We start from the raw sequence: 71,601 nt of genomic DNA on the forward strand, positions 1-71,601 counted from the left end.
GCCCAATTGCAGGATTCTTGTGGCCAGGGATTTTGTGCAATGAGCTACTGCCACCACCAACTTTTTACGATAAGAAATGTTGATATGTTGGAGAGTTCATCAGCCGTCACAGAAAATGACTCTTGAACAGAAGTGAAACATCATTACTGATCCACTCCAGATGACTGCCCTCCAGCTTCAAAGGTATTAATTGATTTAGTCATTAGGCTGACTCATTCATCAGTGAGGACAGTGATTTGTAGGGTTTTAGCGACAGTCATGCATCTGTATAATCCTGTTAATCGCTCTCAGTCTTTCCAACTCAGTGCTTTGTCTCTCTGTCTCTCCCTATCTTCCTTTTCTGCAACAATGAAATGTCAGTGGCTTACATAAGCACATGCATAGAGGGAGAGGAACTAAGCCTTTTTAAAGTGTGATGACTGAACCAGAAATTCAAAGACCCCAAAAAACTGGGAAGATGAAAAAGCAGAAAAAGGAAAAGAGAATCTTTAATTCGCATGAAAAGAGGACACTTGAGAGTGTGTGTGTGTGTTGAAAAGCCTAGTCTGGATGAGGCAAATCAATATTTTACCCAGCCCAGCCATAAGTCAGCGTATACATGCAGCATTAAACCAACAAAAACCCACTGAAATGGTGACAAAACATGAAAGGCATCCGTTAAGATGCACCCAAATGCTGTCAATGGACAAGAAATAGAAATGTAGAGGTAGAAATATTCATATTCACCGCAGACCAGAGTCACCAGCCCCTCCCCCAAGACAAACACATCTACTGTACAGGACGCTAACTCAGACACACAGACACTAAAGGCTGCCAAATGTCAACTGAGATCTGGGGCAGTTTCCTCGCAGGCATGGCACAGACGCCTGTACACAGCCAGATGAGGTCCTGTATCAAGCCGAGCATGTGGTTACCACGGTGACCCTGGTCTCTCTCCATCACCACCAATAAAAATGCTGGAAAGCTGGAGAGGTGGGGGGGATTGTCTGGGAGGCATTCAGAGGAATGTCATGTGGTATTACCCCAAACAGAAAGTGTACAGCTGATGTGTGTGTGTGTGTGCGTGTGTGTGTGTGTGTGTGTGTGTGTGTGCAGTGTCAGTGTTGGTCATCTAAAGGGTTGTCTGGATGCTCTGGTGTGGTAATAAAACACACACAAAGAGACAAAGAGATGAGGTTGTTTAATGTCTGTTTATAGGCTGTGTTTAACTTCGTCTGATTTAGGTTTAGGAGCCATTAAGAGCAGCGCACGTTGCCTCGGGGCATTATTGCACCGATGATTACACAGGCTCATTGACTCTCGTTTTAAGTTCCAATGTGGACGAGTGTTGTTAGGTGCTATTTAAATGGACACATGTGGCCCATAATTGCCTGGGAATTGCCTGCACCAAAACACAGATATAAGCATTAAAACATGGTGCATTCAAAATTTCCTTTCAAAATCATTATGACTAGTTTTGGTGCAGTTTTGACTTTTTTTTATTTTCATTTATTATTTTCTTTTCTTGCTCTTTTTCTAATCAAAGGAGCAGTTCAACATTTTAGGCACTTTTTTGCTTTCTAGCTGAGAGTTAGCCAAGAAACTCAATATGAGTCTTATATCTGTCTGTGTTAAATGTGAAGCTGCAGCCATGAGGCAGTTAGCTTGTCCTAGCATGAAGAGTGTAAACATGGGGAACAGCTAGCCTGGCTCTGTCTAGTGATAATAAAATCGGCCTAATACCACCTCCAAAGCTCACAAATTAACAAGTTATATATATAGTAGGTAGTTGTCAAGACTAAAAACCAGCAGTGTGAGCAAATGCTTAATTGCATCCAGCAGATCCGTCACCTCCACCTCTCTGTCTTCTCATTCAGGTAACAGGCTGGTTTGACAGTATGGAAAAGAGAAAGTGGAGCTGTCAGCTGCCGGTGTGTCTTTAGACAGTGATCTCTGCTGAGGGACAGACCCGGCTCTGGAGAGCTTGTCAGTGGTGTAGGTGCTGGTCTGGTGTCAGTGTGGTGTACTGTGTTTGCTCTATTTATATATAAGTGCCACTTTGTTGTCAGCATCTTTCCTTGCGTCGCTTTTTCAGTTACGGAGATCCAAAATGTTCTGGTTTGTTTATCACAGCAGAAACACTGGGCAGAACCAAGAACCGGAGTCTTACAGGTTCTTAAAAGTCCTGCTTATTTGAGGCTATGAGTTCAGACCTCATGGAGGAAAGAAGCAAATGATTATTTATTCAGATCAACGGCAGCCAGAAAACATGGGCTGAAGACAGAGAGGAAACAGGGTGGGATATTTTGTCTTCTGATAAAATGAAACGTAATATTGTCTTAAATGTTCCCTATTAACCATAATAAATTTCACCAGAAAATGTGAAATAAATTGATGCACATGAGCCAATTAGATTAATTCAAAGAGTTAAATTAACCAGTTTACACTACTGCTCTGTTTTCTATAACTAAACCAATCACGCACAAATCATAAAATAGATTGACCCATTATCCACATTACCCAAAACTAGACTTTAAATTGAATTACACAGCAAATTCCATATATTTGCTATTTAATAAACTACATTGATTTTTTTTTTACTCTATATCATTCACTGCATTCATTTGCAGCTGGTCTGTCAGCTGCAAATCACTTTGGGTTTAATTAAAATTTGTTGGCTGCTGTGTCAGTGTGCATCTCAGGGACAATGAGGGAGTGGTGGGTGCTTGACCCTCAGTGACACTCGGGTGTGGAGGGATAAACTGCACAAAGTGAAAAGAGGAAATGTAGGAAGGAAAAAGGGGCAGGAAAGGAAAAAAGAGAGAGGAAGAGACAAAGGTGTGAAAATAAAGGAAGTGGAGAGATGATAGAGAGGTAGGGGGAGGCGGCATGCTGGCTGTAGTAAATCTCTTTCTGGCAGAGGAGAGAGGAGAGGGCTATGTCCAGATTTATGGCTGCCTGCTGGGGTAATAAGAGAATGGATTGGATCCTTTTCAATCGCCCCCTTCACAGCGTTGTACTGCCTGCAGCCAGTATTAGAGAGCAACCTTGGTGCTGCTATATGATGATCTATATACTCTATGATCTGCCACAATATGCAGACTATGTAATCCGTTGTGATTTACAGTGGATATACTCCTGTCATATGTAGGTCAATGGCTCCTCTCTGGTCTCTGCAGACCTGGTTATGCCAACTGTATCAAGTGATTGGCTGCTGCCATGGAGATAAAAAAAAAACTGATCTGGCTCTGGTTTGGGGTTTTCATAGAGACAGACAGGCAGACAGGCAGACAGACAGTCTTCAAGTATGTGCACGTGCAGAAAAGCATCTATTGAAATGCAAGCAAAACTAATGGGCTATCTTAACAGCGTAATGGCTACAGAGATAATAAGCCCCTTCCTCTTTCCTTCTTCCTGTTGATACCAGACTGTTTCTCATCTTCACACTGCACAGCCTCATGGGCTGAAGCAAAACACAGAGAAAACTAGAGATGATATTGCCTGTATATCTGCCCTGCCCTGCCCTGCAATACTCAAGGGAAAGTGATGATTGAAAATGTAGATACTGTTTGCCTACAGCAGTGTTGTGTTATTTCTCTGTAAGATTTTCACAGTAGTGGAAAGTCATTATATTCAAGCACTGTACTTAAAATCTGTATTTCACTTCAGTAGAGCAAGCAGTGTCTCAGCAGGTGCTACTGACAGTTACTGGGCAGAAATACACAAAGCTGATTCTGATTGGCTAATTGGACTCATTAATTCTTAGCTTTTTAACTCAGGTATGAGAGCAACCCTCAAGGTAAATCAACACGGTGTATTTGCTTGTGTGTACTTGTGTGTGCGTGTTGTTGTGTGGTTCTTTGGCCGGTCCTGACAACTTCATAAGGGGCTTTTTGAAGGTTAAGCTGAGGCAGTTTCTAACACCACGCACACACATACATTGACAGACACACAAACACCATCTCCACCTTATAGGTATTAAGTGTCTCGACCTGGTAACACAAGCTTTTTGGAGGCTCTATGTTAGACAGCTCTACTGCCACACACACACACATTGACAGACACACACAAGTGCAGTTGCTGCCCAAACTTTCACACAACTGACTGTGATTGGCTAATTAGATCAGGGCATTTTTTTTCACTGTTGTCCATGTTGTTTTGTTTTGTGTCATGTGTGAAAAACCTCTAGAATATTGCACCTGAGGATTTCTTCCCGAACTTTCACTTGGATTTTTGCTTATTTAGTCATAAACATATAGAAATGCATGAGATCTGAAATCACGGTTTTTGGGGGGACATTAAGTAAAAATTTGAACGCTTGAATGATTTTTACTTGAGTATTTTTACTTTTTCCACCACTAGCCTATTTGTTGATGTCATCCTATTTTGAGATCATACAAACAGCTGCTGCTTATTTATGTGAAGTGTGTGTTTCTGTTGATGCATCAGGAATCAATGCTAATCAAATATGACCTGCTGCAGATCTTTGGTCACCCCATCTTGTTTCCAATCTGTTTTCATGACTCTATGTGTTGTAAAAACACTTGTTATTGCAGATGTTATTGGTCTATACCATCTCGTGAATGGTGAACCATTACAGATGCTTCCTCTAGGGCCCCTTAGTCACTAATACTCAATTACTTTCCACATGTTTAACACATTAAAGAGTGATGTATGGTATGTCCCAGCGGTATTATGTCAGCCAGATCCTAAGAAATAGATTTGACGGTTTGTAATTATGGTTAGGCTTTTGATGGGTGGGAACAAAACCCAACAGTGACAGCAACCCTCAGGGCAGCCATTGTTGGAGCTGACTTCACCTGGACCTCTATGACGGTGTCTGTCTGGTGGTCTAAAAACTTCTCCCAAAGGGAAATACCAGTGTAACACTGTGAATGCACTAGTGGTTTCAACAGACTAAACCACTGCTGGTGATGACATCGATACTAGCAAAATGAGTATCCAACAATCCTCTGGCTCCTTGTGACAAAACATAACAAAGACATAATAACAGCCTGTTGGCTACAAATTCTGTGGTAAACTGAAGGAATGAAGACGATGATTTGCTTTTTAAAGACAAATTCACAAAGCTGTGTTACAAAGAATATCAAATGGAGGACTACAAGTCATGAAACACATGCATTTATGATGCAACAAAGATAACTGATTGGATTAGGAGTTACTGCTGAGTCGTCTCTAAAGAACCAATGGTTTGTGACTCTGTTGACCTTTAGCAGGACAGTTAACTTAACACAAGGCCTTGACCCGCCACACAGCATTTTCACTATTAGCTACTGCCTGTCTGGAGGTGAGGGAGATATATTGTTGTGCTTGACACGCCTGCAGCAGGAGGAGCATGAACAAGGGGTGGGGGATATATACGTAGGTCTGACAGCAAAGTCCAAATGAAAAGTAAATATGCAGTTGTGGTTTTGCATGCTGTTCAAATAAGAACAAAAACTCCACACATTTCATTTTACAAGCAAGAGATAAGATGTTTTATTTTAATGAGACTTTTATGTGCCTTCACTTCTTCCCTCTGCTTTCCATGAAGTATTATTCAAAAGTGCCCTTCGGTCAAAAGGTTAGGTGTTTTCCTGAAACTGACAAGCTGTGGGTGAGACCCACCCTTCACCAACTAACTGTCAGGAGTTATAAACGATGCTTTGGTTCTTGTTGCGACACAGCGCCATTGCCTGAGGGAGGAAAGAAGAGGAAGATAATTTCACGACTTGTGTGTATGTGATTTAAAGGGGTGGGGGGGGTTGAAGATGGAGGGATGTTCATGGGTCTCTGGGTTTATGGATGCCTGTCCTAATCAACCTCCTGCAACAGCTTCACTTTTATGAGCAGTCATTTAAACTGTCTTTCATGATGCTCTGCTTGTTATTGACCTGCGGGTAGCTCAAGGTTAAATAACCATGCTTGGTATCTTAGAACAGTAGTGTGTTTCTCTTCTAATGGCAAAGTGCAAGAGGTCACATAATCTGAATACTCGCGCAAGACGTGCCCTCCTGTTCTTACAGACAAAAACACGTTCTCTTTACATATCATCTGTAGCCATAATCATGAGATAACCGTAGCTACTGCAATGTATTTTAAACAGACCTGCTACTGTTCATCAGAAGCATATGCCTATATTAAACTGCCTTTTACTAGTTGTATACAAAACTTTATATTTTTAAATTTAGGGAAACATTTAGGGAAAGATAGTTATTTTGTGTGTGCACTAACTATGGGGCCTGAGCCAGGAGGCATTTAGCTTAGCTTAGCAAAAAGACAAAAAAGGCAGCGGGAAACAGCTAGCCTAGCTCACTCAAGTTCAAAAATATTCTTATCAACAACTGTAAAGCTCATTTAGTGATGTTCTTCCAGACTTCTCTATTAAAATGGGTAGGGTAGGGTAGGGTAGGGTAGGGTAGGGTAGGGTAGGGTAGGGTAGAAAAAGCATCTTCACCCTTCAGTGTATTTGGGTCCATTCGGCATGGATAGACAGAGCAAGGCTACCTGTTTGCCCTTGTGTGCCGTTTTTATGCTAAGCTAAGCTAATCAGCTACCTGCTCTAGTTTCATACTATACACAGACATGATAGAGGTGTTGATTTTGTCATCTAAATCTCAACAAAAAAGTGAAAAAGCATATTTCCCAAAAAACTATTCCTATACCTAAACAGTATTCTATTTTGATATATAGTCTATGTTTGCAACCAGTGGAGTCGCCCAACGATGGTATACGTCCATTTTTATATACAGTCTACGATTAAAGCATGGTGGCTTTATGTTTAAGCAAAAGGGGCCTGTACTTTGAGACTACAGTCTCAACCAGCTCACTATATCTCATCTGACTGCATATCTCAAGATCACTTGGTGACTGCACTGAATCACATTCATACACTTTTCACTCATTTTCTTTCCATCAGGTTCACCAAACCAGTTCCTGGCTCTTTCTGTAGGGCCTCAGACATTTCTGCCTTTGTGCTGACATTCAAATTGACATATCAGTATCCATTGTCTGTTTCTAACATTTTGTAATTATACACTGGTGGTAATGTTACACTACAACAACGTCAGCCTTAAGTCTCATGGAAAGATAAAGTGCTATACGCATACATGAACACACGATGCCTTCGGGTTTCCTGAGGCGACATTCACTGCTGTCAACCCGTCACCTGGGTTATGCTTGACTCGTACTGTCACTGTTGTGTTTTGTCCTTTCTCCTGACTTATAGTTTTGGTGTGTGACAAGCTTCAGGTACAGTTACTGCACAATACCTACTTCTGGTTTGTTGCTGTTTCCTTTAGTGTTTTATTTGTCTTTTTTCTTTCTTAGTCTCTCTTGCACACTTTTTCTTCTTAATGCATCAGTCTTTAGGTTTAAACAGCTTTCTCTGTTTGCCATTGTCTTCTTTGTCTCCTTCCTTCTCTTGCCTTGTATCTGGGTGCTGTTGCCTCATCACACAGAACCTGAAGCTCCAAACATCCAAAGGGGAAACAGTATACAATCATTGATGCTTAAATCTCTTTAGTGTGATGTTCTTTATTTTTATATTTTATCTTGTTCGTTATGTGCATTTGAGGAAGAGGTGGGGGTTGTGCTTCACAAAGTGACATGACAACATGGTTTCTCACTTTGCTACAGATCAATTAGCCTCAAAGATCGAACACCCAACAGTGAATGTATGAAAACCCCATCAACACTTTTCGCCCCTAGAAACAATTAAGATGCTCCCAATCTGTCTAGTACTTATTACTTTGTGCCATCTGACCAACCCGCCATCAGACACCTTATCGGGGGTACAAAGGTATCTCCCATGGGAATATTCTCTCCATCTGCTCATCGTACTGAAATCACAGGCACATGTTTACTATGTTTTTGTCAGAGGTGAGGTGTCTCATGCTACAGTCAGCAGCTGTTTTACGTTGGACTTGCACAAGAAGACAAACTAGAGATAGGAGCTGAGAAGTGTGATAAGATGCAGATTAAGATCTGATCGCTGCATTAGAGGCTCTGTGGTCTCACACTGAGGTGTCACATCTTGATGAGGTAGGGTGGGCCGGATTAATCAGGCGAGATAAGATGAAAAACCGTAATAATGCCTCAAAGACAAATAACCTAGAAAATCAAAATGTATTAGGGAAAGAAATAGATAGTAAAAGCACATTATAAAACTATGAATAAAGTATATATGTTTTTGCTTAAGTGGATTAGTAGCATTCTTTACTATCAAGGATTTGAATCATTATCAACTGTGCACGGCCTAAGCAAAGGTGTTACATAATTTGGTTGTAATAAAGAGCTATACAGTAAACTACTGACCCTCCACCATCTCTTTTGTAAAACTTCTGCATGGGACATACAGAAAATGAAATCTGGAGTCATATGCACTCAGACACACTGGCACATCTCCCTCCATGATCCCTGGGTCAATACTTGAACCATTGTTCTATCTAGAGTCTAGAACAATGGTCATGAGTTATTGTGGTTTTGTTTAACCTGTGGATACATTGCCACCTAGTGGTCAAAACAATGTCAGCAGCGCAGCAAATCGTGTTTATTAAAAAGAGACTATGGACAATTAAAATAAAAAAAAGTCCCACATGTTCTTTAAAAACTAATACAAGCGTGTTTTAACCCACACATTATTCATCTTATTTTATTTTATATGTCGGTTTAAATCTCTGTCTTTATGGTCCCCGGTTTGAAACCACATAGGAACCATCATCTTTTGCTTGTTTCCTCAGGTGGAGGCGGACGAGTCGTTGAAGGGGCAAATCAAAATGGCGAGCCAAGAGGAATCTGTGAGGGAGTTCGTCGCTGTTACTGATGTTGATGAGGAGAGGGCCCGGTTTTTCCTGGAGTCCGCCGGCTGGAATCTGCAGGTACGTCTTTACTGTGCCTTTCCGTAGAGTCGCGAAGGAGTGTACTTTGGGCAATCCTGAGGAAACGGCGGTATCATGACAAGTGTCAGACCATTAGCTTGCTGGCTAACGTTAGCATGTGTTGCCGGTGATTTGTGCAAGTCACCCTTTGACAATGGCCTGGCCGCCTTCTGTCACTAACAACAAGGCTGTTTAAACCTAGTTAGCCGACACGGTCACGGTTACATTAAGGTCCTTTACTGTCGTCTCTTTATAAAGTAGGTCGCCGTTAAGTTTTGGCTAGCGCTAGTCTGTCAAGAGTCCATTGAGCCGCGCTAGCTAGCGTTAGCCTGTAACGATAAAGAGCTGTGTAAATGTTAGTTTAGTTAACCTAGCGAAGGACACTGGTTAGCTTATAATGCAGTAGTGTCGTTTGTCCCGGTGAAGCGTGTGTTAATGGTTAAGAAAATGGAGACAAACGCTTAACGTCTCTATTTCAGAAGTCAAATCCATAAGAAAATGAAAACGAATGACTGTTGTGTAGAGTTTTCTCACTCGGGTAGCGCCTTCGCTTTTAGACATTGAAAGAAAAAATAAATGTATCAGCTGGGAAACTGCGGTGTAAACATTTCAACCCGCTGTGGTTATTGACGAGAAAAGAGAGAAAAGGGAACCTCAGACGTAGAGCCAAGTTATCTAGCTCTTTCCTGAGATGTCAGAAAGGTCGTACATGACACTTGTTGCACAATTAATTAACTATCTGTCAGGATTGTGTTATGACATTGTCATAATAATTTTGCCCCCCCCCCAGCTCGCCCTCGCCAGTTTCTTTGAGGATGGAGCTGATGACGACATAGTGACGCTTCCTCAACCTGAGGGAGGCTCCTCAGTGTCCCGGTCTGCAGGGCCAAGGTAATGTTTTTTTATTAATACCACAGTTCAGTCTGATGAAAATTTAATGGCACACTCATTCACTGCTACAGTACTGGACCGTAGTTCTGTGCAGCAGTGTTCCCATCAGTCACCATCGTTGTTCATCATCATTATGATCTTGTGACATACAATTCAGTGCATGTATTTTTCTGTAACATCAGCTCTCAGCCCAGAGTGACCTCCTTCAGAGATCTGATGCATGAGGCAGAGGAGGAGAGTGATGAGGAGGAAGGCCAAAGGTGAGCTAAAGTTGCAGTATTGCCTGTTTATTTATCTGTAGTGAATGTGTGACCTGATGAAGAAAGAAGCCTAGATGGTGGAAAAGAACCACCTATTGTTTTTATTCACGATTTAATTGATCACCATATAGGAGATACTTGTCTGTTCTCCTTGAGAAACTGACAGATCAGGTTTAGATTAGTTATTGAAAATCATTCATGACCCTGGTCGGATTGAGTGTCATGCCCAAGGACACCTCAGAGTGGATCAGGGATTAAAAAGGACGCAGAGGCAAGTTAATAAATAAAGTCACTGCCCAGTGTGTGTTGTAACAGTAACCCTTGGATGTCTTTCTGATCCTCCTAAATGGCTGTGACATCCTGTACATCCTCACACTGTTTGGACGGTAGAAAGTCACACCTAGTGGGTGTGAATCCAGAATGCACCAAACTATTTTTGGTCTCATCTCATTCACTGTGGGCTGGTCGTTTCTGGTTTTCTGCAGCATCAACAGATTCTGCCACTGGAGCAGTGCAGTAGACTGCTTGTTAAAGGATTGTGTGGGTTTGCAAATGGCCTTTTAGTGTATTTCCATTTGCAGTCATTAAGCAAATTAAATGAAAAAACAGTCCTACAGAATGTATATTACATAGCTCAGGTCATTTTTGAGTTTGTTCCAAATGGGTTTCCTGATGTCATTTTTTTAAAATGTGCTGACTGTGCACAACTTGACACAATGTAAACAAGGGGTTACCTGGACATCTGCCATAAAAACAACAATGTGCTTGTGTTTTTTCCTTTAAAGTGCAGTATTCATGTTTTAATGACAAAGTGTGAGTCTGTGATTTTAGTGTAGTTAGCTTATCGTATTATTTTCTTTGTCTGGTAAGCACCAGGTCAGTATGCTTAAACTAAAGTGCTTGATAGTCAATTGAAATACTTTTACTCCCTACACCTTTCTGACATCAGAGCTGGAGAGGCTGAGTTCAATAATTTCTGTCACTTTCTGTAACTGACAATCTGATTAGCGTGCCCTCTTCATGCAGTGATTGGACAACTGTGTGGTGGCAAGAAAGTGAGCATGGTTTGAACTTCTTTCTCATTCTGCTTTTTACAATTCTCACTTACCAAAAGCTTGCTGTTACTTCCACTGGAGCTCTCTTTATGACAGGAAGCGTTTCATCCCACAATTGGGTGTGACCATTTGAAAACAGCAATGACAGCCACCACCTTTTGATGTGGCCAGACAAAACAAATTACTTTGTTCTGAGCATACTGACACCTTAATGAAGATCAGTGTTTTTAGTCATCTCACAGGCTGGACCTGTGATAAAATTATAAAACTTATGTTGCTGTTGAAGCCTTAGTTAATGACCATTGTCAGCACTCACCCTTCTCACAAGTGAATTATGTTATGTTATATTATATTATTATAATGTCTTCAGTGCACACAAATAAAAGGACAAGACATTAAGTTGGGACTGCATTAGTTATTACTTGGTTATATGCTGTAAGTAAGTGTTTTGCTGGATATTCATCTATCCATCCATCCATGCAGTAGGCATCAATAAAAGTTTAAAATATAGGGAGGGAGACTGATCTGATTATTACTGTGGGTGTACAAAGACAAAAGAAGGTGAGACTGTCCCCATCAACTTAAAATTGGCTCATTTACAGAGTTTCCTGATTTATTACAGGTTTTATTATTGTTTTTAAAGTAGGACAATTAAGTAATTAATTTATCACAGTGATTATAGAAAGTGGAACAAGCTGTGTATTTACACAGTATTTACTGTGCATATTTAACTTTGTTCTTCTTTGGTTTCTATCTTGATCTGATAAGATTCAATTCAGACTTGTGCCATGTTATACAGAATTGTTAGAGATCCAAACTAATAATATTATCACAGTGACTTTTATTGTAGAGGTGACTCAGGCACTTCAGACGGACAGACATGTAAAATTGCTATCACATTTATATAGCAAGGTGAATGTCTGAAAGGGGCTTCTACATCATGCACAATGAGCTACTCACTTCATAATAATACGGGCTTGACTTTGTAGATTTTTCATTCTGTTTTTCCTCAGTGTCTATAATGTCACATATTTTGTGGAAGAATTCCCTCTCCTGTCATTACAGTCACACTTTTCTATGTGCCCCTGCAGGTTTTTTGCAGGGGGGTCAGAGCGCAGTGGGCAGCAGATCGTTGGGCCCCCCAAGAAGAAGAGCTCCAATGAAGTGGTGGAAGATCTGTTTAAAGGAGCCAGAGAACATGGAGCTGTGCCTCTGGACCGGAGCGGGAGAGGGCCAGGCGAGCCCAGTAGAGCTAAGGTGAAAAGGAAGCACATGAGAACAATGTTGATGTCCTTTGTCCCTCTGCTCTTTCTGTATTGCCATCTTGTTTGTGCCTTTTTATAGCAGGTTCTTTCTGCAGAGTGTGTGTACTTTAATTTGCTTCTGCTCGCTTTTGTGTTTGTAATTGTCCTTCATCTTGGTGATCCTTTTATGTCTTATTTTGTTTTTTTATTATCACCTCTCATCACTTAGGCCTTCGTAGGTGGAGGTTACAGGCTAGGAGCAGCTCCTGAGGAGGAGTCAACCTATGTGGCTGGAGAGAGGCACGCCTCCAACAGCCAGCAGGATGTGAGTACAGATGCTGATGCCTCCTGTTTCCTGTATCCTTGGCACTATTCAGCCAGTCTAGGTGACTCTTCAGCCAATAAAAACCGATAACCCGACATTCACACTCACCTCATGCTATGCACCGGCCAGCGGTGCGGAGGTGAGAGAGGAGCTAGGCATTAAAGTCCTCTCTGCTGCTCTATTATTTCATTTGTTACTAAATGGTTTGTGGCTCTTTAAATGTGAACAACCGAGAGGAAGTGGAAAAGGGCCATTTTCCACATTTCTAAATGTCGTCTTCCTCTCCATGATGGCCCTAACTCTTAATGATAATGATTTTGATGACCATGTGTGTTAAAAGTTCTCTGTCTCCCACACAGTTCTTTCTGTATTGATGTAAACCTACTCAAATTGAAGCTGAGACGTGGCACTTTAATGTTGATTCTTTTCATTTATTTTGAAAATTCAGAGGCTGAAGAACAACGGATGAATTATTGTCCAAATATTTACAATCTGGACTCTGTGTAATGATAGGTGTCAAAGGCCTGACGGGCAACTCCTGCGTGAAATCCTTCTATAGACACGACTCTTTATTCTCATGTGCATTGATGCTTGTTTTTTGTTGCTGGATAGATGAAATCCCTCATGAACTGTTACATTTTCAGAAATGAAAGAACACAGTAACAGATGGACTATGATTAATTCATGGTTTTTCTAGGAGACCTGCTAATCATTAATCCAATACTGAAGGCATTCCTGCTCTCATGAGTGGAATTACATAACAGACTGTAGTTAGTGCCAGAAAGACTGACATGGCACTTCCCACGTCTGGACCTCTAATTATGTTGAACTTTGACGCTTTTCGGGTTTTTGACACATCAAACTTGATCTTAGTGGAAGAAAACCAATTTATGTGTTATTATCTTTGCAAAATATTAAGATGTAGGCCACGTAAAGCTGGTAACTCACAACATCATGGAGCCTGTCCTGTATTCTTTGGCATACAGGCTGCAGTTCAGCATGTATAAGGGGTGTTGAGGGCAGGGTGTACTTACAAGTGCTGGTAGCAGCAGCAGCAGCAGCAGAGAGGAATTGAGAATATGGGTTTGTACTAAACTGAGGGGAAAGCATAAATCAGTCACCACCCACACTGCAGAGAGCAAGTTAAAGTTTGTCACTGCAGTTCTTATATTGGAGCTTGTTATGCTGTGATTTTTGATTGCTAGTATTTAGTAAAGTTACATAATGTATGAGACAAGTGAAAGGCTGTGGCTATTTCCTGGATGAAGTACATGCCAGTACAAACCCCAGTACATACCAACTGAAATGTCTCATTCTGTGTGTGTGTGTGTGTGTGTGTGTGTGTGTGTGTGTGTGTGTGTGTGTGTGTGTTAGGTACACGTGGTGCTTAAACTGTGGAAGACAGGTTTCAGTCTGGATAACGGTGAACTCAGAAACTACAGCGATCCTGGAAATGCCAACTTCCTCGAGGCAATCAGAAGGGGGTGAGGATATTCTGCCAACTTCATCTAAGTTACACATGTGCTCATCATAGGTCCACGGGGACACACTATGTCCTCCGTCTTTATATGTAAATATGCCTACCAGCGTTTCTATGAGACTATGAGACACTGTTGGCTGCTTTACACATTTAGAGCACTGATGGCATGTGATAGCACCTGTTGGTTGTTACCTTGCAGGGAGATTCCCCTGGAGTTGAGGCAGCGGTCTCGAGGAGGCCAGGTCAACCTGGACATGGAGGACCACAGGGATGAGGACTTCTCCAAACCTAAGATGGCCTTCAAGGCCTTTGGAGGTGAAGGACAGAAGCTGGGAAGGTGAGATTGAGCAGTCTTGTTAGTTTATTGAACATGGTTTCCGTATTGTTTCTCCTCAGCACAACATTACACACCAAAGAGCCGCAGCTGAAATACAATGTCTAAATAAAGGCTGGTAAACCAGTCTTGCTTGTTCTACACGGAAATGAATCATCTTCAGTCTAGGAATCGACTCTGTGTGGGATCCTTCCAGTAAATGACTGGTCTCTAATAAAGCATATAATGTTATTTTTAGTGTAAATTGAGCAGATTCAAATCCCAGTAAACAGATTTAATGTCCAATTTGTACAATTCCAGTGATGCAGCAGTGCTCTTCTTTCACTTTCAGTTCAGGGCCCACATTTGTCAAACAAAAAGAATTACACTAAAGAGAAATCTCTAAAGACCTAACTTAGGAGTAAATAAAGCCTTTTGCTAAAAGTGAAGAATAAGACACATTAATTAAGCTGCTTACTCCTGTTTACAGAAAAGTGGAAGTCAATCTTTAATAGCAGCTCATTATTAATCACTCGTAGGCTCAAAGCAGGAAAACAGGGTATCTTAAAGTCTTTAAAAGCTCCGAATGCAGCTCTTCAAAAAAAAAAAAGGCCTTACAAGGTATTAAAAAGTTAAATAAAAAATTTAACTTACAAAGGTTGTGAGTATTTTGTCTTACCTGCTGTAGACAATAACATTAGTTAGAAGTTTTTTTGTATTTCATTGTGAGACCAACTAGTGCCAAAAGTGTCAGGATTTCTGCAGGTCTTAAACTAAGTAAGTAAATTCTGATCTTTTTCCTTCCTCTTCCTCATCCCCATCCTCCTCCTCCTCCTCCTCCTCCTCCTCCTCCTCCCGCCTCCTCTGCACCTCCCCTCCGCCTCCTCCCCTCTATAAGTGCCACCCCAGAGTTGGTTGTAGCTCCGGCCACCTCCCAGCAGGACCAGGCTGCCAACGAGGCCCAAGCCAGCGCCTCTGTGACCTTGGACCCCTCCCAGCCCGTCACTAACATTCAGATCCGACTGGCCGATGGCGGCAAGCTGGTCCAAAAGTTCAACCACACCCACAGGTAACTGAGGCGCTCTTTAACTTGAAGTTGGTATCTACACAAAGATGTGGTCTACCCTGTGTTTTGCATCATAGATCAGTCTCTGATAAAAGTGCAGCAACAAATGTATAGTTTGATTTCAGAGGCAGGGGAATCAACCTGTGCTTGTTTTGTTTGTAACAGCTGCTCAGGAAATCAGAGGTCAATAGAAAGGTTGTAGTGATAAAATGTTCTATTGAGATTTATACAGTAGCTGTGGAATAAAAACCCATACTTCTTTTCACCATGTATTGTTGTGTCTCTCAGGGTGTCTGACGTGCGCCAGTTCGTGGTAGCGGCTCGGCCCGCCATGGCTGCCAGAGAGTTTGTTCTCATGACCACCTTCCCCAACAAGGAGCTGTCGGACGAGAGCCAGACGCTGCAGCAGGCCAACCTCCTCAACGCCGTCATTGTCCAGCGGCTAAAGTGAGGGGGGGTAGAGTAAGGTCTATCCCTGGTGGTGTGGCTGAGTACTGCAGCCATGTGAAACCTGCTGCCCCTTCTGAGGGAGGAGAAAACACGGACTTATGTATGGACTTCTAATTTCTGATTTTTGTTTTTCTAAAGTGAAATGTAACATTCTGCTCCCCCAGACCCCCCTCCCTCCACTCTTACTCTACACCCCTGTGCGGTCTGTGACAGGCAGTAATCAGGGGGGAAACTAAAAATCTTCCAAAATGGAGCAGAGTTCTCTCAGAGTTCTGTAAAGCTGCAGATGCTGTTGGATTGCGGTTGTGATGGGGACGTGTTTACCTGACAGCAGGAGATGGTTTAACCCAAAAACACAGCAGCAGTCCAGCTTTTCTGACGAGCAGTTGGGTTGCAGAGATGCTCACTAAACCTGGCTCTATTTTTCATTAACTTGCTCCCCCACTTTTCCTTTTCTATTAACCTTCATTTGGCCTCTTAGCTACGTTTACTATCAGATGCTGGAGCCTCGCTAGACCAGCGGCAGATTCCCAGTTTGTTTCTGCCTCAGCAGCACAAACCATAACCACATTAGGAATACTAGTCTTATTAAATTAGAAGTACATGACAATAGTGTGGTTTTGTAAGTTTTTCTTTTCTCTCCCATACTCTTCTTGGAGAGAAAAGTGAAACAGTATCACAAAACACTGAGGGTTTTTTTTTTCTCCAAACCAACCTATACCAGTAGCCTTACTCTCCTTTATCGACCTCCACTAACACACTCTTCCCTTTGTTCAAATCAAGATGGAATTATTTTTTTAAGCTGCCTTTTTTTCTCCTTTCTTTTTTCCTTTACAGATTGTAAGATTGTCCCAGTTACACACTTTGATATTGTGTAACATTACAGCTACACATGGCTTTATTGTCAAACCAATGGTCAAACAAAAGAAGATATAGATTGTAAACTCTGGTTTGTAGTAGTGGAAGTTGAATTCCTATGACACTCTGACATCTTCTATGCATCCTCGGGCAACACAGAAATATGTTTGGACCTCTGGTAAAATAAATCCATTTTATGGTTGATGTATAAAGAACTTAATCGTCCTGTGTTTTTATTGTAGTTAGAGAAGGGGTGTTAAGCAAAGTGACAAACATGGAATCATGTGACAGTGAGAAAACCATCTCAGGCGTTGACTGTCAGTAAACCGTTAAGTAAACAGCTGTTACTGCTAACGTTGGCTATGTAGCACTAGCAAAACTTATATATAGCTCCTTTTAAAGTGATGATTAGGGAGAATCACAGTAACCTGAGCATCTTGTTACATTCATGCTGAATGCATCATGTTATGACATGGATCATTTCAAATTTTGAAACACTGCTTTTGCTGTGTTGCTGTTAGGATAAACTTTTTATCTTTTTATCCACTTAAAAGTTTCTAAAATTTCTTTGAAGAGTATGTACCCAAAAGAAGAGAATAGTTTGCTGCATCATAGCACATTAACCTAATAATCACCTATAATTTCCTCAGTGGAGACCTAAATCTTATTACGTAGTATTGTTATATAAAAAAACTTTGACAAAAAAGTTAAACTACCATTTAATGTCAACAGTGAACATCATAAAAAAAGTGTTATTTCTATATTTAAAACAAAGAGCTGCCTTTTACTTAATTATCGTTGATTGATGATCAGTTCTAGCTCCTTTTTAGGAGAATTATTCCTGAATAAAAACAGTATGATCTTTAATGCCAATATGCAAAAGAGTTGGGAGACTTTTTCCAGCCTTGAGCATCGTCTGCAGTCTTCTTCACAAGCTGCACCGAGCCCTGACAACCTCCACAAAGAAGGGGGGGGCAGCTTGTGTGTTGCCTGGAGGGAAAATCCAGGGCGGAAAAAGTGCACATCACCCACCACTGCTTGGAAAGCTTAAATTCTATAAGAGAATCGGAGTCCTTTGTAGTATATCATCCCTCGTTTTCACCACGTGATCTGTCAAAATCTTTCCGGCAGCTGCTTAAAATGTAAATTTTACTGATCTTGTGATACAACACAAAGAGTAATCTTTACATTTGACTTTAAAAACTGGCATGCAAACATTATTGCTTTCATGTGGTCACTTGTAGTTTACTGTGTGTTCTTATCTCCAGGAGACCGTGAGGGGAAACAGAGATAAAACTGATGTGACATGATGTGTAATGCCAGTTTCACGTGTCGGATCCTGTTTTGGATTCTTACAAGTGATTGTATCTCTTGGTTGAGTTTAATGTGAATAAGGCTAATCTATAAACTCTCATTTACATAAACATCTAGCCAAAATTGCTGGTGTATTTGGCTCATTTTTAAATTGTGTCCCTTTTTATCTCTGCAGTAAAAATTACCTGTTTATATTTTCATACATTTTGTCCTCAAAAGTGAACATAATACCTGTGTCAGAAATCTCATGGCAGTGCTCTTTCATGGAAGAAATATGACAGAAAAATGTAGTAGCACAGTTGCTGCACAGGTATTATGGGAATGCTTCAAGTTGACACCTTTGAGTATTGGTTAGATAATATAGGTCTTCTTCTAACATGTCTCTCCTTTTGGTTCTAGTTCGGCAGTTTTATTGGCTGAGAATGACTCACTGTGCTTTGTTTTGAAGAAGTCTGAGTCACTGGATACTCGGTGTCAATCCCAGTCATGAAGCAACCACTTGAAATATTTTTGCTCCTATAAATCTCATACTAACATGATTTGTTTTCTTCCTGCAGATTCATGTGTCTTGAACCCACATTCATCGCCTTGGTTATGCACACCCACATGAACACTCCATGGCTCTGGAGCAATTAGCTGTTCATATACAGTGAACTCTGCATAACAAAAATGCTCAGCTGCAATCTAATGAACCATGAGGAAAGTTAGAGTATACTGAAAGGCTAAAAGGTGGAATTTCTTTTTTTCAGTTAGAATGCAATAGAATATGAGTGGAAATTATATGCACCTGCTGTTATTATTTTCTACAGGAAGTAAGATGCAGGTGTTGCTATAGCTGCAGATTTACTGTGGCGATGTGAGCAGAGAGTATCCCAGTGTCTGCTGGGACAGTGGGATGCTTTGACTCAGCTGTTCACCTAAATTAGCACCATCTCTGACAGCCCTTCTCTCCGCCTGGCCTGCCTCACCCGCTCTCTTTTCAGTAGTTTTACACTGCAGTGTTCCACACACCGGCCTAAAGTAAACTGCAGTCAGGGCACTGTAATCTATGGCACTTTATGATGGCTGACTTTTTGTCATTTTTGAATATCATACTATATATATATATATATATATATATATATATATATATATATATATAAATATGACAATGGTTCTGAATTATAACGAATCAGTGAGATTTGAATTTTTTATTCACTGGATCAAACCATCAAACTTCAAATGTGGAAAAAAACCCATCACACTCACATTTAGGACAGTGTTACAATGTTCACGCTGCCTACCAGATATCAAGTTAGTCACAGATACAGCAAATACGCCATACTTAATGTGCCTTCAAAATAAAAGCATGTTTTTCACCTAATGCTCCTGTCAGAGCCCCAGAGGTGGAATCAAGACTGGATTACCAATCAGACAAAAGAGGCAACTCTCCAGGGGCCCTGAAAGCCCCGGGTTTACTACATATCATTTGGGTCGACATGATTCATTTGATTTAATTTGTTTGAAATTTGCACAATGGAAGTTGTGATGAAGTAGAAATCTTCTTCATCTGAATACTTATTCCAAAATAGGTCTTTTACCCAGAAGACATTTTGGTATGTCACATTAGAAAGGTGCAGATTCCATTCAGCTGCTTCAATTTCAATGTCCTGCTATTGTTCACACTGGCTCACTGTCTTGCTCGGACATTTGAATAGAACACAGCCATCATTAATGTTCAGATTAGTTTACTACATTTATTTTTTTACCAGGGACCATGTACAAAAACATATGCAAAGAAGAGGAGACCCACTGTACCAGATTAAGCTAACAGTTATATCAATAAATAATTTTCATTTGCAGACCCTTGACAGGTAGGTCATATTATATTATATTATATTATAATATATTATTATATTATATTAACTCATACATGGTATATGCTATAATTATGATTCACAACTTCCAAAACAGAAATCTGGCCAGATCCCAGTCAGTGTCGCAGCAGGTGTTCTCAGTCAGCGGTTAAACACCTGCAGTGATGTTACTGATGGGCGTGTGCCTTGCAGTACAGCATGTTTAATGGTAACTGGCTTGAAAGGCGTTTCTGAGATGTTCGATGAAAGTGATTATCTCTTTATAACTGATTCAAATGCACAAACAAGCATTTGAGAGAAGAACTTCAGCATCACAATTGAAATCTCCCCTAATCCCCTACCTACCAAATGGGATTATTACTTTCTTAATGTCTATGATACACTTTAATCTAGTACTGAGCCAGAATCAGTTCTCCAGTTGTTTTTTGACTGTGCCTCCTTGTTCTGTACAGATATAGAGACATTTATTTTCAATAACACTGCGTTCTCTGAAATTTTACCAATCCTTACAGTATATAAAACTCTTTTTGATAGACTCCTGACGGCAGACCATAATAATAAGTGTGTTTACATTAGTGTGTTATGGGTTGTTCTTGTAAGCCCCCTGAACAGTTGTAACATGTATTTATTTTCCTTTAACTTATTGTTTATTTGATTAATATTGTACTATTATTTCTAAATATTATCCCACTTTATTTATAGAATCTTGTTTATATTTATATTTATATAATTTTGGAAATAATTATTGTTATCTCTATGGCCGCCGGGGGGGGGGGGCATGTACTTCTGGCTGAAATCCCTCTGTGTGGCTTTTACTTTGGAGGTGGTGGGCGGAAGTGTTGTTGTGTAACATGAGAAATTGATGCTGGTGTCCCTGCAGGGAGTGAGCGCGAGAGAGAGAGAGAGAGAGAGGGCGAGAGAGAGAGGGAGAGAGAGAGAGAATATCCGCTGGAGGAGCAGACAGACAGACTGCGGGAGGAGTGTTGCCGGGTGCGGGGAGAGCTCCAGAACACGCCACTTAAAAATGGGAGTCGAGATCGAGACTATAACCCCGGGCGACGGTAAAGCGACTGCACAAAAGGGAAACGTGTTTGTGTTAATTTCTAGGTGCATGTTTGCACTTCTCTGTTTGCATGTGTCTTATACAGCCGCAGAAAACACCGCCTTAATTGCATACGCCCGTTATATTAAGCGCCTCTTTGGTTTCCCCACAGGAAGGACTTTCCCCAAAAAAGGACAGACGTGCGTGGTGCATTATGTTGGTGAGTTTTAAATAAGAAACTTGTTCTTCTGCATGCATGGACACATCCTGCACATTTCGCTACTCCAGTTGGGCATTTCTACTAATGAAGGCCGTGCAAGTGGAGTGACGGCTGTGGGCAACTGTCTCCTACACCCGTATGATAAACATCCAGACATGGTAATCCTGTAAGTGTCACAGCAAAAACTGTAAATCCTCACAGGAACATTAGGTTATGGTGATACTACAGTACACATCTAAACGCTGTGCAGCGCGTTAACCTCTGCCAGCAGACATGTTCCAGCCTCAAACCTTCCAGGCAGTGATTTCTCAGTAGGGCAAAGAGGCAGAGGCTGTCAGTCACCGACTGGGCTGCATGAGGATTTAACCCCTTCACCACATTTTCTCTCCCTGGAAGCACATTTGTCTTCAAGATATTCGGAGGTGATTATGATCCTGTAGCAGCAGCAGCAGTGGTGGAGGTGAAGGTGGTGGTGGTGGTGGTGGTGGTGGTGTGTCGCGGGGACAGCGCTCCGGATTCATCACTGCGTAAAATAATGCGCGCTCCAGTTTGGGCCAAGCGCTCCATTACAGTCTCATCAAGATCAGTGGATAATGTGGTCATTTGTCTTGTCTGGAGAGAATTAGGGGGGAATAAAGGAGACGCAGACGGATTCCGCCGCGGGGTTCACTCAGAGGCCCAGACAGACAGACAGACAGACAGACAGACAGACAGACAGACAGACAAACAGACAGACAGACAGAGACAGATCAGACAGCGGGGTTTTAAATCCCGTCTGATTTCCTGCGCTTCTCTGTCTTTGTTGGAGTTTCTGGGGGGGTTGGTGGCGTTTGGCTGAGCGGATTATGATCGTCTGGGCAACAGAAATAATGGCAGACTCACTGTATTAAACATGTAATATTTTCTCCACAGGCACACAATATTCTAATGGCAATAAATATTTCAGGTATTCCCACGAAACCTCCTGTAAAACATCTCACTAAATTATTCCTGTAGAGACTCATAATATCAGTTGTAGCTTTAGATTCTTAATACCTCCTTTGTGTCATCATGATACACTTAAAAGGGCCAATAACACAGGATTATATCTGGGGTGGGAACTAATGATTATTTTCGTTATTGATTAATGTAAGGATCATCTCAATTAATCAGTTCATTATTTGGTTAGTTTAGTTAGTTAGTTAGTTACTTATTTGGTTAATAGTGTGTCAACAAATAAAGGAAAAGCCCATTACAATGCTGCAGAGCCTCTTAAAATGTATTGTTTTGTCTGATTAACAGACAATAACCATAGACCTTCTACAAACACAAAGATAAAAGAGTAGAAAACCAGAAAATATTCATCTTTCAAAAAATGGAATGTGATTTTTTTCTATTTTTGTGCTTAAAAATTATTAGAAGGATTAATCAATCATCAGTGTAGTTGCTGACTAGTTGCTTTGACTAATCGATTAATCAACTAATCGTTTCAGCTCTAATTATTTCCTAACAGGACCAAGTGTCTGCAGCCAAGCTAGCTGGATCTAAATGCTAATGTCTGCATGCTAACATGCTCATAATGATAACATGTTAGCGTTCAGCAGGTATGATGTGTAGCACACTCACTTTCCTAGTTTTGTGTGTTATCATACTAACATTTGCTAATTGTCAATCGCTAATTGCTGATGGGAATGCAATTAGTTTTGCAGGTATTTAGTCATAAACCAAAGTACTGAACAAACAAAATTTTGAAATGATTATGGCGTTAGTGGAAAAGTCAGAGGATCAAGGGAAGTTGTCACAATTCAACCTGAGCTGGACGTGAATTTCATGGCAATCCATCCAATAGTCACTGAGACATTTGACTCAGAATCACAAATGTCAAGCTGTTCATGGTGTTAGTGGTCAAGCGATAGCTAAAGTCATTAGCATTCATCCTTTGGGGACCATCAATCAATATGTCATGCCAACCAATCCAATAGTTATTGAGACAGACACTGTCTGGTGCAAAGACCGACTGTCAGACAGACATTGCCGTTCATAGAGCCAGGCCGCCAGCATTAAATGTATTAAAAGTATTACAGTGTAAATACAGTACTAACAGTAACACATGTAGCATCAGCAGCTAATTGGGATTTCAGATGGCTTTTGCTTCCCAGCGTGCTTAACTGTATATTTGTCTGCACCTGTTCTTGGTTTGGCAAAGCTGGTCTCAGCCTTCTTGCCTGGTAAGACAGACATATCTATCTCTGTAATACAAGCCTCTTTGCTTGAATATAAACTTGAAATGAGACCTGATTCGGGCTTTGCTCAGTGAAATGTTTTTTTTTTTTTTAAATTTCATTTTAGGCATGAGCCTGCATTGTTTTGGTTTTTTTTGTTTTTTTATATCACACAAACTACAGGATTTCCTCTCTGGGCGGCCTCCCTTCCTGTCAGCCTACAAAGCAGCCTTTAAATGAGACATGAAACAGGATAGTCTGTTACACAAGCCTTTTTAAATGTAGACGTACAAGGGAAGATCAAAACCTGGATTTGCTGGATTTTTTGGAAAGGCTCTGCCTGCAGGAAATGGTTGATGTGAGAAAATGTCAGCACTGTGTTGTTCGGTGGTGAGATGGGAAAAGCAACGTATTGATGCTCATTGCCTTTGATACTTGGACAGTACCTTTCAGCTCTTACAGATAATTCCATTAGGCTGCTATCTAGATGTCCAGAAGAGGACAGGACACCCACTCCACTGCTTGGATTAAAGGCTGTATCTTGCCAGACGCCCCCCTGATGTGCCTAACGACATGCCCAATGTTGCACCTTCTCCCACACACACACACACACACACACACCACACCACACCAAACCATCACACACACATGCTGCCTTGCTGGTGCTAATAACAGTAATAGCGGCGGCGTAAATAGTCTTGGAGGGGTGCTATTCTGCGGACTGATGGTTGCGTTTTCCTGACTGTCACACTGAAACCCACCCCGCAGACAGCTGCAGCAGCTATTTCTGAGATCCTTGGAATCCCTTCATTTGCGCTCTCAATATACACACAGCAGGGAAGATGGATGTCAGACAAGCCGGGAAGATCCATTTGTTTCCAGTGTTATTATATTTAGGTTTTATCTGCACAGAAAACAAGTATTTTCCCATCATTTTAAACAATTTTTGCAGCAGGAATTCCTCTTAGTGATGACTCCTGTAACGTTGTGCACGTTTAGAGGTAAGAGTTTGGGTTTTTCATCCACAGAAAAAAGACTCTGACATTGTCCTCTCTATTCATCTCCTTGTTCGCAGGCTCCCTGACAGATGGACGCAAGTTTGACTCATCCCGTGACAGGGACAAACCTTTCAGGTTCAAGATCGGCAAGCAGGAAGTCATCCGAGGCTGGGAAGAGGGGGTAGTGCAGGTAGGCTGGAGAACTAGAGGCATACTGTGCAAATGAAATGCACACTTCTTTTGATGAATCTAATCGTTACAAATAGATTGAAGGAAAAAGTCATGCCACTAGGCAGCTTCACCAGTCATGATTCAGAGGCAGAAATAATGTAGATTGCAAAAAAGAAAATGTGTTTTGCTGCTGTTATTGTTATTATTTTATCTGCTGAAATACGTTAATTTATTGACATGGTACCGTTATCGAGTTTTCACTCACTGAGGTTTCCATTAACTCTGCAAACATCGGGCCTATACAACATGGACGCAGCTCTATGTCTCACACACACAGCATGTAGATGAGGTGGCTGGTGAACGGTGCTGCCTGTCTGAAGGTCCTGTAGCTTCAAGATGGTGTAACTTCATGAACATCACTCTTCAATATCTGAGCAAGGCTGTTTAAAAAGCTGTTGATGACAGGATTAGATTAGAACTAATGAAGCATCATTAGTAAGTGAGATGTTTTCACCATTACTTTCAGAGTGTGTATGAACCAACTAACTGTATTTTGTTGGCCAGACTACCTGTTCCATGACGCCTGTTGTCTCTGTTTGTATCGTCTGCCTCCTCCTTCCTCCAGATGAGTGTTGGTCAAAGCTCCAAGCTGACCTGCTCGCCTGACTACGCTTATGGAAACAAAGGTCACCCGGGCATCATCCCTCCCAACGCCACACTTATCTTTGACGTTGAGCTGCTGGGTTTGGAATGAAACAAATCTACATCCTATTTTTTGTGTTGTGTAAGTAATCTCTTGGTTTCTTCTCAAGGGCCCAGTTACACCAGAAATGCGTCAAACAGGTGGTGACAGAGGTTCGGTGAACTACTGTATTGTAGTGTAGCCATTTCTGATGAGCTAACAGCTAACACACTCGCAAGTTGGGAGCAGGCTAAAGATAGTCAGTCCCAGTAGCTGTCTGAGTATTTTTCTGTTTTCTGTGCTGCTTACTCCTTCTCGTTGTAATTAGATGTAAATGACACAGATAAAACTGGCTATTTAAAGGAGCCTCTTGACTCTGTGTTGTTGTGTTGCTTGGAGGAGGGATGGACGGAGGGCCTGCTTATAGCTTCTATTTCTGAGCTGTCAGTCATTGTTTGGATAGAAACAGAATATATGTACTGATCTGTCATACAGTTATTTTGTACAATGGCTAACTAGCTTGTTTACCCAGTGCATTGTTTCCCAGTATATGATGACTTTGTCACTCTAACGGGACACATTGATATGAATTGATAACATCTCTTATGAACTGGCAAAGTTACACAGCTAGCAGCAGCATTTACCTACTGACAGAGGGAACCAATAAACTTGCACTTAAAAAAAGGGAAGATGCTCTCCAAGCTAGCAAGTTTGCAAGAGAGGAAGAACCATTGTCCTGTCCCACAACCCAAGCTAAGCTAGCTAGCTTTTCTCCATTTTTGACTCTCTATTCCCAAAAAAGTCAGCACTGTCAAGACACTTTGCTTTTGGCAAGTTTGCAGTAAATATGCATTTCGAATCTAAATGGATTTTCTTATTTCCAAAGCCTATAATAGTTGTTGAATTATACATTTCCTCCCTTTCAGGCAGTCAGTGGTGTCCTTTAATTTCACTACAAAAAGAAAATCAACTTGGACAGACTTGTTTAGATTGATAATCACAGTGACTGTTTAATTTCCTGTTTTTCCAGCATTTTGAAGTTCCTAAAGTTCCTAAAATGTCATAATGCAGCACTTTGACGTTCAAAGTCAAACATGTTCTCAAAGACCTCAAAGATTTGAAATGGAAATTTTTAGAGCTTATAATATTCATATGCAGACTAACTTTTCATCACCAAAATCATGTCTGTGTGATGCACATTAAGACTATTAGGACCTCATCGTCACTATTCAGACTTCACTCATCAGGAGCATAGCCTGCTATCTAGCTAAATCTACATTTTTTGCAACATCCTACATCAGCATCTGCATTTAATCTGTGTTGCCTGTTTGTTAAACAAACCTAGGAAGTTTTTAGTTCTGCCTTTTAGCTGCTACACATCCATTGTATTTTTACTTTTAGCGAAAACACCTCAAACAAATTACCTGCATACTAATACATTATTGGCCAAAGACGATGTTTTTGGTGCCAGTCTGCTCATGTCAGTCTTGAGTAAAGTCAACACTGGACCAAACTCTCAGAGAGTCAGATTAAGTAGAGATTTAGTATCTGTGTGATTTAACTTACTTTACTTGTGCTTCATCCCTGAATTCTCCCTCTTGCTGTCTTCACAGGTGACTACTTCCTACCTGGGTGACCTGGAGAGAGAAACTAGGAGAGTCTGCACTTGATTCTATAAGAGGCTTGAGTCTATAGTTCCACTACTTCTTTCATCAAACTATGACAGTTTGTGTTCTTTTGTCTCTGTGACTGAGTTAATTATATTTTTTCCATCATATTCTTCCTCCTAAAAACTATGGGCCATAACCTTACAAACCTCCATGTTCTTAATCTTGAATTCTTTTGAACTTGCGCTTTACTTTCTTCTTTGTTTTTTTTGAAGTGCTGGTTGTGCATGGTTATGCCGAGAAGTACAGAATACCAATGAACCACAAACAGCGACATTTATCATAATGAGTCAACATATAATATTTAAGAGCTGGTGCTTGTTATATTACAGAAACAACAAAAAAAAAGTGTATAAAAGAAAATGAAAAGCACACATTTGTATCCCTTAAAACCAGAACAAACGAAATGAGATTCTGTTAGAGAAAAGGCTTAGGGGCTGAATTTAGTGGAGCCGTTAATGGTGCAACACAGGGACTGAGTTTACTACATAAAATGCCTGTTTCTATATAGTGCCACTGTGTTTTCTTTTTCATTTAAATCGTTAACCGAAGTTTGAGCTCCAGAGAGGTAATTGGCGCGAAGGAGAACCAATCACAGTTGTAGGTAGTTCTAATGTGTGCCTCAATATTCTCACCAGACACATGGTTACTACTTTGCCCTGTCTGCATGTTCTAGGCCCGATTGGAAATCTTAGTACGTAGATGTTGAACGCTTTGCATCTGATTTGCATTATTATTATTATTATTATTATTATTACTATTATTATTATTAATAATATTATCGCCTTCTCATCTCACCAAGTCTTTAAACCCCATTTAAAGCCATACACAGGTCGAACAGTGCAAAGATAGGATTTGTGGTGATGCACATCAATTGGAGTTTATTATTTTTTTGTCTTAGAAAAAAAAGGGAAATGCTTGAAATTTACAAAAGGGGGTTGAGGAATCAATCAAATTGTGACCTCCCCCAACCTTATTTTGTGTAACAACTTCAATCGTGTATTTTTCAGATGCCAACTTTCTATCTCTGAGAATCAACAAAGCTAATGTATAACCTATGATGATAGATAATGTGCTTCTTTTTTTGTAGTTTTTTTTTTCTTTTCTTTTTTTGCCGGTGTCAGTAAAGTGCCACGCTGCCTAACTGAAGTCTGTGTGGTTGTAGAAAAAAAAAAATGCTGACACACAGGCATCCAAGTGGTTTTGTATCTCAAATAAATAGTTTTAAATGGAGTTTAAATGAAGGAATATGCTGGCCTGGCTGTCAGATAATTGACTGTGGCTGTCGATGTTACATATTGGCCAAGCTGCAACTGGTGTGGCAGCAGTCCACCTCTGTACTGTGTAGTTATGTGCTGATACGTTACTGTATGCAGGCTAAACCAATGATGACATATTTAAAATAAAAGAAGTGCTCTCCACCTGCCTATGAAAGTGTATTTTTTTTCTCCTATTTTCTCTCTACTAAACTACATATTTGAGTTATTAAAATGTATATTTCCCCTGTCAAAGTTTTGCATTAATGAAAAGCTGGTGGTGTGGTTCTGACACTACTTGTGTTAAAATAAATAATTACAAAAACAATATACACGTGGATTGGGAGATATTACATTTAGTCAGATCCGAACCAGGGATGTTGCAGTACGCACCTTGCACATTCGGCTATCAGGATGTCCCTGAGATAAAGATTTTACATGAAAAAGTGTTATCATCAAAGAAAAAGAGATTAAAAAATCCAATGGGACCAGGGCAAATGCCCTTATTCCTCTCCCTCTTCATTGTGCCATATGCCTGAGCACAGAGAGACTGACTACTACTCCTCTGCTGGGACACCAACTGGCTTCAGGTTTTCTGTCTGCCAAATAGTTTTAAAGTCACTTTGATCAACAATAACTTTATGTAGGGGAATGCACCATGTGAGCAGAATAAACACCAAAATTAAGTTTCCTGTTAGATTTTGACAGGATGGGGCAACAAAGATTAGATAATGATCTAGGACTCACCTTGGCTGATTGTCCAATACAAATATGCAGATAAGCAAATTACATATAACCAGCGGGCTTTTGGTGTGAGGTAACAGGGAAGTTGTCCACTTTGCCTAATAGATGCACAGTATCACTCAGTGGTGAAGTCCATTTACCCCAGTATGCAGGATTTACAGCCGTACTCCTTTCTGTGCATTACAACTGTATGTCCTTGGCAATTACTCTGTTCTGAGTCAAATATAAAGCACTGGCTATTTAACTAAAAAACATTTTTAACATAAATTGGATTCTATTGCTTAAAAATAAAACTTAACCTTTATATGAGTTTAATAAGTAACTCTGTGCCCCTAAATTTCATCATTTTGGGGATAATTAGTTCAAAGGGGTACATTTACATGAGCCACACTAGAAGGTTACCTCTGTACATGATTTACATAATGGAAAAGTTGGACTTGAAATTTGCATTCTGTACTGCATAGATCTGGTGTTATCAGTTATAAACTTTGTAGTTTTAAATCAGTATCCTTCTAGGAATGGGACTTTATGATTCCTAGATATCTGGAATAAACCAACCAAAGAAAGTACACTAAAAATAAACAATACTACACAGTGCCCAATATTAAATGTAATAGAGAAATCAGAGGTTCTCAGGAGCTCAGTTAAGAACCGATACCTATGGCAACTGAGGTAGACAAACATGGAGGCATTCCAGTAGAACAGGCTTTATGTGATCTTGAGGGATGAATGCAATTTTGTGTATCATCATCTTATGTACAGTGACTTCGGCTGAGCAGCTGATTGCTTGGGAAAAAAATCCTGATTTATTTTTATGGCTTTTTAATGAGGGGATTTTTCTGTAAATTACATCTTGGAATGCGATCATCAAAGTTGCTGTTGCTGTCATGTGTCTTGTAAGGCCGTGGTGCAGGAAACTTCAGTCAGTTATGAAAAAATAACCATTAGGAATAGTTGGAAGCCATAAATCTAATGAAAGCAGTCCAGTGTTTACCAGGCAGTGACTATAAATAACTGTTCCCCACGTTTACAGTTATATCTTTAGGGCATTGTAAATATTTTTGGTATTACTTACAGTCCTTTTAATATAGCAAAGGCTGAGCAGAAGACAATGTTACCACATACATTTGGCCTGGTCCCTTACCTGAAAGGACCCTTACCTGACCCCTGACAGAGACCAACAACACAACACAGGGGGAACCAAAACAAAAGCTCAGTCTTGCTGAGACAAAAAAATAGCCACTAGATTATGCGGGGCCATGATGGTTAATCATAAATTCAGTTTCTTCGGTGTAAAATGGTCCCAATGAATCACATCTCATGTGACCGATACGAGGCGTGACTTATAGCGTCAACATTGATTGACGTGGTTACCATGACCAGGAAGCCAGAAGTGACATCACTTTCCAGAATTCCCCTTCAGTACCGTCTCAACGACGAAGAAGAGCAAGAGCGACGCTGAAAACAAGGAGTGAGCAACTGTCTGTGATTCCCACGCTAATCTAACAACCAAGACATTAAAGGTGAGAGTGTCTATACCAAAACCCTTGTACCAAATCCTTGCTAGCAGTCGCTAACTGTTACATCCTGGTTTCGTTTACCTAACAAGCTAACGTAACGGCTAAGGTTAGCTCTTCGCTTCCCTGCTGTTTGTGTCGGAACAAAGACGCTCTGCTTAGCAACTCAGCTAGTTTTGTCTTTATTCATATACTTTACACTGTGTTGTAATTTCACCTAACTGTTAGCTAGCGTGTGACTATGGTGTTTATCTGTCTTCCTGAAGCAGCTAACAGCAGTTGGTTATTTTTTTTTTTAATGACAGTGAAGTGAGGCACCGTAACGTTAGCTAACGGTGATTTGCAACGTTTAATGTCGTAACTTCAAATCATTTAGAAAACATGATGGAGGCACAGCTGTAAAACTACCTTAAAATTATGCACGGACTTTTCCCTCATTATTAGATGATTCAGGAAATGCCTAATCTATTATAATTAAGCTAAGGTCTATTAAGCCCTACGTATTATGTCTCAGCCATATGCAGTTGCTGTGTTATTATAGCGTTAATAGCGTATTGAGCCTTTTTATAAAACATTACAGCATGTTAGCTGTGTGTAACATCTGAACCCATGCTACATAATGAGTCCCATTCCATATGTACAGTAGAAAGGGAAGGGTGTGGGTCAGTTTTTTTCCTATTACCGTTGTCAGTCCTCCTCCCTCCCTCACCCCGTCTCTTTCCCAGCCATGTCAATAGACCGGAATAAGCTGCCAAGAAGACCTCATTCTTGTATCTAACCAATTCGTTCAGCCTTACTGAAGTTAGCCCTCTTTTTCCTATCCAGTTTCCACCAAAGCTTTTGGTTTTCTAGCTACATACTTTGAGGCTGAGTAGCAATGAGCACAACAGTTGAACTGCTCTAAGTAGGGGAATGCGTTTGTGGGATACTTGCCAAACCTTTAATCACCATTTATATTACTGGGTATATGCAAGTGTTGGAAATTTCCCTTTACATGTCAAATAATCTCACTTGTCCCCTTCATCTGAGCTGCAGTTGCAGAGGTGACTCAAGGATTAGGTTATGTCATTGCTAGAGCTGCCTAAACACTAATTTTTTCCAGGCTTATTCATTTATAACTCCAGCCTGCAAGTCCAAACGAGGGGGGGGTATAAAGGGAGCAAACAAACACAGCTGAAAAGTAAACACTAGAAGGTATTAAAATGCCTCTTTGTGTCCACTCACACAATGATGCACTTGTCTGCAAGGACTAAGAATATCAGAATAGAGTAGTGGCTGGAGTAGCTGGGAGAGTGAGATGTGGCAGTAATGTGATTGTGGTCAGAATAATTTGGTTAGTTTAGGGAAACATTGCATTTTCCACTTACTGGTGTCAAAGTTAATGTTTGACCACATATCCTACCATAGTGTGTGTGTTGACATATCAGTGTAAAGTTGTATTTGTGATGGTTTACATGCTTTAAAGGAGCTATATGTAAGTTTTTGCTATTGCTGCATAGCAAATGTTAGAATTTAAAGCTGTTTACTTACCAGTCTAGAAGAAACTTTGTGAGTTCAGCATCAATTTTCATTCCTTTACTCACCAAGAGCTGTCAAGAGCAACACCCATGTTGACTCTTGTTTTGCTTCTATGTCTATCACTTCTTTTCCTCTGCTGAAGTTAGCATGCTAACCAGCTAGCTCTGGCCCATCCGGCCTGTCTCTTCACGTAGCGAGTCACTGTGACGTCTTGCCTTGACAAAGTAGTGCTGCATATCCTAACCTTTCGTTTTGTAAACACAATGATGGCTGGAGCTCCTGGCAAACAAGCATCACCATCACCCGCAAGAAACCGCATTTGGTGACAGAGGAAACTCAAATATAGCCCCTGTTCATGTAACCAACATCGTAGATTACTACAACAGTGTGACGCAAAGGTGGAACTACACCACATGGGCAGTGCAGCACCTGGATAATTAGCGGTGCGCATGTGCCAGGATTTTATTGTTCTATTATCAAAGCTAGACATGCCTGTAGAATTGATTGGCCTTGGTGGAGGTATGAGCTCTCTTGAGTGCCATTCTGGTTTTTTATATTACTGACTCCTCACTTTGTCTGTTCCTTATTGAGTAAGAGATGTGTCCGCATGTCTTGTGATGGTGACACAGTTGTCACAGTGTGGTGAAGAAAATGGGTGAGAAATCAGTGATGCTTCTGTCATTAAAAACATTTTATCATATAAAAGTAGAAGGACTGGAAAAACTAAAGTGCAATCAGTTTGTGTTGTAAGATTTTTTTTTGGCAGTTTTGTCTTTATTTTAGAGACTCATCAGTCAAAAACGCTGGATTGATGTCTTTGCCAATAATGACTTTCTCAAGTGGATTGTGTATTGGCCATGATGTGACCAATCCACATTAAATATAGTTTGTTTGTCACTGTAATGATTAAATTCAGATTCAGCCATTCAGTCATGATGGGTTGGTGTTGATGTCCCATGATGGGACCAGCTCTGTTTGGCTTCGTATTACCTTATATCAAAATGACTTCCATGCAGTGAGATATACAAATTTTAAATTCAAATTCAGTTATAGGATATGACCAACATGGAGAGAGTTGAAATAGAAACATGAATAATGTTGTGCAAAATAAGAAGAAACAGACCACTGAGGTCATATGTTGAGTAGACTTACCTCTGGTATTGGATTGGTAGTAAGTATTAGAACATTGGTACTGGGATCTGTGTCAGGAGTAGAACTGAAATGGTTAACAGGGAGTTGACATGCAGCAAAGGTCTCCAGCTTGAATCAAACATGGTTGTTTACATTGTATGTGCCTTAGGATTTTAAATGTCAACACCAGATGTAATAAGTGTGCTTGGGAAGCAGCCACTACCTTCTTTTTTGTTTGAAATCACTGCCGACAACAGGACACAGAGACAAATATGAGCATTACTGCATATCAAACACTGCATTGCTGCATGTCTTGGCTTGTGTTTGTGTACTGTGGGCATAATGTCAGTCAGCTGACTGACTGTTATCTTTCGTTTCCTCTTCCCTCTTCAGGCTGCTGTTTTGTTTACATGCTATGGTAATGGATTTTTCTGAGTCTAGGTTTGGTTAGAGCTTAATCATAATTGGGTTACAACATGATGGGATTCTGAGAGCCATTAACTATTGCATGTGCTGTATTGTTTTTCGCTCTGCCCATGTTTACTTATGCATTGTGTTTCTACAGCTTGCACAGGTCACCTGTATGTACAGGTCCAGGTGTTTGTCAGTGTAATGTCATTATTTGAACTTCAACAGAAATCTTTGTCATGAAAACAGTGCGGAAGTACAATTACACAATGTAGTTGAGCTAATTCTGCCTCTGTTCACTTCTCAGCTGGGACTTTGGTCCAGATGTTCGTCATTCACAGCAATAAGTCAATATCAAAGTCATCACGCACATACACCTTAAGTCCACCCAGTATGAGAACAAGATTAGATAAGATGAGGTGCTTGGATGAAATGATGTATTGTCACAGAGTCATGACACATATCAGAATAAGTGCCCCTATTATTTCCATTGTGCTTTACACACACTAACAGTGTCTATGCACGCACCCGTCCATTAGCTCATGTGTCGTGGCACTTTGTGCTCCTGTTTTATCTCTGGATCTTTGCTGCCAATGCTAAACTGTGTTGTTTATGAACAAGTGTACTGCATACTTAGATTACCTGGACATTGGATGGCCTCATCTTAAATATATTTGTCACTCTTTTATTTACAAATGTAACTGTTCTTAGGGTTGGGAATTATGCTGATGTATGTTGTGAGAAATCTGTCCACAGCTTCCAGAGGTTTAAGAAAATAAATTCTGTCATGATATGCCAATAGTTTACATATCTTTCCCACTCATTGTTATACCATAATTATTATGGTAACATTTGTAAGTAAATTCAACTAAGGCTAACAAGTATTTTCATTATTGATTAATCTGCAGATTGTTTTCTCCGTTACTCGTTTTGTCTATAAAATGTCACAAATGTCAGTCCCTTTTTTTTTGTTCATCCAACAGTCTGAATCTTAAACATATTTCATTTAATATCACATAAGATAAAGAAAAGCAGTAATTCTCGTTTTGAAGAAGCTACCAGAGAATCTTAGACGAAACGATTGATCAGTTATCAGAATATTTGCTGATTAATTTTGTGTCACTTGACCAATCCCTTCAGCTCTAAAATCAACAGTTCCCAAGAGCATAGTGTTCTACCTGTTTTTTTACCACTTATTGACATTTCAGTCTTCTTACGTGATATGTATTTACTTGCTTGAAAAATGGTTATCTGGCAAATGTATATCAAGCATTGTGTGTTGTTGTAGCTGTGCTGCCAGCCCTTGAGCAGGATGTGTGGCTCTCTTTGGCTGACAGTTTGATTTTCTTCATCAGTCACTCATTTATTTCATCTCTGTGCCATTTCATGTTGTTTTGGGTGAACAGCATTTCTTTTGGTTTTAGTCTAGAAAACCACAACAATGAACTGCATATGGCTGAAAGCTGCACACAGCTACAGCGTTGGTTTTAATGATCAGTGGAGAGTCCAAGTGGAGATTCAATGTTAATATAAAATGTAGCTTAATGGAGTTTAATGGGAATAGATTACATTAAGGTAAAATGAGGATATCCAGGTCAGCAGTCTGGGGAGGCATACCAGCTGGGTTGTTATCTTATACAGCCACGCTGTCCTCCTTTTCCCAAGGTCCTCCACTCACTGCTGTTTCTGTTTTCTCTTTAGGATGTCTCTGTATCCATCTCTCGAAGACCTGAAGGTCGACAAGGTCATCAAGGTGAGTGTGTTGCGACGAAACATCTTTAGACAAAGACGTCTACCTGAAGATGATGAATTCTGTTGTCTGTTGTATTCTATGCTATATTTTGAACGAAAGGGGAATTTTACACATGATGTTCAGTATAATCACTGTGAGGAGTCCTTACCACAAGCCTCTTAAAACAGCTGTAAAATCTCTTCTGTAAGATAAAAAAGTAACAAAAATGTAATAAAAAGTGCTATGTAGTAGCTTTATGGGAACTGAAGCATTTTTGGAAGTGGCGCTTGAGTCAGAGTATCCTGGCCTCAGGCTGCTTTGATTTTGGCCATTGTTTGTTTAATCTGTCCTTTGTGAGCCCCCCAACTTACTGGAAGTCAACATAAATGCTGTGAGTCCTATATCATAGAGTATCCTTTTAACTTTGTCATTTCAGTATCCATTGGCATGTCATTGTCTTTTATATTGCTTAGGCCCACAGTACACTGTTTAATTTTGAAGTGCATGGAGGTACTCTGATAAAACGATTTTGAGGCTTAAAAGATTAAAAAATAAATAAATAAAAAAAGATATGTATTTCTAATGAAGATTCATGTTTCCTTAACAACCCTGCTGCAATTACTTCTCTTTTGTATTGTACTGATGACAACTGCTTGCCGTTTGACTGTTGAATGTAATTACTTTCTAGGCCCAGGCCCAGTTTGCCCAGACTACCACCCCCATGCCTGCCATCACTGAGGGAACCTATCAGCTTCAGCCTGCTACTGCTGGGATGCCAGGATCAAGTGAGTCTCATTTATATGTTTGAGTATTTTATCCTTCTATTGTGATACAAACTTGTTTATACTTATACTTATAAAATTAACAAAACTCGTTGCAGAAACCCCTTAAGCTGTGCCTGCTATCCTTTTTTTCATTAACACTTTGTGTCTTTCCACTTGTTTCTTATCTGCGTCACTGTGTGGGGGGTCTGTGATTATTCTCTGGGGCAGATAAAGACGTGTGGAGTGAGAAGACTGGGTTGGGAGGGAGACTTATGGGGTCTTTGCACAATAATGGGAGTGAATGGGCCCCCCACACTGACTGTGATTTCTCTCTATATCCCTCTGTGTTTGTGACTCTCTGTTTCTGTCTCATATTGTATTTTGGAGCAGGTTTTTTTGAGTTTGTGAGTTTGTGTGAAAATACGCCTGAACTTTACAGTGAGTGATATTCAGATGTAAGAAAAGAGAAAGAATTCAAGCATCCACCAAATATTAAAAGTGGGTAAAAGATGGAAGAGACGACCCTTGAGAGATGAGAGAACACAACCTTACTGCTTATTTTCTCTCACTTGTCCCCCTTTTGCCATTCTCCCGCTCATTCGGCTTCTCTTTTCTCTGTTTGGATTGGAGTCCTGTGGGCTTTTTGGTCTTTTGTTTTTACCTCAGCAGTGCTAACCATGAGTCACCATGGAGACTGGCTCTGGTAGTTGCGCTGGGACAGGGAATGATGGGAGAAAGAGAGAGGAGGAGGAGGAGGAGTTGATTTGAAAAGGAGGGAGGGTGGGTGGAGAGACCCAGGAGTGAGCTCGAGGGGTACAAGGAGGAGTTTGTTCTCCTGGTGGCGAGGAGAGACAGAGAGTGGGAGGTAAGAGGGGAACGGCCTGATTGACATCAGCACTGGACCACAGCCTCGCCAGATACACTAATGCTGTAAATTGTGGTCACTGTGTTAAATAACTACATGACCTTCCTTCTTCCTGTCATTGTTATTGGGAAAACACAATTCATACATACTGTATCCTGGATCTGCATCAGTAAGACACATTTGGCTGGTGAAAGGAATATTGATAATCAGCCAGTGGAATTTCCCAGAAATCTCAGTCCTCATTTACTGACTAATTTAGAAGTATGGTTGAGTTCAAAGGCTGTTTCCCACAAACTTCAGCTATGGATAGACTTCTGAAGAGAAAGAGGTCAGGCAAAGGATAAACTGCAAGAACAGTGAAATTGTGTTGAATTGAATAAAAGAGCAGAGTTGATTGTTCTTTTGACTTGCCTATGTGGGCGGATGTGGAGCAGGCATGTGTGGGAGAGGTGAATGAAAGAGAAGGTGATAAAACAGGAGAGCACAGAAATCTAAATGAGGAAAAAGAGAGAGCAGGCCAGCTTATGTGACTAGGCCTTTTCAGTTTTCTGATATAATGAAACGCATTCAGTTTTTTTTATTAGGGTCTAGTGTAGGAGGAGTACCAGATGAATCACAATCTCCATTTTTCTATCATTTGTACTTTTTGTCTTTGCCCAGCACATGGGTGTTTCTCTCTCTTCCCTTTTTCCACCGTGACCAGAGCTGTGAACTGTAACTGTGCAGTGAGTGACCTCTGATCACTTGCTATATGTGTGGTTGAAGTGAATGACTCAAACCATGCTGACTTTAGACTCGACTTACCTTGTAAAACTGAGAAACAAGATGTTGAAACAAGGAAAATCCCTGAAGTGTACATTGATCAAAATAATCAAAACTGGCTGTTTACAAGACATACAGTTGTATAGTTATACTTATTTATTCATATCTATACTAGAACTAAAAATTAGTCAGCTCTACATGCAGTCAGGTAATTGTTGATTCACCCAGCTAATTTCTCATAACAGAATCGGTCGTCCCCACTATCACTGAACTAGGCAAATTTACCTTTGTTGATCTGGAATCTGATTTATAAATAGAATTTCTCTCTATATATACAGTAGCATATTTCCATCTAATTTAGTTTGTATCTGATTTATTGAAGAGCATACAGATATCTGATGACATGTAAATGAGTTTTCCCTCAATTGAGGAAGAGGTTTGGTTGGATCATAAAAAACCAGACGGGCTGGTTTGAATATTTCTGAAACTGCTGATCGTGGGATTTTCACACACAAGAAGTCTCCAGAGTTTTTACTCAGAATGGAGCCAAAAACAAAAAGTGAGCTGCAGTTCTTGCTTCACCTTCCTTGTGTCGACAGTCCAGGCTGGTGATGGTGGTGTAATGGTGTGGGGAATGTTTTCTTGTCACACTTTGGATCCTTAATATCAATTAATCATAGTTTGAATGCCACAGCCTGTCTGAGTATTATTGCTCAGCCACAGCTGTCTGCTAATAGCTACTTCCAGCAGGATAATGCTCCATGTCACAAAGCAAAAGTCGGCTCAAACTGGTTTCATGAACATGACAATAAGTTCAGTGTCCTTCAGTGGCCTCCCCAGTCACCAGATCTGAATCCTGAGTTGTCATCATGCTTCACCGTGGCATAGCTAATTTCAGAGATGAGACCAGTGATGTGACTGGCTGAGACTGTATTTAATAATCACCACACCCTCTGATCTATATTCCACCTCAGTCAACCCGTGTTTGTCCTGCTGCACATACATGAACCAAAATAGCAAGGTGCGCTTTGCGACACCCACAGTAAATTCTAAATGACTGGCTAGCATGCATATTCATGTATGCCACCATATAGTCTGATTTAGCTCGTGCTTATTTTCCTACCTCTGACTGCCTTCCTCTCGTGTCCTTTCTGTTATACCTTTGCAGTAATTATTGCTCTGCTGCAAGGGCAGTGACAGGCTCTTGTTGCCAGAAAAGAGATGCAGGCAAGCAAGAATAGGGACATACAGGTACACACTGTCCAAACAGAAAGGTAGACGGGACAGTAAACAGGGAGCTTAATCCTAACCCCATGTTACACTTGTAGTGGTGTGTTAGAATTCAAAGGAGATGCTTAATATCCTGGAGACTCAAGTCTTACCTCCCTAAGTTTTGAGGTTTTGAACCTGCTAGCTGATGGCTTCCTGACTCATAACCTTCAAGGCATCACCAGTTATAAAAACTGTATGTGTGTACATGTATGTGTGTACATGTATGTGTGTACATGTATGTGTATACATGTCTTTGTAATATTTAAACAGACAGAACAGGAAAACAAAGGGGAGGAATGGACACATGCACACTAAAGCTAACACTTCAGAGCAAGTTACCATCAGAGCAAGGACCTAAATACTGATGCCAGGAAAGTTTTACTGCACTGCAGCACAGGGCGGTTATTATCAGTAGATTTCCAATAGAGGTCTCAGTGTCGCTCAAACTTGACCCCGCTGTGATCGACAGCATGAATAAAACAACGTGTAGGAGAGAATGAGATCAGATTAAAAAAAAACCTACTGAGTTGTAGCTAATATAACAGAGTTTGTACACCTGTGAATTCAAAACTTACAATGTACATCTTCAGGGGGGGGTTCAGAAAGACATACCTGTGTGTTATCATATACACTAATGCATTTATATATTCATTTGTTCATTACAGAATGTAACCTTAAGGTAAACTTGTTTTCTCTTCTCCTCCACATTCTCGCTCTCTCTCTCTTCTACCAACCACATGTCTCTCACTCTCCCTCTCTCCCACCTGTTTGTCCTCCCTCCATCTGCTCCCTTTACCTCAATTCTTTCTTTGGCTCCCTTTTCCCACCCACCCTCCTCTTCCTCCATCCACTTGTACCTCCAGGCTTGTACCCAAACCTGGAGGAGCTGGGAGACTACATGGGACTGGCTCTCAACAGTGATGAAGTCCAGAGGAACTTGGCCCTGTTGCCCGTGGCTGATAATGTAGGTGACATGACAAGCGGGACTCCACATACATGTATATAATCATGTTGTTCTGTAAGCAACTGTTCCCGCTGCCCCCAAGTGGCCAGAAAAAATGTGTTTTTAGTAGATGGAAACCGTGAGCTGAACATGTATCGAAAGCACAACAGTACTGGGTTTCTGGAGATCCACATCACTGAGTGACTCACCACAGGCCTGGAGCAGTGTGTGGGAGGGTGTGAGCTCTTCACTCCCCTCCAATTGCGTGTGTGTATGTGTGGATCCTGCAACATGTCAAAGCTCTTGCAGCACCCAAGCTTGTCAGCTGGCATTTAACCATCTGTGCTCTCTGCCATTTGTTGATATCTTTACCTCTACCATTATTTATTTATATTTTTTGTGCATTTCTTTATTGTTAGTGCAAAGCATATTAATAATGAAGTTTTCAAAAGCAGCACCTCAGTCACTCGTGGAGGAGGAGATGAAATTGAATCCTCCCACATATCTCTATTTTATGCAGCATTCTTTTTCATCTGCAGCTGAATTTTAATGTTTCTCTTTAATCCTTTCTTCCTCTCACCTCTCCACCCACCCCCCACCCCCTCCCCAACTTGTTCTTTCTCAACCCACCTCTTCATACGTTTTCACCTTCCTGCTGTCTGGCTCCCTTCCCCACTCCTCAGCAAGTGGCAGTGCCCTCCAGCTCAGGTGTCGGGGGCATGGTGCGGCCCGTCACAGGGGCGGACGTCGGCATCAGGCGGGCAGAGATCCGCCCAGGACTGCGGGAGATTATACTCTGTAAGGACCAGGACAGGAAGGTGGGACTCCGGCTCAGGGCCATCGACAACGTGAGTCAGCATCACAAGCTCTTTGACAGACACCTGGGTTAATTATTCAGCACTGACTGACAGACTGTAAAAACGCATTTTATGAGGAGTGTAACATTCCCCCGATCCACAATTTGTTTTTTTGTTTTGTTGTGTTTCTTTGGCTTGAATGTGCCAGCTGAAACAGTGACTGGCTTTTGTTCATTAACAGTCTCTCTCTTTTGATACTTGGCCGGCTTGAAAGTGGTAATATGCATCCAAACGTAGTTAATAATTCAGTTTGTGGAATTGCACTAACACAGTGCGCAGGGCTGAAATGACTGGAATGAGTTGGCAAACACAGAAGATTCAGAGTATTGGTAATCGATGTCCTGCTGAGATGAACCAGACACAGCACACTCGTGATTTGTACATCATGCAGTAAAGTCTGCAGTAAACTGGGGGCTTACATAGCATCCAAACAAGAGACAACATGCACTGTTTTTTCTTTTACAACATAACAAGCTGAATTCTCAGAATAGGCAAATAAAATTGAAATATATGTCACCCCAGTCCAAAGTGCTGCTTATATTGCATGGACATCAAGTAAAAGAGTGGAACCAATTTTTTTAAATGAACTATTCAGACATGAGCCTTCTGCTGATCCTGTTTTACGTCATTCCTTCTACTGTTTCATTTTTTAAAATAATCTGTCAAGGGCTTTTCTCTCTACATTATGAACATTTAATCTCTTCTTTCCTGTCTGTGTCCTTGCCTCCCTCTTCTTGAGTCACTCCTTTGTTTTCTCACCATTATCAGTGTCTGTCTTCTGTCTCTCCCCTCTCTCTCCCTCGACTGCCTTGACTAATTTTGAATGTTTTATCTGTTTCCTCTTTCCTTTCACAGGGAGTGTTTGTCCAGCTGGTACAGGCCAACTCCCCTGCGGCTCTGGCCGGGCTTCGTTTTGGAGACCAGGTCCTGCAGATCAATGGACAGAACTGTGCCGGCTGGAGTGTAGACAAGGCCCACAAGGCGTTGAAGGCTGCGGCCGAGACCCGCATTGAGCTTGTGGTCAGGGACAGGTGAGGAGCATGTGATAAACTGAGGACAGAAGATTATAACAGTGTGTCCTACATTTTTTTTATCTAGACATGTTTTCTTTTGGTACCAGTTTGACCATTGCACCAGTGTTAAGTTTAGCACCTGAATTTTTACTCACGTTAAAATTCAAATTTCAAGGTTTGTTAATTGTCTTCGACTCAGCTTCCCCAGCTTTTGAGTTTATTTGAGGAAAAGATAAGAGGCTGCTGCCTGATGAGCTGAGGGCCTTGTGACAGATTCCAGATATAAACATGGCCATCACATTTGCAAAACTTTGAGTGTAAATTAGTGTATCTTTACATATCCTTCGGTTATTTAAACTGGTGAGATTTTCTTTGTCATCTGATTTCTGTAGTAGCTGCAATGTTTGGCTCCCTCTGCTGGCTCCTCCATCATTTGCACTTTGCTGCTCAGCTCATCTTTTAGCCTTACTTTTGTAAACATTATCAAATAGTCTCTTGTTATCTTGTATTTTCCCATCTATTTCTGAGTTTCCTGTTTTCATGTTCATAATTATAAATTGACAGACATTCTGGTTCATTGTAATTTTAAAGGAAAGAGCCTCAGCATCAGGTTCTGTGTATCAAAGCTTTACACCCGTGTGTCTGCAGGCCATTTCAGCGCACCGTCACCATGCACAAAGACAGCTCAGGCCACGTGGGCTTCATCTACAAGTCTGGAAAAATCACCTCACTGGTCAAGGATGGCTCTGCTGCCCGCAACGGTCTGCTGACTGAGCATTACATCTGTGAAATCAATGGACAAAACATTATTGGACTCAAGGTCAGACACTTATTTCTACACACACAAAATAGTTTGCAGAATATAAACTGTGTGGAAGTATTGAGAAGAAGTGAACGGTGTCATTTGATTAACTTTATTGATCTTGAACTGTGTCAGAGCAGAGAAAAATACGGGCTAAAAATGATCCAACATTAGAACAGATCCAGAAGTCTGTACAAATGTGAAGTGTTGAGTGCGTATCAGCATTGATCCATCAGCAGTTTGCTTTTTGTCCAGTATTTGCCCCAGCAGACATGTGACATGTCTTTGTCTGCCCTGTGATGAGGGTTTTCAATGTGTTTTTAGTCTGAACTTTACATTTTGTTTTGCTGGCTCCTACAGTTCTCTCCTTTGGTTTGATGTACTTTTGTAAACTGCTCTAAATACAATGATAACTTCCCACAGTTCTCTTTACTCTTCATACTCAGAAAACATGGTTTGCAAAACAATTGGCACAAGCGCTCAGATATCTCCTGGTAATTTTCTGTCTACAATACTCTGAATCTACCAGTGAATGTACCAAACCCTTGACTGTATAAAGGGTATGAAGTCATAAGGAAAGAGACACAGCAGAATAATCAGTGTCACATTGGATAATTTGAGGTTCTGTGCAGCATTTCAGAAAAGACTGTGGTTTATTATTATAGACAATACAGGAATCTCATATCAGGTCACACACACATACATTGTGAAGACATCCGAGTCTGGATTTGTCACTCAGATCTTTTACGTCTGAGCGGCAGGGAAATTGTCATAGTAGATGCGACGTGGGTGACTTGATGTAAATGACAGCACAGATATGGAGCAGCGAACAGACTGTCTACAATATTTATTTTATTTTCTGGTTTTGATGAACAGACTCAGTGCACTGCCGTTGAAAAAGATGGTTGCTTTTCTTTTTGTTCTCATGAGGAGTTTTTTGTTTCTGTGTTTTCTGTGTGATTTAGTTGTTTGTATGAAGAGTTTTGTGAAGACACCTTTTTTACAGCTGTGGTGTTTATCTCATCTATTGTCAATACTGGGCTTCTTTTTTTATAACTATCAAAACAAGGGAGAAAAACTGTAATATGAATGTGTTTCACAACACCTTGAATATAAAGGTAATTCACTGATTACATGCCATACTGATATGTCACTGTCACTGTGTGTAAACTCCAGGATTCTCAGATCAAGGATATTTTGACCACCTCTCCGACCGCCATGACCATCACCATCATGCCCAAGTTCATCTATGAACACATGATTAAGAGGTGAGACTTCAACATTTTTCCTGGTCTAGTGCCAATCACCTTATCATTAACTTTGTCAGTTCACATCAGTGAGTAAGACCCTGTTCAGACCTCTGCAGTGATCCGATCACAAGTGGTCAGTTCACACCTGCCTTTAAAATGTGTCTGCACGTTCGTCGTGAGTGACCACTTATGATCGGATCTCCCTTCCCCGCTTTATATGCAAATAAACATGTATGTATTGTTTTTAGCCAATCGACAGACGGGTCCATCGTCAATGTGCTTGTGTGTGTGAGAGGGCGAGAGAGAGCTGCACACAGCTCTACAATTAACTAAGGTTTTATCCATTCGAAATAGTAAAATATTTTCAGTTCGTTGTCAGATTGACTAATTAGTCTGGCAGGGGACATCAGTTGAGTAGGAGGTCTGTGACGTCACAGAGGCTACATCTATGACCGCGTGAAGCATCCTAAATTAATTAGCTGATTGGTGTGATTTTGCTCTCCAGGATGTCCACCGGCCTCCTGCGGTCAGCCATGGATCACTCTGTCCCAGAGGTGTGAAGACCATGAGGAGGACTGTACAACTGTCTGGATGTCTACAACACAGAGATCTCTCTCTCTCTCGTTCTCTCTTTCCTTACTCATATCTTTATCTCTCTCTCTCTCTCTCTCTCTCTCTCTCTCTCTCTCTCTCTCTCTCTTTCTGTCCTCATACCAAATCACCTCCTGCATCGCAATCATCATCGCCGTTTCTCATCCTTAACATAATCTTAAGATGCCTTTTTTTCTATTCTTCAGTTCAGAATATTCTTCACCTTTTCTACATTTTCCTCATCTCTGTTGACATTTGTACTTTTTATATGTTAACCTTGTAGTCTGAGTATTACATGTTTTTTTTTCTTGTTTTGTATTTGAGATCACGGGCAGTACAAAATGTTTTTTAAGCCATGCACACTATCATGAGTCCAGAGCTTCCTCCTCAGTGTGGAGATGAATCATTGGCACAAGACGTTTCACCTTGTTAAAAATGCTGTAACAGCCAATGGTCAGTCATCAGAGCCCTACAGTACCATGTAGATTACAGCTGTGCTCTCAATCCCTGCACTTGGCCTCGTAATGTGTGTACATACATAATCTGAGCTGAACTAACACCTGGTGGGGGGGCCTCGTGAAAAAGTTTGCTGACGTTGTTCTAGATTCCAGTGTACAGTTATTTTTACTAGGCCAGTAAAAATAATAGGTTTTAGCAAAGGGTTGTTTTTAGTTTTCACCATATACTGGTGAATATTAGTGTTGATTTTGGCATCAAGATTATGATCTTATTTTAGAGACCCTAGATTCCAACATGCAAGTGAGAGAGGCAACATCGCAGTTTCCACCTTCTCCAAGAGATGACCATGTGTCATCGCAGTCATAGATAAATAATCATCACGTTTATTATAAACAAGAGGATTATTTATGAGTGTCTCTGTTTTGTTTTGTCCGTTTACATCGCTACGACCGATACATTGTTCAGGATGTGGAGCTGTGCACGCTGCTACTCTCTACTATAGCTTGATGTATCATTGCATCTCATTTCCTGTCTCTGTGAGCAAATTTCACGATGAGACGCTGACGTGTTCAAACTGTTGGTACTTGGAACACTGTGTGCACATTCCAGGGGAAAGTGTAGGGAAAAGGCACAGCAGTAGACGTTTGTCGCCCTATGCAGCTGGAACTTGGCCCTGTCCACAAACATTATGACAACAATGAGATGGTCAACGGCACAGATGAGCAGGATCCCAGCGCAGCATGTGGGTGTTTGACTGATTTAAGCGCTTCAAACTGTAACTTTTGAGGGCCTTGTTGGTATTTGTTTGGACAGGGTCTGTGATGGGCAGACCCACTAAGTGCACTTTTCCACTACCTTTTAAAAGGTTGACTTTCCTGTATCCATTTCAACAGTCAAGTCCGATAGTTGTGTTCGTGGCGCCTCATGTCAATGTATGTTAACTATAGGAAACTGCTCAAATTTGATGCTGAAAATCATCTGCTCAGATTAAAGGCATTTAAATTCCACATCCTGTGTTTAGCTAGTGAACCTGCTCTCTTCTGCTCGGAGCTGTTAGTGGACTTCCCTCTGTAATATTCCTTCCTTGACTGATGAGCACAGTGAGACTGAGCAGAGCTCACAGTTGTGAATTTCTACTTGTTATATAGAGTTGCTCCTTTTAATGCTGTTCATGTTTGGATGCATGTATTCCTTTAATTTTCTAGGTATGCAATCTGATAAACATCCATGTCATTCTGTAAAAAAAAAAATTAGAAAAATCTAAAAGTTTATATACGAATGTAACCAAGATAATATTGTAAAACAAATAAACAATCTTTCTGTTCACGTTAGCTTGATGGTGTTCGTGGGCGTTCACCCCCTCAACATGACATTAATCCTCAACAACAAGTAATTTCACAACACTGTCACAATATCAACATCCAGAGACAAACACACACATGAAGACAACACACACGTTTCCTCCATGCTGTTTAATATAGGGGCTTTTGGTCTTGCTTTATACAGTGTGGTGGGAGTGTGAATGGAGATGTCGTCTACTGATGTGTTTTACTGTACACACTACTATTGCCATTAAAATAGTTCATTTACAATACGTTATCTGTAGATATTAATGACGTCAGCTGGATTACTATACAAGGCATTGAATGTCCTTAATGGTAGGATGTTAAAGACTCGTTATAACCTCTGTATATATTAATTATCATTACATAGTCTACGGAGCACATACGCAGACAATCAGACAAGGATTAAAGCATAAAATGACGTTACACATTCAAATATTGACAAAAAAAAGAAAAGCCAAACACCCCCCCACCTCCTCCTGTCATCCCCAAAAAAATATTCAGCATCATGTTTGTCTAAGGATATACGCAGTATATAATCAATCAGTCACCGTCACATACTGTACACTGACACAACCTCACGCAGCAGCAGGAAGTTTAGGTGTATTTTGGGACAGAAACAGAAAACACAGGCTCACTGTAGACATTCTTTCAGGACAATCAGGTTAATGGCCTCCTTGGCTTTGCAATAAAACTTGATAAAGTGCTCTATGTTAAAGATTGACTGGAGGAAAGTTGAATCAAACTTTTAATGGATAAATCAATCACAGCCTGATGAGTCTGAAGCCTCTGCTGGGACTCAAACATTTAACAAGGGAAATTACTGCACTGTCAGGATCCAAAACAAGAACACTGCAGGCCACAATGTCTAAATGTTGCCCATTAAACAGCAAAATGTAGAGGACAAAGTTCCCCCAAGGATTAATGATGTGACTGTTATCACCAAACCCTATTAGGACCAGTTAGTGAAGACATACAGGTTTAACACAGGTCTGTCTAAACGTTGTTAGAATCTCGTCAAACATATTAAAGCAAAAGACAATAAGCTATTAAATACAAAGTCCCCAAAGCCCCAATATAAAGGGAAGATGTATTTACTGTTTGCAGCAGGGCTGAACCATATGCAAAATAAAAAGTCATTTTGCAATTGAAAAGTGTTTTTACCTGAAATCTGCTATATATTTATTTGACCACTCAGAAAACAGTCAGCCAATCAGAAGAGAGGCTCAGAGCCTGTTGTCGAGCTCCAGAGAGAAGCCTGAGAAATTACACTGAGATGGTTTTTGGTACTTAACAACACAAATACATCTTCTTATGGATATCAACACTTAAAATGAAACAGTGGAAAACAGTACAATATTGGACCTTTAACTTGTGACAAGATGTATTATTCTTTAATACATACATATCATTCATTATCTTGTGTGCACAAGATCTGGATCTCATGCACACTAATTGCATCTTGGGCAAAAAAGAATAATTACTCATATGTCATTGTATTTTATTTCCTGATATGACTGCAGATGTAAATTATCTAGGAGCTATAATCTGGTCCGACACATCAAATGGTGACATTTACGTTGAAAGCTGGCCATTTTTAAATAAAATAGATAAATAAAAAATAAATAAGTATAAAACCCATTAGAGATCCAAGATCCAAATCCCGTGTGCACAAGATGAAAACATATAATCTTTTGGGACTTTGGGGGCTTCGTAACACGATAACAATTCAATATTTTTTGTAATTGGTACACGACTTCACAATAAATGCTTTAATAAGATAAACTTCACATACATGACACATAATGCAGCTGAAGTATAGACTTTGGTGCATAGAGGTAAATTAAGGGGGGTTGAGATGATTACTGCTACCCACTACAAACCTGAACTCCTGAACCTGAACCTTGTAATCCAGCATCAGTTCACTGGATCTACCCCTTTGTTTTCCCTCTAACACCCCGTTTCTGTTACAACGGCCTGTGTTCAGTGACAGCAGATGTACAGTAGTAATCATTCTCATGACGTTCATCAGATTTTATTACACAACACATTAATATCGAGAGAAGGAGGCCGCCTCCCACATTCTCACACCTGTTCCCTCACAGGATTAATTATATGGCTTTTCTTTTGTAAAACGTGAAATTGTTTTAGCTTCCTAATCCACTTCAGCCGAGCGTCTCACACGGTCGGGAGATGGCAACACAACTCGTGCACAACTCATGATAACGAGTAAGGTTATGGATGAAATGTGTGGGGAAGTGTTAAGTGGAGAAGAGGCAGTCCTGTGTGTCTCTAAGGCATTCAGGAAATCTTGTCATGGATCTCAGTGGCTGCTGCGTTCAGATCGATGACATGAAAACACAGACAGCAATTCTCATGATTGTCACTGATAAAGAAGCTGCTCATTCTCTACCAGTGTGTGACTTTACAACAGCACTTAGACTTTAAATGTCCATTAATTTGCAGGGTTTGTATGGCCTGTAGATACAAATGTAAAGAGCTGAGATCAATGGCTCTTATCATGGATGAAATAATGACATGTATTATAGTAGTATTTTTAAAGATCTACCTGAAATGTCCGCATTATCTCAGTTACACTTCACCTGCTTCATTTTCGCCTTAAACATCATCAGCGCTTTGTCAAACTTGATCAGAACAATCAGTCAGAACTCAGTGGACACACACACTTTGGAAACCAATACAATCTCAGCTTCAAGTAATTGCTTAAAATTCATAAAGTGAACAATAGTGCAAAATATGTCAAACCAAAGAGTAAAAAACCCCAAAACAAAACAGAAACATGATTCATGCTGATTATTTTTTCACTGAAGATTTAAACAGTTCAGTTGGTGTCTATTTTTCTTTTTGGTGTCCATTTACTGTTTTTGCAGGTTGTGTCCAGGTGTGCCTCGATTCATGACTTTCTATTGAGTCTCTCACAGTCAGACGAATTTTGATTTTACAGTTGCAGGCTGCTCATTTGCCCTTACACACACAAAGTTAAAATTCTGCACAAGATCAGCAAATTGACGTGTCACTTTCATCAAAGTCCTCTCGCGATACACACATTCATACAAAGAAAACACCCTGATCCTAAATTAGATCACAACCCAGACAGTTACCTTATTGATTTACATTACTGCCGTGTAACGTAGTCCTCCAGTGTCTAGAGATGCTTTGCAGAGTTAAACAAATAAAGTTAATTCATCTGCAGTGACTAACTCTTGCACAGTGGACTTGAAATACACACTACCAGAGTGACAGTTAAACTACACCACAAGAGCATTAAAGTTAGCAGAAATATACAGCACAGAGCACAGACTGAGCACAACTCACTTCATTCAGATCTACAACAGAGTGTCAAACTGAGCCAGTGAGTATCTACAAACAAGTGTCTGGTCATTATGTGACTTTCCATCTGATGACTTGAAAAGATAGTCTGTGTGTTATGTGAAATGAAAGCAACCCAAATTGAGATCAGTTGTTTTCAGTCATTCAGTAGTTCAGCTGAGTTTGCTCTGAGGTTCAGGGTACAAGGACCAGACATGAAATTCCACCCTAAAACATAACGTCCATGTTGAAGCCTGAAGAGCAAAGAACAAACACAAACAAAATAGTTCCAGCACGCAACTTCCTGTAAAACGTATCATTCAGGTTTTTGTACGGATTAAACAAAACAGGATATATTGTATTAACTAGAGAGTTTTAGAGCTGAGCCAGGCTAGCTGCTTCCCCCTGCCTCCAGTCTTTATGCTAAGCTAAGCTAACCACCTGCTACTAGCTTCATATCAACACACAGACATGGGAGTGATATCAATCATCTAACTTTGTGCAAGAAAGCAAATGTGCATATTTCCCAAAATGTGGAACTGCTCCTTTAATGGTTGAGAGAACCAGTGAAGGCGGCTGTGTCTGCACAGTAAAACCCAGAGGGATGCTGTGCATTGAGAAAAACACACTATGAGGTTTGGTTACAGTCATAAAATAAATGGCATTAATGTTTGTTGATTTGCTGCCAATAATAAACGGAGGACCTACTTTGTGGATTCATTCATATTGAGTTTGAGCTTTTGTTTGATTTCCGCATCATCTGCTCTCAAAGCAGAGACACACTGAACACAGTCAGCTCCCATTCATCTTCTCTGAGAAGTTAATATTATATTGCAACATCCCCTTTGAAGAACGGAACAACAGATTCATGCATCCCTCGGGAGAGTGGAATTTAAAAGGAAATCAAAGAGTTTTTGTTTTCCTATCAACTCTTTGGCCAGTAAGAAAACAACCAAGACAGTTATTCAATTCCTAGATTGAAGTAAATCATTTTTTATCCTGTGTGTTCTGTTTTATAGTCAAGACGCTTTATTCAATAACAACATGTAGAAACTAATTACAATAAAACAGTAAAGGAAAGGTTTTGGGAAATGTGCTTATTTACTTACAAGACTTCAATTATTAAATGATTGTTTTTTTTTGTTGTTGTTGTTTTTTAGTGTTTACCCTTGGACAAAGCCAGGCTAGCCGTGTCTCCCTTCCTGCAGTCTGCATGCTAAGCTAAGCTAACTGCCTGGTGGCTCAGGCTCATACAAGCTCACTACAGTTTATAAAGGATAGTTCAACATAAGCCTTGAGGGAAATAGTGAAACTGCTCGAACTGCAAGACAAAATTTATGACATGTCAGAAATCCACCTGAACACTGAGGTCGCTGGAAAAACACAGTGAACCTTGTTCACTGGAGTGAAGCCCAATGAATAACCATGCAGCCATGGTGCCAATGCACAGGGCTACGGAAAGAGTGTGACATCATCCAGCCAGGTGCTCATCACATACATGCAAACACACATTTCTGGTAAATTATTTAGTAACAAGAACGCTGTGTTTTCACTGTTTAACTTGCAATCGTTGCGACAAAAGATCAAATAACTGCTGTTTTGATCAGAGCTGTAAAGTGTTACAAACTGTGCAAGCGTTTGGTGTCGGATCAGCCTCACACTCATGGATCTGTCACTCAATCTGGATTTCCTGGATCGTATTTCCTGTCTTACTGGTATCTGAAACAACACGCCCCCCCCACCAACCTTTCTTTTGTTGCAATGCATTCAGTCTGAATGTCCACTTCATGGCGTCGTGACCCCCCCTAAACTAAGCATCAAATGACAATCGATCTCCTCGACCAGAGATCGCTCAGATTCATAAACAACTAGGAGGTGTCGAATCTGGTGTTGAAATTGGACTTTATCTGTACAGTGACTGCGTTTGGCTTCACAGCTTGACTCCAACAGCTGAATATGGAAAATATCAATGGTTCTTGCAGCCTTGTGAGGTTCGCTGTGTTTCTGGCCTTTGATTCAACCTGAGTTCTGTGTCTATGTTGTCGTCTCTTGACACTAGACAAGCTCCACGTTCTCAAAGACTCAAAGAGAAGCCGAGACTTTCTGCAGCGACAGGAAACGTGTGAATTTTGATTTAGGGTGGATTTTCCCTCAGTGGTTAATGAGTGTGGCTCGTCTAGTGTGGACGAGGCCGTTTGGTTGTACATGTACACATACACATACATACGCCGTATACATACACGTACCGCGTCTCACGTACGCGCTCATTAACACGTGATCGTTTTAACATGCCAGAGCGGAGTCAGACCAGTAGGTTGACAGTTCAATGAATCTTTAACATTTTCCCTGCACTTAAAAACAAAACAATCAGCGTCAAACATCCGAGCATAGATCACTCATTCATCAGTCAGCTCAATCAGTTTTGCACAAGTCAGTAGGATTAGCAGACATCTTGGTAGCAACAGCAGGAACCCGAGGGTGAGAGACAATAAAGAGCAGGACCAAACACAACAGTTTATAGGTCAGAGATCTTAGTCATGAATGCACACTTCCTGTTCCTGATGCTCCCTCAGCTATAGGACAGGAAGTTCTTTCCCTTCCTCATATTACAGTTATTTCCATCAGAGCCACACAGGAGAGGAGTGAACAGCTTCTCCTCTTATATCTGCGATCCGCCCAGGTCTCCCCCGCCTGCGGGGTAATGCCTCAATCCACCTCCCCTGCGCAGCGAGTGCAGTGCCACAGTGCAACAGCCTCGCAGCAGTGACCCTATATGATACATGGGCTGTCCGTCACGGACCGGGCCGCGGCACAGCCACGCCACTGTTGGCACCACGGGGATGGCCACTGCCAGCAGATCGACCAGGAAGTGACGACTCCAGTAGCTTTTCTGAATTGTCCCAGATTCAGACGAATCCCCCTCCTCTGCTGCAGCGTCCCCTGCAGCGCCTTGTTCTTTAGTTTCATCTTCATCATCGTCCTCATCGTGCACCTCCACTACAGTGACGCCAGCGATCTCCTCGTGGGACGTAGCTCTCCTGGGCTGGGAAGTATGAGGCTGTTCTACACCCGGTGATAATCCCGGGCGACTCGGACTCAACTGTCCGGTCTCCGCCTGCGGTGATCCTGCTGACAGAACAACTTCCTCCATGCTGAGATTTTTCCGTGTTTTCCCACTCTGCCTGCTTTCTCCACAGCATCCTCCAAACCTAAGCTCACCCTGCATCCCTGCTGGTGTTTCTTCCAAGTCGCATAGTTCTCCTGGCGTCGCCTCCTCCTCTGCACCCTGACCTTCCACCTCATTTCCTGCCACTGAGCCCGTCTGCTCCTGCTGCCCTCCATCCTCCGGCCTCATCACTGTTGTTTCATCATGCTTCTCTGTTGCATCAGCCTCCTTCTCTCTGTTTTCCTTCTCCTGCTTCTCCTCCTCTTCTTCCACTCCCTCCATCACCTCACTCAGAGGACTGTCCATGGAACACGCCACAGTAGCAGAACGTGGTAAAGAAGGGACCACCGGCGTTTTGGAGAGTGGGATTGGCTCTGTGGCCGTACTCATGACTGTTGCTGTGGTTACCGAAGTTGTGGTGGTGATGGAGTCCAACTCTTCCTCCCCTTCATCAGACATCCAGGTGGAGGTGGGGCTGCAGGCCTGGGAGCGGAAAGTGCGTTGCTCCGCAATGGTATCCAGATCGGAGGGGTAACCTGCTGCAGCAGGGATGGGGCAGCTTTCAGTCTGAATACCCGTCTCCCGCAGGGGGTGCAGGTACAGGTGGTGGTGGGACAGGCAGGGGTGGCTCATACAGCTCACTCCACCCAGGCCGCAGCGAAAGGGAGCCAGCCGCTCGCCTGTGCACAGCTTCTCATAGGTGGAGGAGTGTGGCATAGTGTGGGGCACAGAGTGGGACAGATTGTGAGGGAAAGAATGAGGTAAGGTGTGAGAGAAGGAGTGAGGCAGAGAGCTGGGCAGAGAGTGGGGCAGGGACTGGGGCAGGGACTGGGGCAGAGACTGGGGCAGAGACTGGGAGAAGGTCTGTGTGTAGGAGTTGAGTAAAGATGCAGTCTCCTCGGAGAGGAAGGCGGCCTCCAGCAGCAGGTCGGCCCGGCTGGGGACGCTGCTCTCCCCGCAGCACACAAAGCCACTGTCCTGGGTGCCGTCACCTGACAGACAAGGAAAGTCCTGCCCGTTGCCGTTCTGGTCTGCCAACGCCTGATCGGTGAGCTTAGTGTAGGTGGAGCTCCGGGTCAGAGAACGAGCTGGGGAGGCATCGCAGGAGCAAGTCCCCCTCCCCCCTATTGCCGGTTTGGGTATTCCCCCTGGACTCCCCCCTGATACTGACGCTGGTGCTGAACCCCCAACACGGGTGCGACAGCCTGGTATGGCTCCCCCCTCTTTGGCTAATCCAGCCTGGGCTAACTCCATACTGAGCAAAAGGTTCTCGAGCTTGTGGTTCTGAGTGTTGATGTCCTGGAAGTACTTCTGGACCCCTGCGTCCCCACTGAGTCCTCCGGCGTCACTGAGCCTGGCACGGACAGTGTCCACAGCCTGTTTGAGCTGCTGGATCTCCTGACGCGCCTCCTTCAGGGCCAGCTGAGCCTCCACACGGTGACACTCCTCCTCCACCCAGTCCTCCTGCATCCTGTAGAGCTGGCCTCTCAGCTCATCTATCTCTGTGTCCCTACGAGGGTGAAGATGGACAGAGGAGATGGGGGAGGGATAAAGTTGCAGTCGTTAGGGTTATAGCCTGGGAGATTTAGTAAGGGAAAAAAGAAATATGAAGTGACCTTACTGATTGTGAAAATCTCTATCTCACCTGTCTTGCAGTGTGGTGATGGTTTCTTTTAGCCTGGCCCGCAGGTGGCGGATACACACCTCCTTCTGCTGCAGGGGTGTGAGGTACTGCTCTGGCGGAGGGGGTCGAATACCATGGTTGTCTGTACATGACGTGTACTTCTGGTGACGTCTAGAACACAGGACAGGCAAATGAAGGGAATAGAAGTTTTTTATTTTTAATTTTTTGGCATGTGTTGTAAGTAGGTGTGGGTATCAAAGCTCAAGATCTTTTTTGGTGCTGAATGAAAAGTGTCTGTTGTATTGTAAGCTGGGGTTTTAATGCAAATACATGGGCCCTGTCTACTTTTAAACCTGCATTATTTGATTTTTGAAAACAAGCTGTAAACACATCATTGACTTCTGACCTTATAGAGTTGATATGGCAACAAAAAAAGATATTGAGTTCTCTCTTGAAAATATTTCATTCATCTTTTATCGAGTCAGTTGTCATGTTAGCTAAATGTGGCTTGTTTATACATCCATCAATTATGGAGGAACATGTGTTTGTACCCCCCTGACAAATCATAGTGAAGTTGACCTTTGACCTTTTGGATATAAAATGTCAACACTTTATCATAAATGTATGACTATGTGAAATCTCTAAATCTGTGTTTTGTCAGGTCACAGTGACCTTTGACCTTTGACCACTAGAATTCAGTTCATCATTGAGTCCAAGTGAATGTTTGTGCCAAATTTGATATATTTGATTTATCGCAATTACAAGAATGTGGGGTTATTGTGACCTTGACCTCTGACCTTTGACCTCTTTGACTCCAAATGGACATTTGTGCCAAAACTTGAGGGGATTCCCTTGACGAGTTCCCGAGATATTACGTTCACAAGGCCAAAACCATGTTTTGTGAGGTCACCGGGACCTTTGACCTTTGACCACTAAAATATAATCAGTCCATCCTTGAGTCTTAAGTGAACATTTGTGCCAAAAGAAATTCCGTCAAGGTTACTGAGATATGGCGTGTATGAGAATGGGGCGGATGGACGGCTCTGGCTGTTGCCAGCACGGAGACAGAAAAATTTATTTTAGACAATCTTTAAATAACCAAGTCGTGTAAATAAAAAAGCAATTCAGGCAAAAAGCTGTAGAACTGGAGGCTTCTGAATTGCTGCCCACATCTTTTTCACTGATTTAGATAATGAAGTGAAAATGAAATAGCATTTGAGTCTGATTTGAGTCTGGCTCATTAAACAGCGAGGGAATAGGAATGCATGTTGTAAGAATATCAATTTCTGATTTCTCCTGAGGTGAGAAAGTCGCACACAGTTTCTGTTTCTATCTGTAGTGTTCACTTTTGCTTTGAAGTGAATGCAATCAATCATGCAAAGCAGGATATTAGACATGGCCACGCAGTGTCTGATGTCTCACCCTTTGGTGGGGCTGCAGTCGCTGCCTTTACAAGAGCCTGAGTTGCTGCTGCTGCTGAGGGAGGCGTTGCCATAGGGATCTCTATTACTAGGCGCTGCCGGTGTCCGCCTGGTCCAAAGTAAGAGGAGACAAGTTAATGTGTTTGTGATATGAAACCACACTCCAGGTGACAGTGAAGTCGGTGATCTGTTGAGCAAAACCACGACAACTCTGTTTAAAACCACACATCAAAACAGACATGAATGGAGCAAAGTTCAGTCCGGGTTCACCAACATGCCAGTACAACACAGAAATGCACAAATACACAGACACATTACAAAACACAGAGGCCAAAGCCACTGCCAGAGGAAGTTCTGCCTGAGAAACAATGACACACACTCCTCTGGGCACTGACAGTGATGTTGCAGTTTTTCAGAAAGGGAGTGTGCTCTGCAAAGATGAAAACCAAATATCAAAATAAATAAGACTCAATGACATAACTAAAAGAAGCAAAACAAACAAAGTTTAGGGTGTCTTTCACTAGAGAGGATAAAAAGAAAAGAAAAGAGAATAAACAAATAGAAAGGGAGAAGGGAGGAACAGGTCAGACATGATGCTGTGGAAACAAGTCTCTCAGGTGTTTCCTCAACGTAATATCATGGAACATTCACAACAGTGCAAAGGGTCTCATCATTCTCATGCTTCACAGATTCAACACTGATCGGGAGGAAAACAAGAGGGACTCAGAACAGACCGAGAACGAGGGGTGGAGGAAGGGGAGTTTGCGGAGCGGCTGTGGCGATCCGGAGACTTGGTGGAAGCGTATCCTTTAGTCGGCGACTTGGTTGATGCATAGCCTTTAGTCGGGCGCATTGAGACCATATAGCCTGTCTCCATGGGAACGTAGTCTAGCTCTATGAACCTGCAATAGTCAAACCTGACCAGGCAGAGACAACAGGGATGTTAAATCACAGAGAACAAGCAGAGGACCACACCTGAACGATACAACGTGCACGTACTATTGAGGTGAGACAAAGCTGCCCTGCATGTAGCATGTCGTAGGATTCACCTCATTCACTCAGAGTCTGAGCAGCAGGCGGCGCAGCTGCCAAATATCAACAAGCACTCAAACACTGAAGTGGCCCATGAGAGGTGGCTCTCTGAGAGCGTAACAAGAGGGAAGACAGACATCTCTGCTTTCACAGCTGAGGCTGCTCTCTTTGGCCGCCCATATGACACATTTAAATTTGTAGTTACACAAACTAACGTCTAGCTACCTGAAATATAATTCAGAGATAAAATGTTCTGAGACTTCAGTGTTCAGAGAAGCCGGGGAGCGGGAGTGGCATTAGCATTTAGAGCCTCGTGGTCCAGAGTAGTTCACTTCAAACAAGCTCCCATACAAAAATCTCTACACACAGCAGATGTGATATGAAAATTAGGCGAACATCATTTATCAAATATAAATTTAACCTCTGACACATCTGATACACCCCAGACATAAATTTAACCTCTGACAACTAATTGCTAAAATCTGAATGGCAAAGGTGAGTTCAGTTGTTAAAAGGATGTCAGATTAAGACCACAGATCTGTCTCTCCACACATCACCAGGAAGGTCTTCCTTCTTCTTCTACCGCAGAGTAATCTACAGAAGCATTGAAAGACATGTTTTTGCCATAAACATATTTTTTTATTTGTCTTTTGGGGTTTTTTCACAGATGAAAAAAAACCCTTGAATTTAAGAACAAACAAACTTGCCTTTTAGGGCTTCTGTAGTAAACGCTGTTCTCCTTCCCAGCCCATAATAATAATTTACGTAGCTTAGTATAGAGCAGCGGGAAAGCACATCCTGCAAGAAATATAGGCTAGAAAACGCACGCTGTAGAAGTTTTTAGACAGCAGAAATTACTGCTTAAAGTTTGTTGGGGAATATCATAATGGATGAATATGGAGCTGCAGTCTTTGTAAGTTCCCAAATGAACTTTAACTTTGTTGAAAAGCTTGTTAAAAACGAATAGAGTGCTGTTATGGATGCCAGTTTGTCTATTGTCTATTGAATATTGAACATGATTTACTTTTTCAGAAAGGCCGATGACAGAAATGCTCAGTGAGAGACTGCACTGAGTTACAAGAGGAAGTGGAAGAGAGGCTAGTCTGGATGTGACGTCAGGACTTCGTCTCTCCATTGACCTTATGCGCCTTCTGGTAGATGGACTTCCCAGATAGCAAAATGAAACTTCTGGCCCAACATATGCCTCGGACCTCGGCCAGAGTCTGGCCCGTATACTTCCGCATCTGAGCAGAGTCTGGCTGTTATCCTCTGGTATTGACTGACTGCCAGAAGATTTTCTGCTGTGTGTGGGGGCCAAAATTCGTCCAGATGTAGAAGTACCTTACAATCATGCTGTATATGGGCCAGATTTGGGCCATGGAACCGAACATATAGTGGGCCAAAAGAAAACCAAGTATGGGGCGGATTTATTGCGTTGCTATCTGGGTTATGACATTATGAGCTATGAGTGAGCAAGGCCAGCTGTGTCCCCTTCCTTCCAGTCTTTGTGCTAGGCTACGCTAAACACCTGCTAGCACTAGTTTCATCCTTAGTGTTCTGTGCTGATCTTCTCATATAACTCTTGGCAAGGAAGTGAATGAATGCCAAACTATTCCTTTAAACTAATCCATGCCACACAACAACAACATTTGAAAACATTTGCAAAAATCACAGTTGAGGCCACATAAAACCACTCCTGTATCATCTTAATAGTAATGTTGAAAAAATGTTAAATAAACACACATTTTCACCTTTAACCATTGCTACTATCCTGGTGAGAGTTGTGGAGTATCACAGTACAGTTATATCAGTGGTAGCCAGGACAAGGGAAGGGTGAACTGTGATGGGCAACTTCTGTCGAGACATTCCTTGCTGATAACAAACAATACAATGTTTTATAATCAGTGATATTACATGACACATAGTGAATGTTAATGACCTTTTACTTTAAAAGGACATGTCTGTTGCCCAATCACTGGCCTCCACAGAGGGAGGAGGGGACAAGCGGGACCAATCAGAGCAGCCATGAAGGATTTGCACACAGGACATGATAACTCCACAAAAAGCCAACACACGGAAACAGGGTTGCACACAACAACCGTTGCTGTATTTGACACACTAACACAATGATGTGTCAACATATACAGTACAACTGATTTATTTGTGCTCAGTTTCCCAAGTTTCTTGCGAGAGCTGTGCTGAGCACACGTGTCCTGTGTGATACAGTAAGTGAGGGAGGAGGCCAGATATTGACTGCTCAGTATTTCTTTGAAGATCAATATTTGACAAAAGCCAAGACAATAACAGAAGAGAAGGAGGCGGAGGGCAGAAGCAGCTGAAGCAGTGAGCCTGGAGGAGGACAGAATAAACAGTACAACAGTGTTTAATGTTTGAGAATCTATCTCATCCATCTGCCGGGACCTGTGTCTGGACTGTGGGTGCTGGGTGACGGTCTGGTGGACATGGTGGTTGGCTGTCGGCTATAGGAAACTGAGTGTTTCCCAGACATCTTGTGTTGGGTAGTCTGAGTGGGTGGAGTGCAGAAATGTTTCTTTACGCTGTTGTTTGTTTCTGGTGGAGACAGAGACTTTGCTAAAGAGGCATTTCACATACCTAGATACTGATGGTTAAATAGTCCAAATAGCACATTCTCATTTCAGGCAACGTCGGTGTCTCACCAACTGTCTGGTGGGGAACTGGTTAGTGTTCATAACACATGGTGCTGTCGACTGTGGTGGACCAGTGATCACTCGTGATCACAGTATACTTCCACAGCACAACAATAGTGCTATTTCTAACGTGCATGTAGCCGCTAAACCCAACTTCATGCCATGAAAAAATACATTAAACCAAATGCTGCTACAATCCTCTGATTCTAGTGCGCAAATTTACCTGGTGAAGCTACTGAACATATGTCAGCAGTAAGTGCAAGTCAACACCTGTACATCAGACTTTCCCTTGTTTTGTCCTGCAATGACATCAGTAGACTCAGATGCAATGTAACGCAACAGCAAACTCAGAAGTCTGTGCTGTTTGCCGATGCCAACTTCTAAGCTGAATATAAACACAGAGAACAGCAGCTGGGATCTCGTGTTGTTTTCATGTTATACTGTACATGATTTAACTGTGACCTAGCTTCAGTCTCTGATGGACAGTTGTAACATTTTAAACTCTTTAAATCAGATTCGCAGGTCAGTGCTGCAGCAACTGACTGTTCACTAAACCCTGCCCTCAATGAGCAGTAATAGCTTCGTACCTAGGCACAGCCGGCCTGTCAAGCTTTGGAGGCCATAGTAAGAGAGCTAGTCTGCACTTGGGGAGTTTATATCTGTGTGTAATTGTTAGCATGTGCGGCTAATTGCTTACTACTTGACAGGTGTAGCAACAGTAACTGGGCTGCAGGACTTAACCAAAAGTCAGTTAGAGAATGGAGGGGCAACCATGTCTAAGTAAGACAGGTAGCATTGATTGTTTTGTTGGTCTTGTTTTAGTGGCTACAGTGCATGCTGGAGCTACAGCTACAGCTATGGAGCATGCTTTGTGAGACTGTAACGTAAGTGTGTCTCACGCAGGGGGGGCGGGCACAGGAATGGCCACCGGCGCTGTGGCCGCTGGCGCAGTCGCCCCCGACCCCGACACCGTCACCGGCTTGGACACCGGCACGGGCGAGGACGCCAGTATTTGCTGCAAGCGGCGTTTGGGCTGCAGCACCTTCAGAGGGTTGAATCTGAGGAAAAGAGACGAAAGAGAGGAGGACACCACAGCTACAGATTGATCTGTCTGTGGCTACACAACCATCATAACCATACATCTTGCCTATAGTTTAGGGCATTTATCTGTCCGTGATCCACTCATAAACCTATGATTTGTCTCAACTGGATTCTGGATTTAATCACTTTAAAAACATTATTATAGTTGGATTTTCAGCAATATGCAGTAAAATTACTTAGGATGTGATTCTTCAGCAAACTGGCTCTCCATGGTATTAAAGTACTGACTGTGTAAAACTGGACAACAGCATTAAATCAATGCCCAATAATCATTGTACACATTATGTATAATACATACAGTCTGCTCTGTATACATTATCGGAGCATTTGCATTGTAAAGTGAGAACACTGAAGTCTGAGCCTGAATGACTTAATGGATGGAGAAGAGGTCATCACTGGTCCCTAGAGACGACGAAAACTCAGTAACACAGTCTTATCTTTAACTCGTGTCCAGTAAACAGGCAAAGGAAGTCCAGTAGCTGTAGGAGAAAACACATCAATATACCACACTCAATAAACTGTATTCAGGTTGCAGTAAACTTGATGCTCATTAGTAGGAGGTGGCTGAAAGCATGTAGCTTATTTTAAGTCCATCTTCTTGTCAAATGTACCACGGCAGCAGCATCATTAGAGCTGACTGAAAAAATTGGAAAAATGAACTGCTGATATATCCATGACTGAAAAGAAAGAGAGTATTTAATTAAAAAAAAAGCTGATGAATTAATGAAAAGTTGTATAATGGGTGTCTTATTAGAAAGTAGTACTGAACTGAGTTCTCACAACATCTGGTTGAATTGGAGGAAACCTGTGCTCAGAAAGTTTTTGAAAGATAGATGCCAAACACACCCATCCAGGGCACACATAGTACTTTGGTGCTAGACGCATAAAACTCTGTAGCTTAACAACTAAAGCTCTGTGTAGCTCTGTGGTTTATTTGGTCAGATTTATGAACCTATGCTCATGTGTGTCTCTGCTTTATAAATGTAACCCATTTGAAACAGGGCTACCAAAACCCTATTGGTGGTTTTGTTACACTGTGCAACACCTGCTGTAGGTGGCGCTATGTGCTGTTTCCTGTGGCTGTTTTCCCAACACCCCCACACTTGACCTTGTGACCCTCCTCCTGAAACGTCCTTGACAACGTGCTGCAGATCAGCTAAACAATTCTTGGTAGGAAACAGCACAGAATAATTGTAAAACCTTGAATATTTCCATGTGTCAACGCTAATAAGCTGCTCTTTTATTAGAATCCCGACTATGAACTTGAGGGAGAAAGCTTCTGTCGAGTTGTTAGTGTTGAAATCCTGGTGAGTTGAACCAAACATTCTTTGCTAGTCTGTTGTTAGCCACTGCGAAGAGAGATAATACACTTTACTTGCTGTTCAAGTTCAGATACTTTTCATAGAAAACAGTCGGGGTTATGAGAATGTTGTCTAAAGTTTTCACTGTACTTTGGTGCGTTTTGTATCGTTGTTTTATTGTTCTGAAAAGATCGCTAATGCTAATCGAGGCTAACCGCTGACCGTTGGCCTCGGTTAGAGGGGTGTCATTGTAATAACGCAGCGCCAGTTGCTGGTTTGATTAGTGGAACAGTTCATAGCTGTAATGAAATATTAAAGGCGCATTGTACTTAACCCATTTACATTACAGCCATTTGTTAGAAGAGTTAACTTGTCTCAGTGTTTGTAGCACAGCTATATTGTGGTTGAACTGAGCTAGGTTGTTGAAGTTGTATGTTAGAAGGTTAATAGTGTTAATTTAATTCATATTCATTTTTAAGAGAAACATTGAAATGTGATGTATAAAATTGATGTTTCAAAATAGTAAAGTGATGTGTTTCAAAAAAAAAAAAAGAAGCTACATACAGTAGTTCATCTGTTCATACTAAAATGCACCTTATATTGTGATCTTAGGTAATTAATGACAAATATTTCATTTGTTTATGTTAAAAATACCAAAGGAGGTCATGATAAAGAGTAATTCATGTCATGTTAATTGAAGTATATCCTTATTGGTTATACTTTAAATTATAAGATGGTTGAATTGCAGGTCTCATGTCAGACATAGAGAACAGAGTAACTTATCGTTCTGCACTTTGTGTAGATTTGTTTTTGTTTACCAGATAAAATCTGTGAGGAATCTGTGATGGAGAGCCTAGGCTGTGAGATTGTGGATGAACGTGGAAACGGTGAGGCCAACCGTGGGATCAGTCCATAGAAGACATCTGAACAGCAGCCAATCACCTCCCAGCCACATGGGAGAACTAAACAATCACTCATCTGTCTCATCTCAGGCCAAATACTGGTGAGAGCAGCAGAGGTGAGCGAAGGGAACGGGCATTTGTATCTGTGTGTTTAAGGACTGATACTTGTGTGTTTGTATGTTCATGTTGATTAATTCACATGGACCCCAGATAATGACGCATTTACACTATTAACTCTACCCAGGTAGTAGTAGTTATCATAGGTGCAGAACATCCAACACACACACCTGCACAGGAACAAAGAAACTGAACTCTTGGTTTTCTGACATTTCAAATGAGTGCTGGAGTTGAGGATCTCATCTTGAAGGGGAGTGATTATTTATTTTTTTATTTTGCTTAGTTTCTTTTTTATTTGAAAGAGTTCTGTCTTTACATTTTTGATTCATTTTGTTTGTACACAAATTGCAGCACTGTGTAAATTATATTATTGCTGTGGAGGAATAAATCTGTCAACTGTTCAGTGTCATTCTAATTCCTCTTGTGAGTTTTTAAAGGCAAACCGCTCCTTGAACCTAGGTAGATGTTAGTATCAGTGTTATTTCCATAGATCAAGACTACAGGCGCTACACAAAGCTCAACCATCATGAAACTGGGTGCACATACATGAGCCCGCAGTTAACCATAGATGGATGTAGACACACCGTCAATCATATGTTTGCATATCAATGCTTCTGCCCGCTCCACCAGTCTTCCAATAAGAAGAAAATACAAAAAAGGTGCAATTTATTATTACATGATACCATCTGTAGAGACTGTATTATCAATAATTCACTCCACCTCTTAATGTATTTTTCATCTCCAGCTCATCATATAGAGTAACCCTTGGCTTACTCTAGAAAACCATGTGTATGTCCAGTGATGTATGCATGAAGTGCACATGTTGTTTATGTGATGGAAATGACATATGCATGGTTTTGTGCACTTACACATAGTGGTGGTTAAGTCTTTCTTCTCTGGTCTAATTGTTTACATGAACTATTCATATACATTATCACAAATGAACGTATATTAAAAATCAAGCACCACAGGATTCCTATTCAACATAAAAAAAACCCAAAATGTCTCTGTTAGTATACTTATCCAGGGTTGTTGCTGAAAGATGAAAAATCAGGGCTCCTCATTGGCTACCTACCGGCGAGAGCCCGACGCAGACCTCCGATTGGCTGGAGCAGGGGCAGACATGGGGCCAGACAGCCTCCTGCACAACCTGAAGTTTCTTCTGTCCTCACTTTCTGCTCTGCAGCTCACCGGTCAAAACCTGGAGCCTGGAGGAGAACACAGACATGACCAGTGAGTGACCCCACACACACACACACACACACACACACACAGCCTCTGCGTTTGGCTCTGGATGCCTCAGCATGCAGCACAGTGCCACTGACTCAAGCTGACACTTGGCTGGCAAACACAGGGCATCAGGCTTCAGCAGCCAATCACCTCCCAGCCACATGGGAGAACTAACCAATAATCACTCATCTGTCTCATCTCAGGCCAAATAATGGTGAGAGCAGCAGAAGTGAGCGAAGGGAACGGACCTTTGCATCTGTATCTGTGTGTGTAGGGACCGATACGTGTGTGTGTGTGTGTGTGTGTGTGTACACGTGCCTGAGTGTGTATGTTCATGTGTGCCACTATGTCAGAGCTTGTCATCTGCCTCTGTGTGAGTACTGAGACACACACGTGGCTGTGAGGATGATGAGAGATGAGGACAGAACAGCGCCTGCCTTCACTCACAAACATTTAATCATTAGTGACCCAACAGAGCTCACCTCGGCATAATGCTGCTGAAAAAGCCAAATGCAAATATATGCAGGTGTTCAAAATGGAAACATAAATAAAACAAAATCCTGCCATCATCTGCTGTGAGACAGAGAGAAGCAGGCTGAGAATGAGAGACAAGATAGAAACACACAGAGGAAATGGGGAGGATTTTTCTCATCAATAATAAATCACACATAACTTAGTGGCCTCGTGTGTGTGTGTGTGTGTGTGTGTGTGTGTGCGTGTGTGTGTGTGTGTGTGTGTGTGTGTGTGTGTGTGTGTGTGTGTGTGTGTGCGCTTGCGTGTGCGTGCGTTGGTGTGCGCGTGTGTGAGTGAGAGTGTGAGAGACTATAAGGCACCTGCTGTAAGTCACCTTCCTGCCGTAACACCTGTGTTGTCTTCTCCCACTACAGTCAGTACTGTAGGTGGATTAAAGCCTGATATTCTAACACAACAACATGTTATTCTTTCAAATCCTGCTAACACACACATCTACCTACTGTACACATCTGAGCCCTAGTTTCATTTATCTAGAATTGTTCCTCTGATCTCTGTCATTTAATGGTTTTTGGATTTTCTTTTCTGGAACGACCAGAAGTGTGTGTATTTGTATGTTTACATGTAATATGATATGTCAAAGGCTGGACATAGTATATATAACCCCAGGTTTACCACATATCATTTGGGTCTGTGTCAAACTATATCTTTCTGTTCACAGCGTGCAATTTATTCATACCAAAATCAAACTTCTCTCCTTCTTTTGTAAAATCCTCCATCTATCTATCCAGCAGTTTTACCAAAACCATTTTGTCTTCATTTTTGTGCTTGTTTGTTGCTCTTTTTGCCTCCACACCTCCCTCTAACTGCTGCGTTTTGTAGTTGAGTCGGCCTGACATATCTCCACCTGAAACACTGTACCTCCACTAACAGCATCATAACAACCCCGACACCATCTCTAAAACATCAGAATCTCACTCCAGTTGTTGTTGTTCATGCCAGCATGACAAGGTGTAGGTGTTTGATTTATGTTCACTTTTTATGTGGGGAACCATGTTAAACAAAATATTATAAAGTGTATTTTTATATAGAAACATTTCTACAGTTTGACAGAATCTGATGTTTTTGGTCAGGTTGTTGAATGTAATCAAAACATATTATAGTGCTGCACATTTTTTCCAGCTTGTATGTGTTTTTTTTTTTTTTAATCTGGAGTAAAGAGGGCTAATGCCTCTAAATCCTGTTTCATTAATGCTTTTTTAGTTTCAATCAATCATCAGCCTGCTTAATCAATCTTTAATAAGGTGATGTAACTGGCTGACTGAATGGCCATGATTAAAGATGGAGAGATTCAAAGCAATGAAGAAGGAAACACAGGGAGCAGGGAAGGTGAATGGGGACAAACCGGCAGCCATTACTTAAATCTGATTGGCTGCTGGAGCTGTTCAGATCAAAGCTACAGGGAATATGATGATGACTCAGAAACAAGTATGGAAAATCATGCACACACAGCAAAGACAGAATGGCATCATGGTCATGTATTACTTGTAAAAACAGTATACAAATATTTCTTGTCTATTGTATAACATAATTATAATAATGCTGGATTTTTTTCATGAATCGTAATATTACTGTACACAGTGTGACATAGGCCCAGGAAGGCAGCATGTTCTCCAGCTCTGGCCGCTGTCGCAACAGATCAAACCACACGGCATCACATCATACAGGATTTATTTAGTTAGGCCTGTTATGTAACACCATCCCCAGCCTCAGTCAGCCTAAGTGCGTTCGACACGCAAGCAGCTTCTGTGCTGACGAGACAGAAACACAGAGCAGGTAAAAAGAAAGAGATACAGTAGGGGTGGGAGAGAGAGAGAGGGAGGTAAAGAAGAAGAGAGGGAAGCCAATGAGATGGAAGGAGGTGGCGACACGTGCATAGATAGAAGATGATAATCTGCAGCAATTGTTCATCCCCCTCTGTGTCTGCAGCGGAGGAGACACTGCAGTTTCTCTTATGAAAGACAGTGTCCTTGCTATGTAGGAAAATGTGGCCTTAATTAATCTGTGTATCTATTGGTGCGTCATACATGTGTGTTTGTGCATGCAAATCCTCACACACTGACAGCAGAAAAACTGTGACAAAGAACTGAACTGAGAGCATAAATTCTGGTTCAAACAAGATACGGTATAATGCAAGAAAAGGGTTTAAATGCATAGACAATGGAGTACCAGAGCTCCCCTCTTTGTCCGGACTGAGCAGACTGCAGCGGTAATGCAACTCATGACTTATACCTAAGGTCGGACACAGTGAGGAGGGGAGGGGGTGTGTGCAGGGGAAAGTGTGACTCACACCAACTACGCTAGAGAGTCTCAATCCTAAACAGGCAAATGCTGGCAAACAGAGGTTCAGGACTGTTAGGTGACCTCAGGGTCTGCAACACTGACTCACTGCTGCTAATTCAGGAGACCTATTCAACAGTGAGTGTATAAGTGTCATCCAAAGCCCCCTGGTCATTTTCAGCACTTTCCTTGGCTGGTGTTTGCAAACTGAGCCACTGAATCATGGATAAATGCTAACTTTTTATTATCCTGTCTGTATTTGTTATCTCACTTTGTTGTCTTGATTTTAAATCAGACAGAAGTCAACAATGTGCTGAGTCAGGGTGCTGTGGTGAGTTGTACACCAGTGACCTGTCATTGTGCACCTAGCTGACCATTTGCTGTCACCGCTCATTGTTTACAGTTTTACATGACAGAAATGCCACAGGAATTTTCAGAAACTGTCACTCCGAAGTTGTGCATTTCCATTTCAATGAGTCTAATCAGCAGGGCTGTAAAGGTAACATGGTGCAGCATGTTACTATTTCATATATAATACAATTTAAAGTTTAATTTGAAATGTTTCAAGAAAATATGCTTATTTGAGTTAGATTTGAAATTTGATTTCACTCATGAATTTCCCCTAGGGGATAAATAAAGTCTCTGTCTGTCTGTCTGATGTAAATATGAGGCTAGATTCAGAAGGTGGTAAACTTAGTTTAGCATGAACACCAAAAAATTGGGGGAAATGCACCGAGCTTCATTTTGTCCAAAGTTTTAAAAATCTTCTTACACTGTAAAAACACCAACTCATATTTTGTGCCCTAAAGAAGGATTAAAATGTGTTTGGTCTGAGAAATATAAATCCATAAATCAGCATTTAAAGTAAAATGTCCTGTAGCACCAGAAGTCTCAGGCTGAGGGGGATTATGAATAATAACTTCTCTAATGTTAATTACATTTTCTCATTTCAAGGAAAATAAGGACTGTAATAAGTAAAAAGTTCATGAGGGAGAGCTTTTTCTGGAATCTCAAATTAAAGTGCTTAATTTTAGAAAAATGACATAAATTGGCTGAGTAGCATCTCATGACCAGTGCCGTAAAGACTATAAGCTGCGCGATTAAAATGGAAATACTCCATCAAAATGTAATGCTTCTCAATAATTTATAGGTTATCCTGGTCCGGAGAGGACGGTGTCTGGGTCCGGATCCAGACTGCAGGCTGCTTATTAGTTACCTGTGGCCTAGATTGTCATTCATGACGAGGTGAAAAAGTTCTGTTAACTTGTGTTTAGTTGTAGATGACCAACTGATTCTTCACCAAACTCATCAAATCATGTTATTTAGAAACAGTGTTGAATTGATACCGTACTTCCCAGCATGCTTTGTATTTGGGTTAAAATTGTGAAAACCTTCTTTTCTACTAATTTACTAATTTTATGTGTCTTTTTATAACAAGTGAACAAACAGTAAAACTTTAAATGAGCTGACACAACAGATTAGCCCCCAAGTTGAGAAAGTTGCTGTTTTCTTTGAGTTTTCCTTTAGGCAGAGTCAGGCTAGATGTTTGCCCCTGTTTCCAGTCTTGATGCTATGGTAAGCAAACTAGTTGCTGGTTCCAGCTTCATATATAGTGTAAACATATGAGAGTGCTGTCAATTGTATTATCTAATTTTCAGCAAGAAAGTAAATAAATATATTTCCCAAAAAAAATGTCCAACTATTCCTTTAACATCTCACATAAATACATATAAATACAAATAAATTTGATCCAGAGACTATCCCATCACCATCCCGCAGCATTTAAATACAGCACTATACAGACTGAGCTCTTCATTAGCTAACACAATAAATTCTGAGTAGTGAGCTCCCCTTGCCTTATAAGGATTAGCCAAACAAGCGGGTAGCATTTCTATTCCTGTACACGATGTCCCAAACTCCATAAGTTGAGAAGCTCATCTGATTTAAATAAAACATCTGTGAGCTGAATGCAGCAGCGTGGCATCGCTCCAAGACAAAGTCTCTCTCTGCCCAGATGATGATGATGATGATGATGATGATGATTCATGCGCTTATCTGGACAGTCTGCACAGTCAGCAGCTTCTATTAGCATGCTGCCTGGGAAACACAGCTGTGTGTTTGAGGTTCTCTTAGTGCTATAAATACTCACAATTCTGAAATATTTAATTGCTCATTTGCTTTGGTAAATGATATATGAATGGTGTAGATGAAACGAGATCAGGAAAACCAATGAAAAAGCTTTGAAGCCTGCTCTGGTGATGCTAAAAAGTTGTTGGTGATAGTGTTTGTCAGTCCACAATGCCACGTTTGGTCCCTGTAGACTGCAGCAATTCTAAAGGAGGAAAACAAGACACACAGGACTCTGTTTCATGTTAAACACAGACGTCACTAAGTTACAGATAAAAGCTGCATCTACTGTATTTGAGATATTCTGTGGCTAGATAAATACATTGAACCACATATCATGCACCATATATTCCATCTCCCTCTCTTGTTGTAAGAAATATAATAAAATAAACAGTCAATGCAAAATTTGGAAAATGTACAGTAGGGTGATGTGTATTATACTAGATTTATGCTGTTGATTTCAATATAAAACAAATATATTACCTTTTTCACAGCACAGTTTGACTTGATATAGTAGGAAAAGATAACATTATCAATGGCTCTTTTCTATCTACATCTACCATATGTCCCAGTAAGCCTCGACAGTGTGACAGTTAGCCAACATGCACATTACCAGGGCCCTGCTAAAGGGCACTTATAAATATATGATCAAGGATCTTTTACAAACATTAATGAGAGCAACGTTTCATCAAGCACCCTCACTGACATATTAGAAAGAACATCAGTCTACTGATGATGGAGAAGAATCTAAACACCTAAAGGGTCTAAAACCTTATCACAGTACTGTATTGGGTTTATATTTTACTCAGAACAAAGATTGAAAACCAAAATGAGCTATCGTGTTTACCAAGGTGACATTAACGACTGGAATATAAGACTAGTGATGTAAATGGCATTGTTTTTTTGAAGCATATCTTATGTTTACCACACTTGTGAGTGATCTGTGCATCACTGCAGCAGCTAGCAGCCTTCAGCTATCCACATATGAGGCAGAAGAGGCAGAGGCTCAGACTAACATTGACACTGCTGCTTCCTGGCTAGTAGCTAGAAGCCACACAGCTAGATGTTAGCCAATGTGGCGCTGGCTACTGTCTAGCTAGGCCATGTGGGACTGACTCCTCCACTGTGTGGGAGACAGTTTAAGGAAAGATGCAGCTTTTTATCACAGGTTAACCAGATGTGCATTTGCAAAACCAAGGTTGTAGTGGGTGTTTTTGTCCCTATTTGCCACAAGAGGTGACAATGACCCCACAACAACAACACAAAGGTGAGCATCATGCTTTATCTGAAGTGTTTTGGTTTTAGAGAAAAGTCAATGATGAAGAGCTGAGTCATCAGCTCTGATAAAGAGTGGCCGCTTGCCTTAGCTTTTCACTGCTAGCCCCCCATGCATTGCATAAAACAATCTTAAACGGGTAGTGTCTAGTGTGTCTGGCAGCAGCAGACTGTCTTCATAGTCCTGGTTCATGCCAGGATGACAAAAGCAGAGCTGCCATGTAGAACTGGCAGAACTGAACAGTTGCATCTGAGATCCTGTTGTTCATTCATCACAACACTTCAGTGATTTTTACTGTGGACATTCACTGCAGAGTGTCTTCAGAGAGTATTCATAAAAACAACTTCTGCCAAATTGTACAAGAGGGAACACCAGGGACACAGCTGCTAGTTATCAGAGTTAAAGGCCCCATGTTTTTTATTTGAAGTCTTGATCCATAAGAAGATATATTTGTGGTACCAAAAATCATCTCAGTGTAGTTTTACATCTCCGCTCTCAGGCTCCTCTCCTAAGCTCTAGTAACAACATGCCGGTGAGCCAATCAGAAGAGAGGATCTGAACCGCTCCTCTGATTGGCTGACTAATAAATCTATTCTGATCTAATAAAGATATAGCAGATTTCAGGTAAACACTCAGAGAAGCAAAATCCTTTAAGGTTGGATGGTGGGTCCAGGTGGGCGGGGCTTGGGGCATGGCTGGGAGCGGTGACTGCTTTGTTGTGACATCACAAAGTTACAGAAATCCTGACGGCTCGTTTTAAGGCTCAGTTTCCGAATACAGGCTGAGTGCCTTTCTCTGGGGACTGAGAGCAGTGATACTTTCACAGTATTAATATAGAACGTAGACCTGCTTTATAATCAAAAAAGACATGGAAATCTCATTTTATACAATATGGGACCTTTAAAATGGGGGTTTGCTTGACCTTTACCATCCACACAAGTAACCATTACTCAGCTGTTGTATATGTAATGCTTGTTGTGTTTGCTTTCATTAAACATGATAAAGAACAAAAACAGCTGTTTGGTTTTGAGCAGTTGATGTGCAATGCATGCTGGTACATGCAGACACTGCAGTGAAGGCTCTTTGAGCTGTGGAATACAAATTACTCTGCCTACAGTACAAGCCACCAAAGTGATTTCAATTCTAATGGAAAACATGAAGCACAAGAGCAGAGTGGATAGTTTCATAATTAGCGACTACACTTTTCCTTCAAGCCTCCCTAGCTCTGTGAACATGCATGCACTCCAAGAATGAAGAACGCGTTCGAGTGAAGCAGAGTATACGAACTCCAGAATATACTCACGTATTCATCAAAT

The 71,601-nt window shown here is 41.3% G+C and overlaps 4 protein-coding genes across 4 annotated transcripts in view; 3 read left to right on the forward strand and 1 right to left on the reverse strand.

The window, feature by feature from the left end:
* Positions 1–8,723: 8,723 nt before the first annotated feature.
* Positions 8,724–17,015, forward strand: nsfl1c (NSFL1 cofactor). Its single transcript, XM_022762928.1, has 9 exons — positions 8,724–8,858; positions 9,649–9,749; positions 9,932–10,009; positions 12,156–12,321; positions 12,538–12,633; positions 14,008–14,117; positions 14,313–14,450; positions 15,325–15,495; positions 15,781–17,015. Exons 1-9 carry the CDS (start codon positions 8,757–8,759, stop codon positions 15,941–15,943), a joined length of 1,125 nt encoding a protein of 374 aa, XP_022618649.1. The 5' UTR covers positions 8,724–8,756; the 3' UTR covers positions 15,944–17,015.
* Positions 17,016–20,901: 3,886 nt separating this feature from the next.
* LOC111234733 (peptidyl-prolyl cis-trans isomerase FKBP1A-like) lies at positions 20,902–28,372 on the forward strand. The gene is made up of 5 exons (XM_022762913.1): positions 20,902–21,031; positions 21,185–21,232; positions 24,509–24,621; positions 25,228–25,386; positions 26,898–28,372. The coding sequence occupies exons 1-4, from the start codon at positions 20,995–20,997 to the stop codon at positions 25,354–25,356; spliced, it is 327 nt and encodes a 108-aa protein (XP_022618634.1). The 5' UTR covers positions 20,902–20,994; the 3' UTR covers positions 25,357–25,386; positions 26,898–28,372.
* A 1,964-nt stretch (positions 28,373–30,336) lies between these two features.
* Positions 30,337–46,166, forward strand: LOC111234725 (syntenin-1-like). Its single transcript, XM_022762901.1, has 9 exons — positions 30,337–30,474; positions 35,227–35,278; positions 35,946–36,042; positions 39,784–39,884; positions 40,547–40,711; positions 41,576–41,751; positions 42,382–42,553; positions 43,712–43,803; positions 44,291–46,166. The coding sequence occupies exons 2-9, from the start codon at positions 35,228–35,230 to the stop codon at positions 44,343–44,345; spliced, it is 909 nt and encodes a 302-aa protein (XP_022618622.1). The 5' UTR covers positions 30,337–30,474; position 35,227; the 3' UTR covers positions 44,346–46,166.
* A 6,001-nt stretch (positions 46,167–52,167) lies between these two features.
* Positions 52,168–71,601, reverse strand: part of snph (syntaphilin) — a 24,001-nt gene continuing 4,567 nt past the window's right edge. The window contains exons 2-7 of the mRNA XM_022762924.1: positions 63,917–64,049; positions 56,511–56,636; positions 55,721–55,828; positions 54,320–54,469; positions 53,539–54,184; positions 52,168–53,391 (exon numbers count right to left, since the gene is read on the reverse strand). Of these exons, the coding sequence (XP_022618645.1) occupies positions 52,168–53,391; positions 53,539–54,184; positions 54,320–54,469; positions 55,721–55,828; positions 56,511–56,636; positions 63,917–63,966 (2,304 nt within the window). The 5' untranslated portion in view covers positions 63,967–64,049. The remainder of the gene's footprint in view (positions 53,392–53,538; positions 54,185–54,319; positions 54,470–55,720; positions 55,829–56,510; positions 56,637–63,916; positions 64,050–71,601) is intronic.

Source organism: Seriola dumerili, unplaced genomic scaffold (assembly GCF_002260705.1).
Source record: "Seriola dumerili isolate Sdu_G_001 unplaced genomic scaffold, Sdu_1.0 BDQW01000454.1, whole genome shotgun sequence".
Taxonomy (NCBI): Eukaryota; Metazoa; Chordata; class Actinopteri; order Carangiformes; family Carangidae; genus Seriola; species Seriola dumerili.

Coding starts and splice junctions, on each gene's coding strand:
- nsfl1c (XM_022762928.1), top strand. CDS start 8,757: ATGGCGAGCCAAGAGGAATCTGTGAGGGAGTTCGTCGCTGTTACTGAT. Junction 10,010..12,155: donor GATGAGGAGGAAGGCCAAAG/GTGAGCTAAAGT, acceptor GTGCCCCTGCAG/GTTTTTTGCAGGGGGGTCAG. Junction 14,451..15,324: donor GAAGGACAGAAGCTGGGAAG/GTGAGATTGAGC, acceptor CCCCTCTATAAG/TGCCACCCCAGAGTTGGTTG.
- LOC111234733 (XM_022762913.1), top strand. CDS start 20,995: ATGGGAGTCGAGATCGAGACTATAACCCCGGGCGACG. Junction 21,032..21,184: donor GACTATAACCCCGGGCGACG/GTAAAGCGACTG, acceptor GTTTCCCCACAG/GAAGGACTTTCCCCAAAAAA. Junction 21,233..24,508: donor GTGCGTGGTGCATTATGTTG/GTGAGTTTTAAA, acceptor CCTTGTTCGCAG/GCTCCCTGACAGATGGACGC.
- LOC111234725 (XM_022762901.1), top strand. CDS start 35,228: ATGTCTCTGTATCCATCTCTCGAAGACCTGAAGGTCGACAAGGTCATC. Junction 36,043..39,783: donor TGCTGGGATGCCAGGATCAA/GTGAGTCTCATT, acceptor TTGTACCTCCAG/GCTTGTACCCAAACCTGGAG. Junction 40,712..41,575: donor GGCTCAGGGCCATCGACAAC/GTGAGTCAGCAT, acceptor TTCCTTTCACAG/GGAGTGTTTGTCCAGCTGGT.